At 40.9% G+C, this 72,089-nt stretch overlaps 1 protein-coding gene, 1 long non-coding RNA gene, 1 pseudogene and 4 gene segments (V, D, J or C); 2 read left to right on the top strand and 5 right to left on the bottom strand.

The window, feature by feature from the left end:
• The window catches only part of LOC118239703, a 634-nt gene extending 123 nt beyond the window's left edge, over nt 1–511 (bottom strand). Inside the window, 2 exon segments of the V gene segment in view lie at nt 1–299; nt 460–511. The exon segment at nt 1–299 is cut by the window's left edge and continues 123 nt beyond it. Coding sequence covers nt 1–299; nt 460–511 — 351 coding nt within the window.
• Nucleotides 512–3,621: 3,110 nt separating this feature from the next.
• LOC118239702 lies at nt 3,622–6,551 on the bottom strand. The segment is given in 3 exon segments: nt 3,622–3,657; nt 6,052–6,323; nt 6,500–6,551. Coding segments are annotated over 3 exon segments (360 nt in total).
• A 1,843-nt stretch (nt 6,552–8,394) lies between these two features.
• On the top strand, nt 8,395–14,169 carry LOC118239701 (fatty acid-binding protein 5-like). The gene is made up of 3 exons (XM_035453094.1): nt 8,395–8,410; nt 13,249–13,439; nt 13,912–14,169. The coding sequence occupies exons 1-3, from the start codon at nt 8,395–8,397 to the stop codon at nt 14,167–14,169; spliced, it is 465 nt and encodes a 154-aa protein (XP_035308985.1).
• A 22,028-nt stretch (nt 14,170–36,197) lies between these two features.
• On the top strand, nt 36,198–46,887 carry LOC118239660. Its single transcript, XR_004772395.1, has 4 exons — nt 36,198–36,235; nt 37,681–37,782; nt 45,629–45,686; nt 46,225–46,887. It is a non-coding gene; the product is annotated as an uncharacterized LOC118239660 (long non-coding RNA).
• A 418-nt stretch (nt 46,888–47,305) lies between these two features.
• LOC113832205 lies at nt 47,306–47,884 on the bottom strand (annotated as a pseudogene).
• A 1,008-nt stretch (nt 47,885–48,892) lies between these two features.
• LOC118239700 lies at nt 48,893–49,486 on the bottom strand. The segment is given in 2 exon segments: nt 48,893–49,314; nt 49,435–49,486. Coding segments are annotated over 2 exon segments (474 nt in total).
• Nucleotides 49,487–66,884: 17,398 nt separating this feature from the next.
• On the bottom strand, nt 66,885–67,414 carry LOC118238082. The segment is given in 2 exon segments: nt 66,885–67,186; nt 67,363–67,414. Coding segments are annotated over 2 exon segments (354 nt in total).
• Nucleotides 67,415–72,089: the final 4,675 nt, after the last annotated feature.

Genomic DNA, 72,089 nt, shown 5'->3' with positions numbered 1-72,089 from the left:
GCAGTGTGCACTTGCAGCACAGAAGTACATGGCAGAGTCCCCAGGCTGGGTGTCTGTGATGTGCAGGGAGAAGTGTTTGGCTTTCTTATCCTGTAAAACTATCAGTCTTTGGTCCTGCTTTCTTTCCATGGTTGATCGAATGTCAATAATGAGCTTAGGATGCTCTCCAGGTCCTTGCTTATACCAAAGGAAGTAGGACAAGGTACTGTCTGTGTAAGTGCAGTTGATGATAGCACTGTCTCCCTCCTGGACTCTCAGGTTGGAAGGAAGCTGCTCCACCTGCTCTCCTTGGCTCAGCCCTATGCAGAGAGATGGAAAGAAAGGGAAAGTTCATCAGATCATCACTTTCCAGGATTCTCTTTTTCTAGAGTCACTAGAGAAAACATGAGTCAAATAGAGTTCCTCCTGCATGCCTCAAATGCCCACTGAATATTCTGTGATCCCAAAATCTTAACTCACCATCCAGCTGCAGCCATAGAAACACAAATAAAGTGGGAACATAAGTCTTCATTGTTCTTCCAATTAAGTTAAGATCCAGTGTAGATCTTGATGACCAGCAGGTCTGCTGCAGCTTCCAGGGTGTTGCTCTTTCTCAGTAACAATGGTACCTCTAGAGTCGTCTACTCAGCACTGAGACAAAGGCTGTGTTTCTGCCCTGAGCCTGCACAGTCAGCATACAAGGAAGAGAATTCTTTGCATACTCCCCAGCAGCTGAGGTCTACTGCCACCTTGTGGTTGCATCCTTTACCAGCGAGGTCTCTGCTTAAGTGTTCTCTGACCTGTGAGGGACTCAGACAGGTAAAGCAGTAACATTCATATCCACTGGGTTCTAACACTGAGAGATCAAGCATGATATTTGTACACACTAATGAGGCTGGTCTAGTCTTTAAATCAAAATAGCATGTGTATAATGCCTTATATTTAAACATCTATACCTGGTGTTTTCTTGTGGATATATGTGATGTGTTCATGTGTAAATGTGTGTGTAACATTTCTTTGTGTGTAGAATTGTGTTTGTCAACCCACTCCCATATCAGAGAATGCTAAGGTCATCAAGCAACTCTCCCTGTTCATGGAGACAGATACTTAACTCTATTTGTCCTTGAGAGCTATGGAACCCAGAAAAAGGCTAAAAAAATCTTTCATGACTTTTTTTAGTTGCAAAAGGACAATGTCTTTTTTTTAATTTCTATTTCAGCGAGTTCTTACTGACACTACGGTTCTGATGTTCCTGTGCTTACACGTTACCTTTCAGAAAAGTCTGCCTGGAATCACAAATGCACATAGCTACTTTTAGGAAAGTTCTCAGGCATCATTTGGTAAATAGGATGGCAACATCCATTTGGTTTACTCTAACAGCATTGGTAGGCTGGATTACTTATAGAATAGCAGTGGTGAATTCCCTGGAGAACGTGTGAAATCTTGGAATAAATCCAGTTTTCTTTCTTCCTGTGGATCTTCCCAGACCCCCATCACTCCCCATTACTGGCCATTTCCTTTCCATTTGTCAACTGAGAATACCTATAAAAACTGTCTCTCTGGCAGCCCAGTGTACACACAGGCTTGGGAAGAAGATAGGCCAGATTTACTGTCATTCCTGTCCTCTATTTCAATACCCTGGTACCATCCCTAGTCCTGTGACAGACCACTTACCTGTACTCTCACTCTTTCTACATTCGCTGGGAACTCAGTCAGATATTGCTGCATTTCCTTTCCTCACTCACACACATTGCTTTGTGTCAAAAGCCAATAGAGAGACTGCACATGGGAGCCTGGAGGCTACACCTGCCTGGGAAGCTGGAGTACATCTTCACTTTCCTTGCTGCTTACATGGCAATTTTCCCAGTTTCATTCCAACCATGTAGAAAACCACTTGTAGGGACCTGTTGTTTCTCTCTACTCCCATTCCCTAGGGTCTCCACCAAACCTTGCACAGGACTCAGCTTCCCTTCATCCTATGGACCATCTCAGCATCCTCTCTATTCCATCCCTTTCTTTCATGTCACCCTCCCATACATAAAAACACTTGCTACCCCAGTGACCACCCTGGCAGGGACTCAAGTAGGTTATTCACACTGACCTTCCTGTCCTCCATTACACTCTCTCCATTCTCATGCTCAGCCTGGTAACAGCCTGCTTACAGGTCCCTTCCTCAACTTCTTTCACTGGAAATTGCAACTCTTAGTTCAGACCAAGGGTCCCTAGCCCTTCCATCCCCATCTCTTTACATAATTCATTTCCTTACCCCAACCTATTTCAGGATACTCTCTTCACACCACACCCCCAACTTCTTGTGGATCCCACCTCTAGGTGTGAACAGGATCTCCTTAGCATGTTACTGAAGCCTCTCTCAGCCTTTTCTCCTCACCTACATCAAAGACTTTCTACCACACATTGGCCCAAAGAAGCAGTCCCTATCAGGCAATAACAAGAATACTTCACTAAGATACAGAGAGTTCAACAGAAACCAAGAAAGGAAACACACACTAAACAAAGGCAATACCAGAAATCAAAACATAGATAAACAATCATCCCAATACCTGAAACCTGCACAAAAACACAACCATTAATAGCCAAGACCTTATGTCTCCACAACAACCCAGTAACGCACTACAATTGACCCTGAAACTGCAACAGAGCTGAACTACAAGACAAGGATATCAAAGTAGATGCTATGAGTTTGCCCAAGGACCATAAAGAGGATGTAACTAAATCCCTTGATGAAATTATTGGAAACACAAACAGTAGAATAAAATGAAGAAAACAGTTCAAGACATGCTAGTGGAAATAGAATCACTAAACAAAACACAAAGTGAAGTGAGATAAACCTGGAAATGAAAAATCAAGGAAATAAAACCAAAGGCTCAGAGGTAGGTTTCACCAACAGAGCAGAAGACACAGAAGAGGGAATCTCAGGCTTTGAAGACAAAGTAAAAGAAATGGACACTTCAGTCAAACAAAATCTTAAATTTATAAAAATCCTAGGACAAAATATCCAGGAAACTGGGGACACCATGAAAAGACTGAATCTACAAAGTAGCATAGAGGAAAGAGAAGAAATTGAAGTCAAAGCACAGAAGGTATTCTTATCAAAATCATAGAAGATTTCTCTAACCTAAATAAGAAGGTACCTATCAGGGTACAAGAAGCATACAGAGCACCAAATAGACTGGACCAGAAAAGAAATTCTCTGGTGACTCAAGACAATGAGCCTCAAGGAACAAAGAGAGAATACTAAAAACTGAAGAGGAAAAAGAGTAAGTAGCACATGGAGGCAAACACAATGTATTAATAACTGACACCTCAATGAAGACTATAAAAGGCATAAGAACCTGGACACATGTTAAACAAAATTTGAGAGAAAGATGACAGACCATACTAATAAACTGGGAAACCTATCAATCACAATTAAGGAAGAAACAAAAACATTCCAAATAAAACCAAATTTAAACAGTATCTACTTACCAATCCTGCTTTGTAGAAGACGATAGAAGAAATCTGAAGAGATTAAGTAACGGCACCCAAGAAAAGCACAAAGAATAAATAACCCCAGACCATCAAATCAAAACAGGAAGGAAACTCAGACCATAGCAACAAATAGCAGCAATCAATGAACACTGCTCATTGATCACTCTCAATATTAATGGCTTCAATTCCCTGATAAGAAGAGACTAACAGATTAGATTAAAAACAGGATCCATGCATATCAAAACCAGCAGAAAGTGCACAAATTCATGGAAATGGAACAACTCATTGCTAACCCCAACTCCAAATCATTCTGAAAAACAGAAGCAGAAGACCACTATCTAATTCTTTGTAGGTGAATCTATTTACACTGATATCTAAACCACACAAAGATCCAACAAAGGCAGAACATTACAGACAAATATCTATTATGAACATAGATAAAAACTTCTCAAAAATAGTTGAAAACTGAATGCAAGACACATCAAAAAAGAAAACCAGTTGGAATAAAAAGAGAGAGTTCAAGAATAGGAAAAAGTGTTAGATAAAAAGAAGAAAGTTAATGACCAATTGGCTTTTTGAATAAAGAGGCAGAAAATGGAAACAACACGTTAAGAAAAGAGAATAAACAGCTTTTGGGGACATTATTGATGACCAGAAACAAATAGGTTCACAAAAGGCATCATTATGATCAGGAAGAAAAGACTGTGATAACTGATCACAATTGTCTAAAAAGAACTGTGTAATTTTGCTACCTGGATGAAATTCAGACCTTAACAGAGGCTAATGAGAAAACTGAGTTCAGAAGCAGCAAATGAGCAGAAAATCTGGAAGAGTCAGTACAGGAATTGGAGATGATGAATTAATGTAACCGGATAAAGCAATTGTGCATCAGACAGATACTACTGTGGACCAGACTTAAAAAGAGAATGGGCATTGTCAATTTCAAGTGCAAGAGCTCACAGATCTATGACAGCCTGGGATGAAGAGAATATCTTGTCATGATGACTGTATATGCAAATGTGGAATAATGGAAGGTGCTTTTCTCAAGTGATACAATTCTTTCACGTTTTATATTCTGATTTAACTTAAATTTTTATTGATTTTAAGGATTTACAGCAGAAAATAAAACTTAATTTTTTTAAAAAAGAAGTTTATTGTGTGTTTTTGTCTAGGAAACTTCTAAAACTACTATCTGTAGGCCTCAAGCTCATTTGTTTATTCAACAAGCACTTTCAAGTCAAGATTAAGCAGAAGATGATTAGGAAAAAGATCTATCAAGATCAGTTAGAGAGACTTTTCTGGAGTACCCTCTTTCTGTGTCTAATTACCATATTCCAATCTCACCTAATTCCTCACCACACACTATCAGGAAGCTGGGATTATGATGGTTGCTATTTGTGAACTCTCTGAGATGACTGAAATAGTAATTCTTACTGTAGAAGCTGTCACTGTAGTGTCACAACTTCTAGCAGTGCTCACATGGACCTTATTGACAAATAGGAATGGTTTACTGTCTGGGAATCTCAGATAGTCTGTATTTGAATCAAATGTAGCTGTATTTGGGATGAAGGTGAATGAATCACAAGGGGTCAGTTAATTTGTGAAGTTCTAGAAAGTAAATGTTTTAGCCAATCCAGTTGCTGTTGTAACCACTCAGGGGCTGTTTCAAGATGAAAATAGCAATGGGAAGACAATTCCTGAATAAAGGAGCATGGCTGCTTTCCAGTTCCTTGCAGAGACAAGTAGCTCACCAGAACTTTTCAACTGTGGAATGTAAGCTGCCATCCCTTGGGAATCAGCAGTATTTTGATCAATAGATTATCCCCTACAGTGTGACTTTCAGGAGGTTTCCAGTTTTTCTTTTGAAAGCAATGTTTTAATGAGAATTACTGCATATTTATTACATTGTAGATAAGTATTTTGTAGAACCAATTGCTGCAAGTATTATTGTAATACAAATTACAAATATGTATCTCTTGTTTGTAATGTATCATTTTGGCCTCATAATTTGTTACATAAAATATTTGTTGTGTATTGTATAATTAAATATATTTTTAAAAATATAAAGACACTGTTGAAATCATGTTGTGATTTAAGATTTCTTTGTCTTGCATTTGTACAACTAAGTTTATTAGGTCTTCAAAATTAATTCTTTTATCAAATTCATGCTGATCAGATTAGCTGAAGGTGTTGTCCTGTGTTCTCTAAACACAGTATGGAAACAGTTGCTCTCAGTTTCCAAAATGGGGAAATGCCCAAAATGATTCTAGAGTGTGTAACAAGGTTTATATTTTATGATATTAGCACAAGCATTTGATAAAATAAAGTGTGAATTTTACTCATGTAGGCTGATATTTCTGAGCATTTCTTCTTCTACAAGTCAGTATTACATCAGTTTATGTGTAAACTTGTGTTGTGGTAATTTTCTGTTTCCTCACACCTTCCTTGTATTTGGTGGAGATCTGATAAAGCCATAGCTGTGCAAACACTGCTGCAGAGTCTCCCTGTGGCAGAGCTGTAGCTGCACACCCAGCTGCAGTTTGGGGCCAGGCTGCAGGCTTGCTGGGAGCACTGTGCACTCACTGCACAGAGGTAGGTGCCTGAGTCCTCCAGCTGGGCGTCCCTGATGTGCAGGGTGCTATTGCGATCCTTAGAATTGAATGTTGCAGTTAACCTCCCATTCTCCTTTGTTCCTGGAGCCATGGAAAAAAGATTGATGAGGCTGCCCCTGGGATTCTGTTGGAACCACTGCACATTTGTCATGGTTGTAGAAAACTTGCATGTCAATGTAGAATTGTTTCCCTCGTGGAGACTCAGGGCTGAAGGACTCTGCTCCACCTCAACTCCTCTCACCCCTGTTTGGAAACAGAAAAGCAAATCAGAATCAGTGAGGGGTTTCCACCCACACCTGGCAAATATCCCAGGAGACACCATGAGGATGACTGCACAGGAGCTCTGGGTTAGCATCTTCCTCCTCCAACACTGACGTCTCTGGAGAATCCCTAAAGCAATGTAGGAGAACACAACTCACAGCAAATCTGCACCCACAGAATCCCCAGCACAGCTCCCAGCTTCCTCTGCATGGCCCCTGTTCAGTTGCTGGGATAGCTTCTCTCCAGCTGTGAGGGTGTCAAGTCTTGTGCCCAGACACACTTGTGCTCACACACAACAGCTTCTGTCTGAATCACCCAACTTCCTCATTCATCTGAAGAAGAAACCCCACCCACATCCACCTCAGGACTCTGCATGACAATGGCTCCACAACTGTGGAGGACAATGATGGAGACCCCGGGACACTGTATTTCTAATGTAACACTTCTTAGAAGGGGAGTTTGGAGGAGAATGTCCGAGGAAGGGGACTAATACTGGTGGGAAAATTAATAGCTCCAATGGATTCAGCAGTTCCTGGAAGTAGCCTAGAACAATTTTTTGTACCTTTCTTTTGTCTCAAAATAAAAAAAAAACCTCATACAATACATTGTGAGCATAGCCTCCTCTCCCCAGCATCCTCTCAAATCTTGCCCATCTCCTCACACACACAACTGCATGCCCTATCTTTTCCCCTCTCTTTAGAAAGCAAATAGGCAAACAACAACAATTGCAACAAAAAACAAACAAACCAGAATTGAAAAACAATATTGAAGAATAAACACACAAATAAATCCATAAAAACACAAGACAGGGATCCATAAAATACAGAAAAGACCAAAAGACCAAAAAGAACACCCAGACTATACAATACGATACAAATCATCATTGGGTTCATTCTGTGTTGGCCACCTATGGTTGGCCATGGGGCCCACCTTTAATTGTGGTTAATACACTCAGAATTCTTAAGTTACAAAATGTAAAAAATCTGCATGCAATGCCCTCCACAGAATAAAAAGAGCTTCTTGATGTTAGCAGAGCATTATGTGCATAGAAAATGTTCCCAACGACAGTTTGTTGATTATAAGAAAATGAGGCATGCTCGTGTTTCTGCCCTCATTTATTTTCCATCTCTTGCTTTCTGCCCAGCTCTTGTGCAGCGCTGGGCAGGAAAACACAACTGAGGCCCCATCCTTTCTGTTTTTATACTTATATCTCAGTTTTTCTCAAGCAGTTATTCTTTTACTTTGTAGTTTAGAGTATTCTCTCTCACTCTCTCTGTCTCTCCCTCCCTTCTGCCCCCCCCCGTGTGTTTGTGTGTGTGTGTGTGTGTGTGTGTGTGTGTGTGTGTGTTAAAGGGTATTAAGGGTATTGGAATAATTTCTAGTTTTTTCAACTTGGGAACTTTCCAACAAAAAAATTTAAAAATGAAAGCAGTGTAATTGTTTTCTTTTGAGTGTCCATTTTAATAATGTCCAGTAAGATTCTATTTTGTTCAGAGAATTGTTGTTAAAATAGGTTGATAGGCACATGAGATCCAGGAAACAGGCTCTAGATATCTGTGGTTTTCTACAGAATGATTGAAAACTAAAGACCCAGGTGATCTCCACACCGTCATCCCTACTCCTTGTGAATGGATTGCTTTGTGTCCTAATGTTTCTTCTCAGATCTTCAAACCTCTAGGAACCTTTTTAAAAGTAGTTTCTAGGAATCCTGCAGTGCCCCCTAGTGGACTGACACCACCAATATAAGTGACTTCAGTCCATTTCCAAGTTCTCACTAAACCAGCCATTTTCACTCCATCACTTTCTGGTGAAGGAAATGGAGAAGGTCAGAGGACAAGACTTTCTAGATGGAGTTCTCAAAAGAAGAAATAAAAATAGCTAAAATAAAAATCTCAAAATTGTTCATCATCTTTAGTAATTAGGAAAATGCAAAATGAAACAACTTTGAAATTTCATTTCACCCCACTTAGAGTATCTAAGCTTAGTAAAACAACTGACAACAAAGGTGGTGAAGGTTGTGGGAGAAAGGAACCCGCATTCACTGTTGGGGACAATGAAAATTGATGGAGGTACTTTGGAAATCAGTGTGGAGAATATTCAAAAAAACTAAAGATAAATTGTGAGTATTCTCTACCAGTGACACAGAGGTGTCTTTTGAGTGGAGGCATCTAAATGGCATCTGACAGCCAACTAGGTATTGACCTATAATCAGTTATTCTCATTATGAGATCACTCAAGATGCTCTAGAACTTGTATGCTTTAGAATCAGAATTTCAAGATGTTTTAGACTATGCAACTATGTAACAAAATACAGGAAATTCATGTTGCCAACATTGGAAAATATATTTGTCTCCAGCCATGGTCACAGGTTGGTGTGCATGCAGCAGGTGTCTGGGGAACCGTGTGCACTGGCTGTACATGGCAGAGTCCCCAGGATGGGCAGCTGCCATGTTCAGGGAGAGATGTTTATCCTTATTCAGTAGGACAATGAGTCCTTGTTCTTCTTTTTTATCCACAATTGAAAGAACATTTATAAGCAACTGGGGACCTGCCCCAGGCTCTTTTTTTTGTACCAGTACAAGTAATAATTGGCAGTGTCTGTGTCGGTGCACTTGATAAAGATGCCTCCTCCCTCCTGGATACTCAGGAGAGAAGGCTGCTGCTTCACCTGCTCTCCTCTGCTCACACCTGTGCAAAAGCAGCAGCAGGAAGACCATGAAGTCACCATTCCCCAAACTGGTTTTCTTCCCACAGTGATTTCAGACAATCTGGAGGAACCGGTCTGATCCTCAGACTGATCAATGAACATTGACAAAAATGTCTTGTTTCCAAAAGCTCTCACTCACAGTTCAGCGCAGGAGCCACAAGCACAGGACAAAAGGTCCAGTCAGTGTCCTCATAGCTCTCCCTGGGGACTGTGGCCTTCAGTCAGGCAAGATGCTTCTGTGATCATCTCACCTCCTTTGTCCTCCACAACACTGCAGGTTCTTCAGTTGTCTGCACAGAAGCCTCTGACTGAATCTGCTCCTTCAGGGGTCAAACAAACCATCCCCAAGATTGCAACTGAGATGTTCTGCCACCTGGTGGACAAATTCTCAAATAAAATACTTGGAAACCAACATCAGCATCACATCAAAAAGAAGTCATCCATCATGGAAGACCATAATGGAGAAATCTTAGATAGTTGAAAGGAACTCCTGGGAACTGACAAACACTAGGCCAACAGCTGTGGAGCCTCCATGGGACTGAGCCGGGAACTCTGAATGTGGGCAACAGTTTTGTACTTGGTCTGTCTGGGAGGACCCTGGCAGTGGAATCACCATCTGTCCTTGGTGAATGAGCTGGCTTTTTGGAGCCTATTCCATATGGTGGGATGCCTTGCTCAGCCTTAATTCGTTGGGGAGATTCTTGTTCCTCCCTCAACTTAATGTACCCAGCTTTGTTGACCCCGATGAGAGACCTTACCCTTTCAAAGGGATGGATGGGGGTAGGTTGGGGAGATGAGGGGAGCAAATGACAGGTAGGAGTGGGAACTGGGGTATATAAGATAAGAAAATAAATAATATCTAAGAAACTCATCACCATGTTCAAGTTGTCTTAACCTCAGACCTGTGAGGATAATTCAACATACACAAATGAAAAAATACATTTCAACCCATAAAGTAAATAAATGAAGAAACCACATGACTATCTTATTAGATGAGATAATGGCCTTTGAACAAATCCAACATCCATTTATGATAAATAGCCTTGGAATCTAGGATTATAGAGGATTTATTTCAACATAATAAAGTCACTGTACAACAAACTCACAGCAGCATCATGATAAATAGAGAAAATCTCAAAGCAATTCCACAAAATCAGGACCAAGATAAGGATGTCCAGTATTTCCATAGCTATTTAACATAGCACTTGAACTCTGAACTAGAACACTAGTACAATTGATACAAATGGAAAAGGAAGAAATAAAAATTTTTGTATTACAGATGATATGAGTGTAATCACAAAAACTAAAATTGTAATAAGTTTCTTAATCTGATTTATACCTTAGTAAAAGTAGAAGTTAACACACAAAAGTCAGTCACCTAACTGTATACTGAAAGAGAAATCAGGGGAAATAATTACACTAACCATTGGTTTATAAATACATAACAAAGCATTTTTGTATTGTGATATTTTAAAATCATACTATTAATAAGATCAGCTATGAAGTCCTGAAGAGCAATCTTAAATACATACAAGATCTCTGAAGCTGATGTTCTGAGAGATGTTCAATACTGAAATGAATGGAAGTTTCAGTTATGTGGATAAGTAAGAACTATAAAGGGTCAGTTTTTCGAAACTACTAATACTAGTGCAATGAATGGTGAATTAGAAAACATTAGTACAGTAAAAAAAAACCATTTTGTGGAACTTAATAATCTGACTATATAGTACTATTATGAGCAAATGATAATTTTTAAAGTGGAAAGATGGAGATCCAGAGAAAATTTTCAAAGGGAAAAGCAGAGATCCTTGTGATATTTGGGAGAAACATGTCATGTCAGATACCAAAATTAAAAGTACTTCAATATAGTTATGTAAGCATGTGAGTATGTGTAGTAGGTATTTCAACAGATTTCAGTGTCCAGAACCTCTGTGGTTGGTAATCAAAGAGGCTGCAGGCTGACAGAAGGATGGAACATCATAGCATGTCCTGAGAATATGGCAGGTGTTCTGGATAGCTTTCTATTATTGTGATAAGACTCAAAAGAGCCAGTCTGGGAAAGTGGAGGGTTTGTTCACCTCACAGGTTACATACAGTTCATCATAAAGAGAAGTCAAGACTAGATCCCAAGGAAGGGGCTTGAAACCACTATAAGTGTGTGAGGTTTTATTTGTGGTTTGAGTTTAGTTATGTTTCTTTTATGAATGTGGGTGCCTTTGTATTTGGTGAATAGATGTTCAGAATTGAGACTTCATCTTGATGGACTTTTCCTGTGATGAATATGAAATGACCTCATTCATCTCTTTTGATTGATTTTAGTCTGAAGTCTAATTTGTTATATATTAGTATTGGTTGCTACACCAGCTTGTTTCTTGGGTCCATTTAATTGGAAAATCTTTTCCCAACCCTTTACTCTGAGGTAATGTCTGTCTTTGGCATTGAGATATGTTTATTGTATGCAACAGAAGGATGGATTCTGTCTTCTTATCCATTCTGTTAGTCTGTGTCTTTTTATAGGCAAATTAAGACCATTGACATTGAGGGATATTAATGACCATTATTTGTTAATTTGGTGGTGGTGGTGGTGGTGTGTGGATTTCTCCCCCTTTTTCTTTTGGTTTTTGGTAAAGTGGAATAATCTATTGCCTATGTTTTTGTGAGTGTAGTTATGTTGGTTGGGTTGGAGTTTTCCTTCCCATAGGGCTGGATTTGTGGATATATACTGTTTAAATCTGGTTTTGTTATGGAGTATCTTGTTTTCTCCATCTATAGTGATTGAAACCTTTGCTGGGTATAGTTGTCTGGACTGGCATCCATGTTCCCTTGTTTGTGGAACTTCTATCCAGGACCTTCTGGCTTTCAGAGTTTCCATGGAGAAGTCCAGTATAATTCTGATAGGTTATGTTACTTGACCTTTTTCCTTTGCTGCTCTTAATATTTTTCTTTATTCTGTAGGTTTAGTGTTTTGATTATTATGTGGGGAAGAGACTTCTTTTTTGTGGTCCAGTCTATTTGGTGTTCTGTAAGGTTCTTGTACTTTCATAGGCATATCCTCCTATAGGTTGGGGAAGTTTTCTTCTATGATTTTGTTGAATATGTTTTCTGTACCCTTGAGCTGTGTTGCTTCACCTTCTTCTATACCTATTATTCTTAGGTTTGGCCTTTTCATGGTGTCCCATATTTCCTGGATATTTTGTTAAGGATTTGTTGGACTTGAGATTTTCTATGGTCCATGATTGTATTTCTTCTATTGCATCTTCAACACCTGAGATTCTCTCTTCCATCTCTTGTATTCTACTGGTTATACTTACATCTGTAGTTCCTGATCCTTTGGCCAGCTTTTCTATTTCCAGCATCCCCGCATTCTGTGCTTTATTTATTTTTTCTATTTTAGTTTTCAAGCCTTAAATTGTTTGAATTGTTTCCTTCATTTGTTTGAGTGTTTTTTCTTGGCTTTCTTTGAATTCTTTAAGAGATTTGTTTATTTCTTGAATTTTTGTCTTGTCTTTTCCTCCATTCCGTGTATTTTTTGTTTTTTTCTCCTATTTCTTTAATGGATTTTCTTGTTTCCTCTTTAAGGGTCTTTATTGTCTTCATAAAATAGTTTTTAAGGTCCTTCTCTTTTGCTTCATCTGCATTGGGATTTTCAGGTCTTGCTGGTGTGGCGTCACTAGATTCTGGTGGTGTCATATTGGTCTTTCTGTTGTTTAGTGTGTTCTTACACTGTCATCTTCCTATCCCTTATTCCAGTGGGTGAAGTTGGTGTTTCTTCCTCTCCTCTAGAGTCCTGGTTGTGTAAGTGGTTCAAGTCTTCAGTGTATGCAACTCTGAATGGTCTAAGTCACTCCTGGTGTTCTCCTCACTCAAGCAGAAGGTATGAGGGGCCAAGACTCAAGTAGAAGGTGGAGAGCCTATGGGAGACCAAGACTGAGGTGTGGCCAGACTCTGGGTGGTCCCTCAGGCCAGAGCCGGTCCACTATAGGGGAGTAGACCCAGTGGGCAACTGTGGGAATTTTTAAGTTATACTGTTTCATGTTGTGATACTATTATAAGATCCTAGGAATCAACAAAAAAGTGAGGATTATAGTTTAACAGTAACATTTTCATATGGCAAATTGACAAGTGTTCAGATGTACAATGTATATTTGGCAAATTGTCACAAACTACAGTTATTTTGAAACAAGAAACCTTAACTGACAGCGCCCTCACCACCACGTCTCCTTACTGCTGCTTTCGTGCTTGCCTGCATTAAGGACCTCGAGGGGAAGTGGCGCCTGACCGAGAGCCAAGGCTTTGAGGAGTACATAAAGGAGCTAGGAGTAGGATTGGCTCTTAGGAAAATGGGTGCTATGGCCAAACCAGACTGCATCATTACTTGTGACAGCAACAATATTGTTACGATAAATATTTCTGCCAAATGTTGCCTGAGCCCCACCGCCACGTGCGAGCTTTATGCCAGCTGCCTGCCCGAGTTAGGCCCAAATGAATACACAGAGAGACTTGTATTAGTTACAAAGCTGCTTGGCCAATGACTAGGATTCTCATTTGTTAGCTCAGTCTTGATTACCATATATCTATATATTTTATGGGACTTATCTTATCGGACTCCTTATTGGCGTCCCTCCTTGCCGGTGAATCATATCGTGCGGCTAGAGCAGGAGCCGAGGGGAAAAGAGAGCGACATTTCCTTTTTCCTCTTCTTAAATATGAGTCTCCTTGCTATGTCACTTCCTGTCTGGAACACCACTTCTCTACTACGTTTCCCAGAATTCTCTTTAACTCCTAGTCCAGCCTAACCTCCTGTCCCATTGGCCAAGCAAGTATTTTATTTATAAACATACACAGAAGTATTTCCCCCATCACAATATCACCATTAAAACTGAGAGCTCTTTGAAGACGACGCAGTTTTCTTGTACCCTGGAGGAGAAGTTTGATGAAACTACAGCTGATGGCAGAAAAACTCAGACGGTCTGCACCTTCACTGACGGCGCCCTGGTTCAGCTCCAGAACTGGGATGGGAAGGAAAGCACAATAACAAGAAGAGTCAAGGATGAGAAGCTGGTGGTGGATTGTGTCATGAACAATGTGACCTGTACTCGGGTCTCTGAAAAGGTGGAGTGAGGATTTGTCGAGACCCTGGACAAGAAACTGTGAGAGTGAATCCGCTCAGTTCAATAGCAGGTCATAAATATCCACAGAGCTTCTTTTCTTCAGTTTTATTTTTCATGACTGTTTTTCAGTTATCTTTATTACCAACACTTTACATGAAACCCATGTCAAAGTGTTGATTTACCTATGATTAGTTACTTTGGTTACTAAATAAACGTGTTTGTGCTAATTCAAAAAAAGAAAAAGAAAAGAAACCTTAACTGAGGGATCTCTTCAATCAAAATGGCACGTGGGCATATCTGTGGAGTATTTTCTTGATTAATAATTTATTTGAGCAGCCCCAGTCCACTATAGGTAGTGTCTCCCTTGAACAGGCGGTCCTGGGTTGTATAAGAAGGCAAGCAGAGTGGACCAGTGAATCAAGGCAGTAAGAAGAATGTACCCAGGGTCTCTGCTTCAGTCCCAGGCTCCAGATTCCTGTCATGAATTCCTACCTTGGAATCTGTCAGTATTGGACTATAGGCAAGATCGAATAAATCCGTTCTTCCCTAATTTGGTTTTTCATGTAGTATCTTAACACAGCAACAGGAACAGAAACTAGGGTAAAAATGTTGATATCCATAGACCTTCTGTGATGTCACCCTTGGTCAGAGCAGCTTCTTTTCACAGCTGGCAACAATCAAAGCAGAAATACTTACCTAGTCAAAGAACTGAGAACAAAATCTTAGTTGTTTAACCCTAAATGGTACATCTTTATCAACCCCCTCATGGAGATTATCTAAATTATTCTGTTATCAATAAAACTCATAAGTCAAATATTGGGTTAATAAGCTGATAGATCAAAGAAGGTGGAAGAGCAACAGGCTGTCCTTCTCTCTACTTCCCAGAACCAAGAGAGCAGGCAAATTCCAAGTCCCTTTCTTTACCTTCCAGTCCACGTACCTATCCATCTTCTGGCTTCTCTATGGCTAATTCTGGTCAAATAGTCCCTAACTTTGCCACTGATTCAAAGTTAACTTTATTAACCCTCTTGGAGTGGCACAGTGAAAGACTGGCAGAAGTCAAGGAATGGAGATGAGGTAAATATGAGCAAACATTGTAAGACCCTCGGAAAGCTGAGGCTTCCAGAATCTTAGCCCGGGACCTCGGCCACCCCAATCACAGAATGGAGGTGAAAGCTTGATGCAAATTGCATGAGGCTTTATTGTAGTTTAACAAGCTAACCCCATGTTAGCTCGGGTCTTTGACCCACCCATCATGGCAGATAGCTAGCAAAGACAGTTTGAAGCTGCTGCGCACAGATCTTTATAGGGCAGTGTAAGGGGAGTGTCTAGGGGTATGCACAGGCTCAGGATTGGTGTGCCTCCAGGCTTGGAGGGTTTGCCCTGTGTTGATTCGTCAACTGCTTGTTATGGCCCATAGGCCCTCCCAGGGTGGTTGCTATGCTCTCTTCATCATTGCTGTGCGCTTGTCCGTAAAGCACACCCAGGGTCGTAAAGCATAGCACCACCAGCTAACTTCTGATTGGCTCCTTGTCATGAGACAGGCATCTGACTTTCTAGTGACTAACTTTTGATTGTTTCCTTGTCACGAGGCAGGCATCTGACTTTCTAGTGTCTAGGACAAGGTCATAGAAGCACGTGTTCGGCCATTATGGCTGCCAAAAGGGAAGCTGGTCCCTTCAACATGATATTTTGGATGAAAAATTATACACACATTACACACATTGACTGAAAGTATAAAATGTTTCAGTAATTACTCAATTCTCCTTTGAGAAGTCTACTAAACAGATAATTAAAAAGGAATGCATGCAAGCACATGGGTGTCAGTCTTTAAGACAACAAAGTCAAGTTCCAGTGTGAGATGACAGCAGTCTCTACATAGGAGTACAGGAAACTATGCTGTGGCAGGCACTATGTGGCATTGGACAATGTATTCATTCCTCATACATGCAATTTGCATTCTGTAAATAACTTTGTATACGTTTTAGCACTGACTACTAAACTTTTGCAGACATCATTTCATTTATGCCTCATAATGAACTTTACAGTAGATCCTACAAACAATCCTGTGTAGAAATAAGGAATTCAAGCAAGAAAATTGTGAAGCCATCTGACAAAATACCCTCATCTAATGAATGGTAGGTGCAGAACTTCAATACAAGTTTTAGTCTATTGAATGTTGCTCTGCTGTTCAAGAAGGGAAGATTCAAGAACTTTGACATGTCCAATAAGCACTAAGCAATAAAACACATGGAAATCACAGAGTGCAGTAGCTCTGGTACCTCAGACACTTGGTAGATCTGCTTACTGTGTCCTCCATTAAAGACCAGCAGACACAATTGGAGGTTGCAGTGTCTGCCCACAAGACAAATCCCATGGAGTCTTATGAGGTCTACTTGGCAGTGCATCCTAATGACTGCTATCATGGATTTTCACAGACATCTATGTTGTGTCATATGTCTTCCTGCCAATGGGAAACCATGCATTACATTGATTGAGTGGAGGCAGAGTGGAAGATGACAAGAGGTCATTATGCCATGTTACCTACAGCAGCTTCTTCTCTGTCAGTCACTTGTTTTTACCTCTCAGAATATTTCTGGGTTATAAACAGGAGCAGAATATAGACCCACATTTCACTTATCAAAGAAAAACACCCCACCCTGGGCAACAAGACTAAGCTCTGTTTCTAAAGTTCCTTCTGCTCTCCATCCCAAAGACCCTATATATCAGGAATGAATCTCCATCCCAAAGCTCCACTCCTGTATTAATAAGGATCACATCTGACTGCTGTAGATCAAGATCCACAACTATCTGCATTACTCCTGCCTGGCATGATTATCACAAAGTCTAACTTCAGATCATTAAGATAGTTGCTGATGCAACTAGGCTGTCTCTCAATTAACTCATAGGTACTAGAGGGCAGCCAGGGGCTCAGCTCTAACAGCAAAATACTTCAGTTGGATGTGAGGTAGCAGAGGTACAGACTTCCTTTTGAGTCTGAGAAAGAAAAATATTGCATGTTTTCTCTTGTGTATTGACTCTTGATTTTAATCTTTTCATATATATACATGTGGAGGAATGTCATTGCCATGGGACTAGAATAAGACTGCTTGTGGTCATCTAGGGTTTTGCAAAGTACATTCCCTGTGACAGACAAAGGACTGGGTGTCAGGGAAAGATGGAAGATGAGTCTCAGAGAAAGAGAAAGTAAAGCTTTGTCTCTTAGGGATGGAAGAATTCCTGGGCTGGGAGTTCACTAACCTGATTCTGAATGGAATCTTTTGTAGCCATTGGTGTCCAGGTTTTTCTACTACTGGTTCTGTTTAGATAACCATACCATACTGTTACCTTCCAGCCACATCTCTTCACATGTCTTCTAGGGACTAGATGCTCTCATTTCAAGAGGCTGCTTGTGCTTTCCCATTCACATCTATCTGTTTCTCTAACTCGTTCAATAGTTCATTACTCTGGATACTAAAGTTTAGACCAATAAAGGTATTTAAGATATAAATGAAAAATTTGAAATAACTACTACTCTTTTCGACATTTTGAGTAAGCTACAGTATGATTTTCAAGGAAGGAACTGGAAAGATTTAGACAAATCTTCACAAGCAGTTGCATTTGAGTCAACACTTACAGGAAGTGCAGACTCCACCATGTAGGTATTTTATGGGGCATCACAATGTCAGACAAGTCAAAGGCAAGGGACACAAGTCCTGGTAGGAAAATGTGTCCCTTGCGATCCTGGGATAACTTTCCCTCTGGCTCCTTGTTCTTCACATCACAGGACTGCAGAAGAGTCCTGAGACACTGAGCACTGCTACCAGGTGAGTTAGAGATGTTTCATCTGGTGATTCTTGGGAAATTTGCATTTAGCCTTGGCATCCTTTGCTCAATTCTCTAAGAGACAGGTATATCTAATAATGTCACCATTACTGAGACACCCACCCACCCTGCTTTGGTCCACTGCTCTCACCACAACAAAATCCTACACATTAGGGACCTCTCAGGTGCTCCATTCTGACTGGCAAAAAAACCCTCAGAGATGTTATTCAAAGTCAGAGATGGCTGTATTTCAATCCTGAACACCAAAAGTACGAAAAATAAGATCTGTCTTACAAGGTTGTCATGTCTGAATTATCCATATCTGCAATATGTATTGTAGTCTCTCAAACTTATTAGTGTAACTAAAAATAGATCCACTTTCCTTTTCTCATTAAACCTTTTTTTTCTTCTATGTCCAGGTCTGTGATTCAATTGGTTCAATTTCCCTTTCTCTTCACTTCCTATGTGTTTAATGGGGGAATTCTAGAAAAGGTAAGTATCTGTTCTTTTTCTCTATTTTCTTGTTGTCATTTACTCATGACTACAGTAATATATTCCAGGATGCTAGAAAAACACAGATGACACACAGTCTGAAATTTCCTTCTCCTTTGGAGTAAACACTGTTGGATGTTTTTATATACTCATTGTTGGGTGTGATTTAAACATAGTTAAGCTGTACTATTTGTTTTGATTCTTATCTGACCTTTTTCATAAACTTCTGACATACTCGGTATTTTAATTTGTATCAGACACTTACATTGCAGAGACAGGCACTGTGGTTCTTGCCTGCAAGACTCTTGGATTGGCAATCCTCTGCCTCAGGTCACAGGTCACTCAAAATTGCAGGGAGGTGCCATCGAGTCCATCATGATTAACTTTTAACATAGGCAATTGAAGAAAATATCAAGTTCATAGAATGATAGAGTTATTTATTCATTTTTCTTTCCAGGGTTCTCCGTGGCTTTGGAGCCTACCCTGGCACTCAATCTGGAGACCAGGCTGGCCTGGAACTTACAGAGATCTGCCTGCCTCTATCTCCTGAGTGCTGGGATTAAAGGCGTGCACCACCAACACCCAGCCTTATTCATTCTTCTTAATGCTCTTTAAAAATTTTCTTCTTTACTGATTTCTATCACTTCTAATGAAGTATCAGGCATTTGTTTCTCAGAGTAGAGAATAAGAACTTTACATGTGTTAACAGGATTTCATTGTTTGATTTGGTGTGTTCTCTAAGTGCCTATTGTCTTCCTTTCCTTCCTAAGATTCTCCTGACAAAATAAGATTGGTGGCCTTGAGAACCCCTTAGTTTTGAAGTTACCTTGCTGGTGTTTAGTTTGGAAGGGCTAACTAAAGTCACAGTGAGTCACTGAAGTCTCAGATCATTACTGACTAGGAACCCATGTGTCATTTAGTGTTTGTTTTACTGAACTGGCAACTCCAAAGCTCTGTGTATTCACATGCACGATGCTCACCCTCTGTGGCTGTGTAGTGGCTCTCTTCATCTCTCTGACTAGCTTTCGTCTGACATCTACGTTCTCAGATATGAGGCTTGCTGTGCTATGTTTACAGCTTTCATTTGCTTGGCCTGCTGATCCCCATCCTCTGAATGTCAGTTTTTGATGTTCTTGTTTATGGAAGGTGTTATTTTCTAGACACAGACAGTAGGTAGTGTTTTTTAAAACAGCTAGTTATCTGTCTTTTATCTTTTAGTTGAAGCTATTTACCTTTTTATTGTATGCAATTTGTTTAATATATTGTCATTCAGAGAAAGTGTCTGAACACTATGCAGTTGAACATGCCATCCCTGTGTTCATGTTGCATTAGTGTCGCTCCACAGCTGTGTGTGGTTCTTTGGATTAATGTCAAAGCAGCACTGGTGTCTGCTCTTCTGCACTTTCAGTGGGACAATCCCAGCATGCGTCTACTTCTTGATTCTACCCTCCCCCAACATAAAAAAGACATACCTATAAATTCCTATACACAACCACTCTACAGTATGCTTGTGATTATAGGGTCCATGTGGAGCTTTAATCAGGAAATGTATCTACTTACATTAGCACCTGCTATTGATACAGTTCTCCATCATCAAAGATATAGAGTGGATTAACCAGGTCAATACTTAATTTAGTTGTCAGTAGCCCAGAACAATTCCATTAGAGCATTTCTCAGGGTCCAAACCTGTGGTTCCCTTATCCAAGAGTGCTAGGCTCCAATATATTGCAGATGCTAGCTGATTTGCTGTTGAATGGCTTAGCCTCAGTGGAGAATGTCCCCTTGTTTTGCATCTCTGCAGAACTAAGCATTTGAATAGGCCTGCACCAGGGCAGAGGGCGAGGTCTACATGAGAAGATATGGTTTGGAGGTATCTGCTGAGAAGGCCTAGGGAGAGGTTCTAGAGAACAGTCTCTGCTATCACCGAGAGAATGGTTAGAAAGCAGTTAAGGAAAATGTTGGAATAAAGGGGAGACTCCAGTCTGCAGCATGGGACTGAGAGTTCTCCAAAGATGACAAGATGCCTGTGGCTGGTCCTTATTGCTGTTGGGTTGCTAGGAATTTCCAAGTCCATGCTCCCCGACTCAGGCCAAACCTCGTGACTTCTGTGGTTTGGGACTGAGACAGGCTGAGCCACAACATTTAGTAAGAAAAAATCCATTTACTTTTAACTTGATTATTGATATTGGCTAGCAGTCTGCCACGATTATGTTTTGGTTGTGTGGCTCGTTGTTGTTCTTTCCTTCCTTCTGTGTGCATATTAGGGGGTTGTTGGATGGTTGTGCTGGATATGATGTATTCCTTCCTGGCTCTCCTCCTTTTTTTACTTCCTCTCATTATTTCCACATCCTTATGGATGAGATTACCTTGTTCTTCCATTTATAGTGTTGCTCCAATGATTTCTGCAGTGTTGGCTGGACTGTTACAAATTGTTTTGATTTGTGCTTTTGTTAAAATGGCTTTATTTATCTATTGAATTGAAGAGATCACTTACCAAGTATAGTAATCTTGATAGATGTGATTCATTTTCAGGCCATAAAAAATATCATGGCATGCTTTCTGGCTTTTAGACTGATGTTTCTGTTTTTAATGTGAACTGTGTTTTTCCCTTGTAATTCTTTTGAGGTTTTTGCTTGCTTGTTTTGCCTTTTGAGATAGGGTTTCTCAGTATAGTCCTGGCTCTCAATCTGTAGATCATGCCAGCATCAAACTCAGAGATACACCTGCCTCTGGCTCTTGAATGCTGATATGAAAGGCATGCCTGGCATTCTTTAAACTTCTTAATCATTTCCTTACTTGCCGAAGAGCAGGTCTTCTCTGATCACATCTGTTTAGGATAAATGTTCTTCAGTTTGGATCTCCATTTCTTTCACTCAGTTTGAAGTCTTCTCTGCTATCTTTTGATTGAATGAGCTGTCTGTTTTCAAACATTTCCTCAGCTCCTTCTTCTGCCCCCTTGTCTTTCATCTATGAAACTCATGCTTTTGCTTGTACTTGTCTGATGTTTTCTGTTTCATAGAGTCCTCCTCTTCTAACAATTATGATTGGTTCATTTACAGAGTCCCAATTTTCTTGCCAAAGTTTTCCTCTGTTTCTTAATATTCCTCCAATTTCTGATTACTTGGTTCACTTTGATAACTTTCTTATGAAGTTCCTGATTTGAGTCTCTTAAATTGTTCTTATGCTTACTTGACCCTATAAAGGGTCATTCATGTTCTTTCAAAGGAGAACACAAAGTCTTTATCTTGTATTTTAGCTGTCCCAGTCACTTTGGTGTCTGTGACTGAGGAGTTGTGTGTTTAGGAGGGTGTCATAGTGGATGGTTGTCTCATATATTTTATGTTTATTCATTGTACTTTGTAATCTGATGAATGTGTCTTCTAACTTTGTTCCTCAGTAGATTCAGGCCCAGGCACATAAGATTTCAATGAGGTTCCAGCTCCATTTATCATTAACTCTGTATTCCTCACTTATAGAGATTTTCCTTATCTTGGATCAAGCCTGAGTGTAGCATGCTGGAAAAACCATGGTTTCTTCTGAATTTCCCTCAGCGAGAAAGATTGGGGCAATGGGGAAGGTTTATTATTCTAGATTCCAGTTGCTTAATGAGCCTCACTGTATTTTCAAACATATCAGCACAACTAAGTGCTGTCTTCATGCAACTGTCTTTCCCTATTCTGGTCTAGCTGACCTTCAGTATCTCAAGCTAAACCAGAAGCAAAGGTAACGATTTAAAGGGATTCCCCAGAAACCACCAACAGTTTCATTGGATGAACTCCTCATAATATATCTCTGACTACTTCAACTCATGATGTCTCTGCTTCTCTCAAGTTCATAAGGAAATTATGTTCTTTGCTTTTCCAGATGCCTAGTCTGAGGTATGTGCCCTTACCAACTTAAAGAGAAAACTAATACTTGAAAACATTCTGGTGCAAGATTCCCAGGTATAGAGAATATTACACATGCTCTCTGTGGTCTATTTTTAGTTAAAAACTTTTGAGACAAAGTATTAAAAAGAAAACCACTCACTATGACTGTTTTAAACTGAATAAAATGAGGTTTTACTTAGAAATACACTTCTGATGCAGACCACACATGAAGAAGCCACAGTTGGGACCTTCTTGTCTGGGTGTACAGGTGTGTTTCTCATCTGGCCTCCCTGAGAGAGATTATGGTTAAGGAGCTCCAGTTTTTGTTAAGCATGTGCTATCATTTCAAGCACTGTGAGTCCATTCCAAGAGTGCACAGAAATATGTCCCCGAATCTTCCATCTGTGAGGCTGAAATGACAAGGCCGATAGACTTGGCTGATTTCTGGAAGATGACAGAGTAGCGGCCGCTCTTCTCATTTTGAGGCCAAGAAGAAATCTGGCGAATAAGAAAAATCATCTCCCCACTAAGAAGCTGCTTGTACCATAAAAGGTGATATAATTTCTGGCTTGTCTCATATGAACAGTCCAGGCTGACTTCTTCCCCCTCTCGTGTGCTTGTGGTTGATTGGACCTGAGTCACTTTCTGGCCTAAAATGGATCCTGTAGGACAATCAAAAGAAAGAAAAAAATCTTATTCTGTGATAGTGTGAACAAAACACTTTTGGAATTCGGGAAGGTGAAGCCCAAGACAAATGTAACTGAAGATATATTCCACTTGCTTCTCTCCAATCCCTGTTCCCTCTCACATCCATGTGAGCTTCTATGTGCCTGGGGCAATGTTTCCTGCTTAGTTTCATTGGCTAATGTGACACATCCTTACCAGAGAAGGTCAAGGCCACCAGCATACACAGCAGGCTGCAGGGAGGCATGTTGTCATGTTCCTCTCTATGAGTGTTGTCTCCCCGGGGTTAGATCAGTGTGATATCTCAGTGCCTGTGTACTGGCTGTGTTTCCTATATTGCCTCAAGCAGGAAATGAGGTTTTATATGATCATAGACCACAAGTTCCTTGTGCAGAGACAAAAAGTGGGGGTCAACACAAGCTTTAACTTGCTTCTGGTCTTTCTTGGTAGTTAAAACGTGCAGCACCTGAAAGGGAGAATGGGAAAACATTTCCCTGTTGAGAACTTACTTGCTTTGCACACATGGGTGTTATTCAATGGGATAATGTACAGGACTGGAAGTCAGATTCATTAGGAACCATGTGCTCACTTTAATGCACCTACAGACACACCATTGTCATGTGTTTACTTCTCCATATCCATTATCTAATAAAGCTTTAATGTGAGAAATTACCAATATGGAGCCAGGTAGAAATAAAAGGGATTTTAATAAGGAAAAAGCCTTACTTACAGAGCGACCTAGCCATCATGGCAGGAGTCTGTACAGCAAGCTGAAAGTGAAACCAAAAACGAAACCAGCCACCTGAACGCCCCTCACACTACATCACCCTGACCATGCCCTCGCAGGCTGGTTAGATACGCCTGTATCCAGCCACTAAGCAGGAGTGGCTACAGCATCCCCTACAATTCCCATTTTAGTCTAAAAGAGGATTAAACTTAACAGTGTAAAGTATCCAAAATTAACAATCATAAAAATGAAATATAAGAAGACACAACAATCTGCTTATGACACATCCTAACTATCTATTTTAACTAAACCATAAAGTCATCTGAAAGAGATATCCAAGACTGAATACCTCCTTCCAATCTCAACCATAAACAATAGGAAGCTATCCCTAACTAGGTATATACACTATCCTAAATGACAGCAATTGGGGAAGGGGTCGTAGCATCCTCCAAGTTACTTCCTGCAAAAATGGGATGTCGATAGCCTTGTGGGGTCCTGTAGGAAGAAAATGTTAGTATAGTGAAAGTCTTGAATGGATTGTATCCAGTCCATGTTAGATGGGATACACTTGATTGAAGATCTCGCTTGAAATCCTCAACTTGATTGAAGTCAGTACCTGAAGCTCTGGCGGTAGTATCAGTTGAAATGGAGCAAGTTGGATCCAGTGCAGTCGAGGAGGTGTGGCCCATTTTCTTTCCAGGGTGTCCAGGGATTGCTGTCAGGCAGGTCTTCATTGGCTGTGTGGGACACAAACACAGTTAACAGAGAAATGTTTGCTTGTGTATGCATGAGAAAGGCAACCATGGGAAAATAAAGATTATGAGAGGGTGTACACCTTGAAAGAAAAAGTCAAGAAAAGACAAAGACAGTCCCCAAATTCTTCTCTTATTCTGTATTACATCAATTGGCTTCTTCATACAATACAGAAACTCTAAAGTTTAAACAACGTGCTTGGATTTTAGAGGAGGAAAGCCAAATCCACCTCTAAATCCAGCATTGGTTTAATTGAATAGGGACTAGGAAATAAAGAGAAATAGAGTTCTCTGAGAGACAGCTGTAAAGTTTACCATATGGCACATTCCTTTTGTTTGATGGTTAAAGCTACCTTCTCTTCTTAAGTATCTACCCATGCAGTGTCCTTTGCCTTCTGGAGATGAGTTTTCCTGTGATGATAAAAGCAAAACACTTCCCTTTCCTTTGGGAGGTTTCTATTTAGTTTATAAGATATACCTTATTAGAATACCTGTAATTTGTCCTCATCCAGAGGTTTTTCCTTTTCCACTCAAATCTTGATCAACTTTGATGGTATCCAAAGTTTTTCTTCTCCTGTGAAAACCAATGCAAAACGCCTACCCTATCGTAACACATGTCCTGGTTTCCATACAGAGATGAGTACATCTTTGAAGTACACCGGCTTATTGAGTTCAGCAGTTTTTTCCATAGTCCAGTGACTTTCTGCAGCTGTTTGTCCTTTCTCATTGGCATTAAGAAAGTTTAGTGTTAATAAAGCATATGCAACCTATGTTTGGAGGGTTTTGTCTTCCAAGCTTGTTTGAGGAGCATCTCCTTAAGTGTTCTATTAGATCTCTCAACCACTGCTTGTCCCGTAGGATTGTGTGGTACACCAGTGACATGCTTTATGTTATAATATTTGAAAAACTGTTCTAATTTTGTGGAGACATATGCTGGAGCATTGTCAGTTTTTATTTGTGCAGGTATACCCATAATTGTCATCACCTCTAGCAGGTGTGTAATAACAGAATCAGCTTTTTCGGAGTTAAGAGCAGTAGCCCATTGGAACCCTGAGAATGTGTCTATAGTATGATGTACATATTTCAAATTTCCAAATGCTGCAAAGTGTAAGACATCCATCTGCCAAACCTCATTTCTCCAAATGCCCTTAGGATTACAACCTACTGGCAATGGAGTTTGATTATAAAAGGAACAAGCAGTAAAGTTTCTCACTATCTCCTTGGCTTGTTGCCAAGTGATGGACAAGTCCTTTTTCAAACCTTTGCTATTTACATGATGTTTCTTATGAAATTCTGAGGCTTCTAGCACACTTCCAATTAACAAATGATCAATCTCATCATTGCCTTGTGCTAGCGGGCCTGGCAGACCCATATGGGATCTGATATGTGTAATGTGCATAGGATTACTTCTGTTTCTGATTGTTTCCTGTAATTGTAAAAACAGAGAAGTTAATTCTTTATTATCAGGAACAAATTCTACAGTCTCAATGTGCAAGATGACTCTCTCTCTGCATATTGGAAATCTGTAACTATATTAAGAGGTTCTGTAAAATCCATAAGCACCATGAGAATTGCATACATTTCTGCCTTCTGTACAGATGTATATGGACTTTGAACTACTTTATTTACCTCATCTGCTTTATAACCTGCCTTACCTGATTTGTTGGCATCAGTGTAGAAGGTAAGATCTCCAGAAATGGGAGTTTGTCTTACAATAGGTGGAAGAGTCCAGACTGTCTCTTTTATTAATTTAATTCTGTCAGTTTTGGGATAATTGTTGCTAATCGTTCCCAAAAAGTCAGTAAGAGCTATTTGCCAATATTCATTATCCTTCCATAAGGAGGAAATTTCTTCATTAGTTAAAAGTACTATAATTTCTGCTGGATCTTTTCCAGTCAGTTGATGAATTCTCAATTTGCCCTTTAAAATCAAATCAGAAATCTTTTCTATATATGTCTTTAACTTTTTATTCTGTTTATGTGGCAGAAATATCCACTCCAATATGGTGTCTTCCCTCTGCATCAGAATCCCAGAAGGGTATTCTCTGGATGGCAAGATAATCAGAATACAATCTAAATCAAGGTTTATCCGATCTACATGTGCATCCAATATTCTGTTTTCTACCCATTGTAACTCTTTTTCTGCCTCAGCAGATAATATTCTCAGACTGTTTAGGTCCTTATTGCTTTAAGGGTCATTTTTAAATGCTTTAAGTCATGTCCTTCTACACCAATAATCATCTGTAATTGAGAAATTTCCACTAATAATTTCTGAAGAGAATTAAGAGTTTGATAACGATCCCTTCTAATTTGTACCTTTTGAGGTCTGATTCTTTTTAATTCTATCTTGTAACCTAGATAGTTAATAGAATATCCTCTTTGTATCTTTTCTGGGGCAATCTGTAACCCCCATCTAGGCAAAACTTCCTTCACCATTTCAAACATATGTTCCAAAGTTTCCTTATTAGAATCTGATAAAAGAATATCATCCATGTAATGATAAACAAGAGGTTGTGAAAATTTCTTACGAATTACTTCCAAAGTTTGCTGTACAAAGTGCTGACACAAAGTAGGACTATTTAGTGTTCCTTTTGGCAGAACCCTCCACTGATATCTCCTAACTGGCTGTGAATTATTAAGAGTTGGTACAGTAAATGCAAATTTTTCTCTATCATTTTCCTGTAACGGTATTGTGAAAAAACAGTCTTTCAGATCAATGACTATGATCGCCATCCTTTAGGCATTAAGGAAGGCAGTCGCATTCCAGGTTTCAGAGAGCCCATTGGTTGAATTACCTTATTTATGGCTCTCAAGTCTGTCGGCATTCTCCACTTACCTGACTACTTTTTGATAACAAATACAGGAGAATTCCAAGAGCTAGTAGATTCCTCTATGTGTCCAGCCTCTAGCTGTTACTGTACTAACTTTTTAAAAGCCTCTAGCTTCTCAGAGGTCATAGGCCATTGTCCTACCCAAACAGGTTCATCTGTAAGCCACTTCAATGGCAGGGCCTTTGGCTCCTCTGAAGGTCCATCATTTGTACCTAGTTTCTGTACAGCCTGGATGGTTGGTAACCGTTTTCTATAGTGTCATACCAGATCTTTTCTACTGTCTAAAGATTGTACATAATTTGTATCTGACACTGGAGGAATATTAATCTGAGTGTTCCATTGCTGTAAGAGATCATGACCCCAGAGATTTATAGCTATATCTGCCACATATGGATTCAGTCTCCCTTTCTGTCCTTCTGGTCCAATGCAGACCACTGTTGAACTCTAGATAGAGTTCCAATTCCTAAAAATTGTACATTCACCTCTCTAAGAGGCCATTTCTGAGGCCAAGACTTTTGGGTAATAACAGTCACATCCGGCCCAGTGTGTACTAAGCCAGAAATAGTTTTATTATTAATTTTCACTTTCAACTGAGGGCTTCTATCATTAATAGAAGTTTGCCAAAATATGCTTTTCTCATTTTGTCCATTCACATTTAATTCTTCATCACTATTCAAACTACCATCTAGAGCAGTATCATTTTTCACAATAGGCAAAGAACTATCTATTCATCCTGTGAGAGAGTGTCTTCCACTGCTACTGGGAATGACTGGACCTTTCTTGATGTGGGGGTCATCTTGAGTCCCCTCTCGGGGTTTCCCAGCCTTAATTGGTTTCCTTGCATATCCCTGGACGATCTACATTCATTGGTCAAGTGCCTGCCTTTACCACATTCTACACAATCCAGAAGGAAGTGGCCTTTCCGTATGAGGCTTTGTTAGATTTCCTTTGTCTACAATTTCTCTTAGTATGTCCCATTCTACCACAGCTGAAACATCTTGGTTCCTGGCGCCTTCGTGGTCTCCTGGGGAAGGCTCTTCCTACCCAAAGTTCTGGTTCATAGTAGTAGTAACCTCTAGCCTCTTGGTACCTATGTTGACCTCTGTAAGGTGCTTCTCCTTCCCAAACCATTGCGTCCTCACCTCTAGAACTTTAATCTCCTGTTGCCTTTTTAAACATTTCGAGATGGGTTCTCCTACCCAAGCTCCGGTATCTTGCACATTATAATCAATGTTGGCTGCATGCAAAACCCATTCTTCTAGTGGAGCTGATCTGATCTTTAAAGGCAAAAGTATTCTTTTGCATATTGGGTTTGCATTTTCATTAGCTATTGTATATATAATTGATTGTCTTGTTTCTGGATCTGTTACCTGTAATTCTACTGCCCTAGTTAACCTTTGTAAGAAGTCCTGAAACTGTTCTGTAGGCCCCTGTTCTATTCTGGTATAATAGAACCAGGCATTCTCCTGGCTCAGAACCTTATCCCAGGCATTTAATGCTGCTTTCCTGCATAGGGACAATATATGGTCGGCATATTCAGCCTGAGCCCGTGGGTTAGCATAAATACCCTCACCAAGAATCTTATCTATAGGGGCTTCAAAACCTTCCTTTATGCCTTGACACTCAAGGAGTTTCACTTCCTCCCTGAACAATGCCTTCCACTGGATTTGGCATGATTTCTCAAGTATAGCTGCTCCAAATCATTCCCAACCTCTGGATGTCACCCTGTTAAAGGTTGCCCATGAATGTAATAGCTGTTTTATGTATGGGCTATGGAGACCATATGAGACAACTGATTCTTTAATATTCTTAAGATCCTTCAGCTGTGTAGGTTGCCTTACATAAGCCAGCTTCTAAGGGTGTTTCTTAGAAGCTGGCTTTTCTACCATGGTAGCTGGGTAGACTAATGGCATACAAGTAACAACCTTAGAAGAGTAATCATGATACCTGGGTGGAGTAAGTGCCTCTGATTGGAGTGATTCTGCCTCTGAGGAATCCCAATGCTCTTTAAGCCTAGTAATGATATCCTCATGAAAAGTTTCAATCTCCCTAATCATAAAAGATTCCAAGCATGTTAATGAATCGGTAAATTGCTCTAACTGCTCCTCTACACGTTTTTCTAGGTCTTTAATAGGTCGTCCTTAGACAGCATCTGGATAGTATGGAAACTGCCTTCTAGGTATTGGAGTCTAGATTCGAGGTCATGATTTGCTGATTTTGAGTCCTCAGCAATAGACCGAATGGACCTATCTAATCTGTCAGCCCTGTACTGTAAATTATATTCCAAAATTTCGAACCTAGACTCAAATTTGTGATCTTCTACCTTAGATGCTTCAATAATTGATTGAATGGCATTGTACAATTCCTCAACCCTATCCTGGGTATTTTGCACCTTTGCATCTAGTTTCTGGGTAATAGCACCTATCTGAGTTTCTAGCTGGCTACAGATATTCTTTAGTTCATCATGGTCTTCTGACAGCCTAGCCTCTAAGGCCTCAGACATGGAGGGTCTCTCTGTGTTTATCTTATCATAAATATGCTGCATCTCATCTTGGGTAACAGATAGCTCTGTCTTTAGTGTATTGGACACAGAGCCAAGCTTATCACCCAATTTCTGTTCCACTTGCTGCACAATTGTGGTCTGACCTAATCTGTTCTCCAAAACCTCATTGTGTAAAGCTGTTATTTCCTGTAAGTAGGTGGTGAGGTTATCCTTGTCCCTGAGACCTCTGGCTAGTAATATTATTTGTAGTAGCAAGCTAACTGCCATTACTGCATATAGGCCGGTAATTGGCAGATTAGCATCCTCCTCAAACATTGAATTCAGGTATTTAATTCAAGCAAAAATATTACCAATTTTAGCAAATAATAAATATTCCGCCATAATTTTACCTCATTTCTACTAAAGATGCAGTAACTATCTTTGACCAGCAGGTGGCACAGGTGTTCAGCTACTCAGCACGGCATTTGGCAGCAGTTGGTCAGGCAAGATGGTGGCAGTGGTGGAGAGAGGTCACAAAAGCAGCTGCACTTATCTTAGAGAGTATACGGCCTTGTGGTCACAATCACTGAAAAAGATTCCGCTCTATGGCCATGGTGGCTAGGGGAAGCCGCAGGACCTGCTGAAAGCTGAGGCCTTCTCGGCTGTCAAGTCCAGGCTGGTAAAACCATGGGAGGTCTGTAGAACTCTCCCAGCTGGGCAGACTGTTCTGAGCAGCTCAGTGGCAACTGGAATGTGCTTGTGTGGCGCAGTGGGTTGGCTGCGAGCCAGGAGCCCTGTGGAGAGAGGGCACTTTCCCGCCTAGGCCGCCATCCTGGTGGGACACACAGGCTGTCCCAAATGGGGACTAGGTTTCCAAAATCCCACTCCTAACAACCAGATAATGTGGGAAAATTACCAATAAGGAGCCAGGTAGAAACACAAGGGATTTTAATAGGGAAAAAGCCTTACTTACAGAGCAACCTAGCCAGTCCCTACAGCAAGCCAAAAGTGAAACTGAAAATGAAACCAGCCACCTGAATGCTCCTCACTCTACTTCACCCTGACCATGCCCTCTGAGGCATGGTCAGGCATGCCTGTAGCCAGCCCCTAAGCAGGCATGGCTACAGTATTCCCTACAAAGCTTAATTTTAAAAAGTCATCACATTTCCGTGAATTTCACTGTGAAACACTGGGACCTGATGAAAGACCCCCAGAGGCTCAGGTCTCCAGGATCTCGGTCCAGGACCTTGACAACCCCAATCACAGGGCAGACTCGAAAGCTTGATGCAAACAGCATGAGGCTTTATTACAGGTTTTTAACAAGCTAACCCCATGTTATCTCAGGCCTTTCATCCATCCACCATGGTGGATGGCTAGGAAAGACAATGAGAAGCCACTGCACAGAGAGCTTATAGGGCAGCTAAGGGGAGTGTCTAGGGATACGCACAGGCTCAGGATTGGTGTGCCTCCAGGCTTGCCCTGTGTTGATTGGTCAACTGGTTGTTATGGCCCTTAGGCCCTCCCAGGGAGATTGCTGTGCTCTGTGAGTCATTGCTGTGCACTTGTCCGACTTTAACAAACTCTGACTAGCTTGTAAAAGTCTAATATCAGGTTTTATTCAGAAGATTTCCTATTCTTGACATACTAAGAACTCTATTTATACATTTCATAGAAAAATCTATACCATTGCCCTGAAGCATTCAGTCTCACTTGTTAAATTCTGTGCATTTTTAATGTACAAGGCGATATCATGATTAGCTTGCTAGTTCTCTCTGTGACTCCAACCTGTTACATTTACATGATACATATAACCTGCAGGCACTTAGGGGCATGCTATCCTCACATGAATTGGTGGTTGAATGTTTGGATACTACTGTATCATCTTTTAGACGGTAGCTGTTATACTTTTAGTTGTTCTCATTGTCCCAGTGGATGAAATGAACCAAAAGGCATTATAAGGAAAAGTACAAACAAGGACTCTGAAAAAGCTCCATGTTTTGCTAATGAGTTTTAATAACAAGTCAACATGTATATCCAGGATGAGTTTCTGGGATCTGAGGTACACTCCTTTGCCAGTCACACTGCTGAGTGCTAACAGGCAGCACATGCCCTGGACTACACAGTCTCTGTGGTTGAGCAGGAGACCATAGAGCCACAGCAGCCTGGGGAGCTCATGATGGCAGGGCTGTGACCCCGTTTCAGTTCTCCACAGAGCAGGTGGACGCTCTCCATGCTGCACAGACACAGCCTCTGAGATGGGGCTTTGAGCACATTGGGTTTGAATGCTGGGCTGGACAGTTGGTCCCATTCTAAATGTTGCTTTGTAAATGGATGGAACTAGAAGAAACCATCCTGAGTGAGGTAACCCAGTCACAAAAAGACAACCATGGTATGTACTCACTAATATATGGAATTTAGATATAGAGCAAAGAATTACAAGCCTACAATTCACACCACCAGAGAAACTAGGAAACAAGGAGGACTCTAAGAGAGCTATACGTGGTCCCCCAGAGGAGGGGAAATGAACAAGATCTCCTGAGCAAAATGGGAGCATGGGGGGAGGGGAGAGGGAGTTAGGAGAAAGAGAAAGTGAGAAGAGGAGGGGAGAGGAAGACATGAGGGAGCAGGAAGGTTGAGTCAGGAGAAAAGTAGAGGAGAACAAGAAAAGAGATATCAGAGAGGGAGCTATTATATATTTAAAGAGAAATCTGGCACTAAGGAAATGTCCAGAGATTCATAAGGATGACCCCAACTAACAATCTAAACAACAGTTGAGAGGCTACCTTAAATGCCCTCCCCTGATAATGAGATTGATGACTGACTTATATGCCATCCTAGAGCTTTCATCCAGCAGATGATGGAAGTAGAAGCAGACACCCACAGCTAAATACTGAACTGAACTGGAATCCAGTTGCAGAGTGATGAGCAAATGGGTCAAGACCAGGCTGGTGAAACCCACAGAGAAAAACTGACCTGACCAACGGGGAGCTCATGATTCCCCAGACTGATAGCTAGGAAACCATCATGGGACTGCTCCAGACTCCATGAACATGGGTGTCAGTGAGGAGTCCTCAGAAATCTATGGGGCCCCTGGTAGTAGATCAGTACTCATCCCTAGCATAGGAATGGACTTTGGGAGTCCATTCCACATAGAAGGATACTCTTTCAGCCTAGAAACACAGGGGAGGGCCTAGGCCCTGCTCTAAATGATGTGACAGACTCTCAAGATCCCCCATGGAAGGCCTCACCCTCCCTGGAGAGCAGAAAGGGGATGGGATAGGTAGGGTGTTAATGGGAGGCAGGGGAGGAGGGGAGGGAGAAGGAACAGGGATTGAAATGTAAAAACAATCTTGTTTCTAATTTAAATAAAAAATGGGAAAAATGCTGCCTTGTCTTTCCTTGAGATGTAAATTGACAAACAGTTCTTTCTAGTGAAGATATAGGTTAATGTTGGTAAACAGTGGCTCAACAGTGAAAGACACTTACTGTTAATCATAAAGATGGAAGTTCAGGCCCCATTTAATACACTGTGTGCCCTGTAAAACCTGCAACTCCAGCTTTGAGTGATTGGACACCATCTTCTGCCTTCACATGAACACAGGTGTATGTAGCCATGTATACACACGTTTGTGTATACTCACATGGGCTTGCACATACACAAAGGTGAATAAATGTGAAATCTTTTTTAAAAGCTTAATATTTAAGGAATCACACAAAAGAATTCTGTCATTCAAGAAAACAGGGATTAGGGATATTGAGGGGGTATATCTTGTCACTGTTCTATTGCTGTGAAGATATACCACAGCATAGCAAACTCTTATAAACAAAAGCATTTAATTTGGGACTTGAGTACAGTTTAAGAGGTTGGTCCATTATTGTTGAAAGACAGTGAAAATAATATACATGGTGAACAATAGAAACCATGAGAGAGTCTCCCAGGAAAAAAATGCAAAGGGCTTTTTAACTGAAGTACATTTTGTTCCCTGGATTGTTCTTGGATGTGTTTCATGCCTCCTGTGTTAAACATACACATTTAATTTACAATACATGATTACACTTGTAGCATTAAGTGTATAAACCTTGCAATTGTTTGGTCATAAGTGGTCCTATTTCTATTCTGTGTACTGCAGCTGCTTCTATGAAATAAAAAATACAGTCAAAATTATATTTTTCATCTCCTAAATACACTTGTGAAATCATCTCTGAAATACAAGTGTGACATTATTTCCTTAGTGAAAGTTATGACTTTCCACTATATAAGTAAAATGAATTCTTCTTTCCCCCCTGAAGTCTTATGCATATTGTAAACACATTTCCATCCTTGTGAGTGCCTCCTGGTTTACATACATGAATTCTTGAATGTAGATGGGGACTTACGTGGCAAAACCAGAGGAAGTAGAAGAGATTGGTGGTCATGTAAATCACCACTTTTCTGGTCATCAGAGGATATTAAGATAAAACTCAAGTCTGTGTGATTTCTATCACAGAAGCCAAAGTCAAAGTGACTGACACATTGGGCTGTAATAACAACACATTAACAACATTGTTGCCAAGAGTGTAGGGGGATGGGGGCCTTATATAATTTACAGTTGGTACAAACCGACAACACAGAGAACTATTTATACACTGCTCAGTAAACGATTCAACTAAACTAGTTAAGGAAATAGATGTAAAACTCCAGCAGTGCCTGAGGAGCCAAGGGAGACTGGGGAAAAGCAGGTAGTGATTTCACCTTGGTCTGTCTGTGGCTGAATGAGTCTAATCCTTACATCACTGTGTCACCAGTCACCTGCTCCTGCAAATGAAAGCTGTCAGAGATTGGGGACTTTGTCTCACTTGCTGCTGGTCACATCTCTTCTTCTGCTGGCCACTCACCCCTGTGTAGAGAAATAACAAATGTCACTAGCTTCCCAGGTCTGTACATTCTCTTCATGGTTTCAGCATTCATGATTTTGTCTGGTGCCCCAGTTCCCCATGCCTCCACATTAAACCCCGTCCTGGGGTTTCTCCTCCATGACTCATAGGCTGGGTGAAGGGCTAGGACTACAAATGATGCTTTCAGGATCTTGTCCATTCCTCCTAGACTGAAGCTTGAGGAGAACGCAGGTGGCCTTTTCTCTCCCTCACAACACAGACTCCAACTTCACAGTTCTTTCAACAGGCTCCTCCCCTCACAAATACTTTGTCTAAAGCTATTTCTGACATAGGAAGCACTTCCTCATTCTGTTCAAATTTAGTATCACTGAAAATGCAGTCACGGAGAATCAGAAATCCACTCAATGCAATTTTACTATTATACATTTTTGGTAGAAATGTGTGTTGATATAGCCACCAAGAATAGCAGTGTGGATTTTCTGAAATATACAGAGAAGCGGGGAGAAAGAAGAGAAGAGAAGAGAAGAGAAGAGAAGAGAAGAGAAGAGAAGAGAAGAGAAGAGAAGAGAAGAGAAGGAAAGGAAAGAAAAGAAAAGGGAAGGGAAGGAAAGGAAAGAAAAGGAAAAGAAAAGAAAAGAAAAGAAAAGACCAATGATCCAGCTAATACCAGGTATAGGTTTTTATCCAGGGGAATTGAGGTCATCGTATAAGAGAGACACCTGCATATGGGTGTTTATGACAGCACCATTCACTATTGCCAAGATGCAGACCAAGCCTGGGTAGCACCTGTCAACTGATGAATGAAGAAAATATCATACCTGAAACAACAGAGTAATAATCAGCCGCAAGGAAAAGTGAACTGGCACCATCTGTAGGAAAACAGGCAGTATTGAAGGACATGTTGTTAAGCAAAGTAAAGCAAACACATAGAGACACACAACAAGTATGTGTTTGAATATGTGAAAACTAACAAAGAAAAGAAAGAAAAAAGAAAGTTAAGATCTGATATTAGAAGTTATGCAAATGAGTAAGGGGAGGGGAAAGGGTGATAGGATTCAGGGATCTGTACTGGCCTGTCCTTGGGCTTCTGAGAGGATACACCCTCAGCTGCAGCCACTAAGAGCACCATTTGTGCATATTCACTATGTTCCCTTTGAAAATGGCCCTGCTCCCCTCAAATCCCTCTCTCTGTCTCTTTCCCCCTGCTTGTTTTCATTTAAATGGGGTTGGTTATAAATGGTAATGAAAACCCTTCATTTTATTTAGACAAAAATGAGGAGATGATCCTTCTGTATATATGTTTGTCTTATTGATTGATAAATAAAGTACTGTTGGCCAATAGGAAAGCAAGATATGTTGGACTAGGAGACAAGGAGGATTCTGGGAAATGTAGTAGAGATCCAGGCAGGAAGTGACATAGCAGGCAGACTCAGATTATAAGCAGGAAATCGTGCTCTTGCTCTTCCTCTTCCTCCTGCTCTCTTCTCTATGGAGCTGCCATGTGATCCTGGGAAGAGGATGCCAGCAGAAGGCATCCTCAGTAAGATAAGTCTTATAATATATATATATATATATATATATATATATATATATATATATCATAATTAAGACTGAGCTAGCATATAAGAAATCCTAGTCAATTGTTCAGCAGCATTGTAAACTAATATAAGACTCTGTATGTCATTCTGGGTGTCCACATGGTGGCGGAGCTGGGGCAGATGGAGGAAAGACTTACTGTTACACCCCCTCTCTGTTCCCACTCTCTCTTGTTTCTCTCCCCCACTTTCCTTTCTCCTGCTGTTCCCATCTCCAGAGGCTGGTCTCCCCCCTCCCTTTCCCTTTTTTATGATCCCTTTCCCTATTAAAAATCTCTGCTTGGACCCTGTCTCATGGCGTCTTTCTCTCATGCGCTGCTTTTCTTAAATTACAACAGAGGGGACAGGGGAAGGGATAGGACAACAGAGGGGGGAGGCAAGATGAATATTGGGAAATCACTTCAGGTTCATATACTAAAATAGCACAACCAGCCCACTACTTTGTACAATTATTGTGTGCTGATGATTATGGCAATTATGTGATTAAAGAAATAATTGTCCGGGCATAGATGGTGCACACCTTTAATCCCAGCACTCAGGAGGCAGAGGCAGGCAGATCTCTGTGAGTTCGAGGCCAGCCTGGTCTCCAGAGCAAGTGCCAGGATAGGCTCCAAAGCTATACATAGAAAACCCTGTCTCAAAAAAAAAGTGAAAGAAATAATTGATTTAAGTTTTTTTCATTGTAGAAGCTTATACACACACATGCATAAAAAGACTTAAAATGTAGTTACCCTGGGATAAGGATACATGTGCTGGACAACACAGTCTAACAAATAAAAATGCCCATACCATGAATGGGTTACTGCTTCTGGTGTTTTTGTTAGTTTGATTTCTAATGCTAAGATAAATAAATATATTGACCAGAAGCAACTGGGGGAGGAAATTATTTATTTATTTGATTTACATTTCTGATCATGGGCTGTCACTGAAGCAAGCCAAGTCAGGAAATCAAGCTGGAATAGTGGCAGGAAACATATATAAAAGCTGCTCACTGGCTTGCTTCCCCTGGCTTGCTAATCTTGTTGTTGTGTGCTTATTTGTTTGTTTTCTCTTTTTTCTTTTAACTTTTTTATTTATTTTAAACATTATCCATAGTTTTCCCTCTATTTTTTCCTCCAGTTCCCTCCCCCACATCCTTTCTACCCCAACACCCATCCACTCCTCAGAAAGGGTAAGTCCTCCCATGGGGAGTAAGCAAAGTCTGGCATGTCAAGTAGAGGCAGAACCAAGCTCCTCCCCCATCCATCAATGTTGAGCAAGGTATCCCACAATAGGGATTTGGTTCCAAAAAAGCATTGAATCTCTCTGGTGCCAATATTTTTGATATGTAAAGTGTTTCTGTCTTTGTTGAGGTCAGCTATAGCACATTTTTCTCTCTTCCCCCTTCCAGTCTTTTCTCCACACATCCTCATGATTCCCTATCTTTCTATTGTGCCTAAAACTACTGCATTCTGGAGAATGAGAGAAGCCAGTCACAAGACAAAAGGAGATGGTAAGGCTTGTTATTTACAATAAAACAGGCAATTGTTTAGATTTCATATGAGTCATATTTTATTAATTCCTGATACAGACTGTAAACATGGTGATTAATTAGTCATAAACATTATTTTTCTTCCACTCACTATTATGTATATGGTTCCAGTTGGAACCTTGGAATATCCCATGGTGGGTAAGGGACAGAAACTTGCAGACATAACTTATGTGGAAAGATTTGGGGAAAGGAAATGGAGTAAGGGAAGGGAAGAGAGAGTAGGGAGAGACAAGGGGGAGACAGATAGAGACAGAAGAAGACAACAGAGACAGAAAGCTGCCTCCTCAGGGAAAGGGCAGAACAAGAGAGAGAAAGTAGGAGGCGCTTACCTCTTAAAGGGACCTCCACACCTGCGAATAGAGCCAGGGTACTGCCTGCCATCCTCAGAGGGTGACACACTGTGCCAGGTACCCAAGAGGTGGGCCCAGTTTACATGGATTACAGCATTACTTTTGTCATTTCTTTTATTTTTTGAGATTATAGTATAATCATACCAATCCCTCCCTCTATTATTTCCTATATTCTCCTCCTTGCTCTCATTCAACTTCATGGCCTCTTCTCTCATTAATTGTTACATACGCAGGTATAAACATATTTGTTCCTAAATATGTAAATATAATGTGCTTATCTGTACAATGTTGTTTGCATGTATGATTTCAAGGCTCACCAGTCTGTATTGGGTAACTAACTGGCATGCTCTTCTCTGGGAAAAAAAAATGTGTCTCACACTAACAAAATTCCTTAGTGGCACATTGGCCAGGGTCAAGGCCTTGTGCACTTTTTCACATAAACCGTAATAAGTCTATTGTTGTCCTTGTTCAGCTCATGTTCAGCCAGCCATGTTGGTGAGTCTCCTTGAGTGTAGCTTCTGACATTCTTAGGAGACACAATTTCACAACAAACTCCCTGACCCTCTAGCTATTGCTGTCTTTCCTTCCAACTTCTTCAGTGTCTCCTGAGTCTTAGGTACAGGAGTTTTATTGAAGACATATCCATAGGGATGAGACTCCACCACTCTGCATCTTGACTGGTTGTGTTTTCTGCAACGGCCTCCATCTGCTACTAAAGTCATGGATCTTGGGGGAGAACCTACAACCACAACCTTACGAAACCAGCACAATCCCCAGCTACATTCTAATTATTCTCCTTATCACATACACATTCCTTTGCACATTTTAGGATGTGCAATTCTCTTGTATTGAGTTGTGAGAATTTTAGACATTTTCTTTAAATGTAGTTGAACAAGATATGTGTTTGAGCACTTTCTCATAGTCAATCTTCTCTTTATTTCCTTAAGGACATTCAGATCTCTGTCTAGAAAACTTCAAAGCAATGAAGAGTAAAATTAAATATATTAAAAAGGTAACTCAGAATGATGAATTAGAAGATTCAATAACTTTAGTACCACCCAGTGTCATCTATGCATTCAATAAAATAGCACTGAAATTCTACACACTGTATTTTACATTTTGAATGGAGACCAGCTCACTGTGGATGGCACCATTCTGTGAGAAAGTGTCCTGGGTCATATAAGCTTCTTAGGTATGAGTCTCTGAGTAACCTAACTACAGAGTTCCTCCATGTTTTCTGTTGTAATCTCCTCTCTGAGTACCCGCCTTGATTACCAATGATGGACTATAACCAGGAAGGAAAGCTAAATGAATACTTGCACCTTCTATGTAGCTTTTTTTCTCAGAGAGATTTATCACAGCAACTGAAATGAAACCAGGAAATCCAGCTATCTGTACATTCTGTGTCTTCCATGACTTGATGTTCTTGCTGTTGCTGCAGTTTGTTTTCTCCTCACTAACCCTGATCAGGTCCACAGCAGAGAGACCTGGGAGCCTGCCTTTGCTTTTCATTCCCCTTTCTCTTTATCCTTTGTGAGATCTGCACACTGCAGCTCAAATGATCTCAGTGGTTCTGTCTTCATTCCTCTATTCCGTTAGTTCTAAGATGGACATTGATACTTCAGGACAGAGTATATATTGAGAAATGAAGATAAAACCAAAGTCCTGAACCTTTGAGGCCAAAAGCCTGACTGAGGTTAAAACTCTACCAATACAGGAAAGTGATACTAAACCAAGCAGATGTCCTGTTTTACCTTCATGATGCCTTGTGACTGGTTGGGCCACATCCACCCAGCTGAAGGTTTGTGTACTGGCTGCAGGTGTGTGGGGAGCACTGTGCATCTATAGCACAGAAATAAGTGCCTGAGTCTGTTGTCTGAGAGGAGGAAATGAACAAAGAGCTGCGACGTTCCTGAGTGACTGTGGTGGATGTCAGTCTTCCCCTCTGCTTTGTTCCAGAAGGATTGTAAAACAGGCTGATGAGGTGTCCCCTGGGATTTTGGTGAAACCACTGCACTTGTTTTGTAGTGGTGGAAAAGTTGCACTGCAGCTCTGCCCTCTCTCCCTCCTGCAGAACCAAGGACACAGGACTCTGCTTCACTTGTTGCCCTTTCACCCCTGATCAGAAACAGAGAAGAGACACAGATGGAGGTCACTGAGCATCCTCAGAACCCTGACCACACCCATGTCCTCTGAGAAGGAGGGAGCTCTGCAGGACTCCTGAGCTGCTTCCCACCCTCCATGCCCTGAGCACAATCCTCTCTGTCCCTGAGTGTGGACAGCCAGACTCACAGCAAACCTGGGAGCACAGCAGCCCCAGCAGAGAGCACAGCAGCCTCTTCATGGTGCTTGTCTAGATGCTGGAGACAGAAGCAAGTAACCAAGCCCTGGGCTGTGGTGTCAGGATGGCTGTTGAATGTCCCTCCTCCTGCACCAGGCAGCTCCACCCAGAAACCTTGTCAGACACTGCAGAATTCCCTCCCAGACTTCTGAGCCTGAAGCTCCTCCCAACCAGATGTGGCTGGGAGTCTGGGTACATCACAGTCCGGGGTAGAGGGTGCATTTTGAGATGAACCTGAGTTTGTATGCAGTTAAGGATCCTGGAAGCGGGAGAGCACCAGCCCCCTCCCAAATAGAAAAAGCCTCAGTCCCTTTGGAGCCTGGCTCACTCAGAGAAGCAACAGCTAAAGATTTAACCCAGGATGCAGGAGCTTGTTCTGACTCAAGACCCTTTTACTGGGGCCTGAATGTGGTCAGCAGATACAGAGAGAGAATGTGGAAGAGACATTGTCCATTCCTTGTGGGCATCTGTCATCTGCATAAAGTATGTTCTGTCAGAACACCTACTGCAGCAGTGGAGGAGGTTTACAAAAAATAGCTATTTACTAATTTCATATATGAATATTATGTATTCAGATCATATCCAGCACCAACACATTGTTCCCCTTACAACTCCTCCTAGAAGCCACTATTTCCCACTACTCTCTGCAGGAGAAATTGGAAGGGGGCATTGGGGCAAGAAGAAAGGGCTGAGGAGAAAGAGGTAGAATAGTGGAACACAGGTAGTGAAATGTCAAAGGGACATGAGGAGCTCTAAGTGGAGAATTCGTGGCAGGGTAGGGGGAGAAGGAAGGTTTCTGTGAGTTTGTCATAATCTATGGAAACACCATTTACCTTTTAGAAAGGAGTGTCCTCTAGAGGCCTGAGTGAGAAATAACAAGTTGATAGCTGCAGTGGCCTCCCCCTGTCTTTGCTGACTTCTGAGTGTGAATTCCAAGAATTTCTGATCATGTGCAGAGGAAGCTTAAGGCTTTCTAAGTAGAGATTTGTGAGTTTTTAGAAAAGGAGGAAATGAAGTTATGAACTGAAGTGGGATAGATTTTACATTAAAAAAATTACAGCATCTTTACGCGTTTCAAAACAATATTAGGAGCATAGTAATCAGAACACTGCATAGTCACCAGAGTTCTACACAGCACCATCAAAATGCCTGAGAAAAAGAAACAATTGATGTTGCTAGGAACGCTGCAGCTGTGTTAGCTCATGGAAAGTAAATTAGAGAGTATAAACTCAAATAAACATTGTAAAGATACATTTTTAAAAAACCAGCAAGCCTGCTATAGACAATCTTCACTTTGATGAATGCAGGCAGAGTAAAATTCAACAAATATCAAACTGATGAGAGACAGGTTACCTGTGAAGTTGCATTACCTTTCTTATAAAATACAACACGATTCAGAAATCACAGACCATATTCTAGGTTCTGCCCTCAGGAGAAGGCTATGTCATGCATGAATATCAGAGGACAGAGCATTGTATTCCAAGTCCACTACCACAATTCTCTCTCTAGCAAGGTATTTTGAGTGTTAACCTTGTACAAATAAGGTGCACTCTATCTCTCTTTCTCTCTCTCCCCTATGTATATGTATGTGTATGTGACTCTGTGTGTGTTGTATCAATAAAAGCAAAGTCACTGAGAACCTTAATACACAGAATTCAGTGAGACAATTTTGTGTCAAAGGAAGAACACAGAGGACAGAATCCTCTTTAGACAGATCAGAGGGCACAGTGTGGAAGAAGTGAACAGTGAGAGCAGGAAAGAACACTGGAAGCAGTCAGGGAGGGAGATACAGATAGATTACAACACTGGAAAATGCCTTCGTTACTTGAGCTAAGTAACCAAGAGGCAAATAGTCATGATGTAAAACACCATTAGCTAAAGATTGTGAAATCTTGATGACTACATCTATGTGTACAATGGGAGGCAGTGTCTCACATGAGTATGTCCAACTCAACATACATTCGCTCTAATCAGATCCAAAATGTGTTTATAGTCTCTTTATCATCAACTGGCAAATGAAAATTATACTTGAGGGGAATATGAGGAAGAACTGTCTTTAAAATGTTTTATTACTTGAATACAATTTAAACTAAAGACCATGCAATCACAGCACTGTGCTCTCCTTAGACTCCGAGTCTGTTTGGGTAAAGGACTCCGGAGCATGTGCTCCATTAATCCACATTAAATATTCTTCCAACCTGGATAATTTATCACCTACATGTTCTAAAAAGAATGCCTTAATATAATAATTTATCATTAATATTCACATTATAATTTTAACATGCATAAATCTAGCTTTGGAGAAATTGAATGAATTTATTCAAAATCTTAGTATCAGGCATGGGAGTTATTGTTCAGGGAGGCCCCAGAGGTATACAAAGCAACACAGGCCATTGTCATGGTTCTTGGTGCCCACTTTAACTAAATAGTGAGATCCTATGTCTAAAACCACCACTTTCTACTGTTGAATGACATAGAGAAATCAACCTGGAGCTGAGTGGAGAAAGGTCCTCCCTGCTGGTTACCATTTATAGCACTGGAAGGTCCTGTGCAGGCTGCCAGGAAAGGATAGAAATAATATTAACCAGAGCTGGACCATGTATGCTACAGTTCTGAACTTCTAGGTAATACGTGCTCAGTGGTGCAAAAGTGTCCTGACTGCTACATAATAATAATGCTGATTGTATTTGAATCCTACTACGTGGGAAGGAATTCACACCTAGTGCTGGAACATGGCCAAGAATCCCATGGTTCAGGAGGTCATAGGACTTACAGGGAAAACGACTATAAGGTTATTTTTCTAAATTGCCATGTAAAACTGCCTTATAATTGTGTGTTTATGATTACAGATAATTGCTAGACCCAACTGTGGTTGGACTGTGTGTTTCAGGAATTTTCTATAACTGGTTTCTATACCGTTTTGTTCAAAATGTCTTTAGTGTTAGTTATCCCTCCCTAGCATCCCCCCCTCTATTCTGCCATCTTATTACCACCCCTTTAATCCTTCCTGCTCCATTTCCCCGTTTATGGAAGTTTGATTTTCTTTTTTCCCTTCCTTTGAAGATCACCTCCTCCCTCACAGTCTCTTATGGATATCTATGTTAGAAGTTCTATGGATATTTCAAATGAAACATATTAAAAAGCACAGCCACATACTTGAGAAAGCATTGTTGGTTCTTCTTGGTCTAAGTTACCTTGCTCAGGATGACTGTTTCCAGTTCCACCCATTTCCCTAAAATTTTCATAATTTCATTACTTATCAGCTGAATAATACCCCACTGTGTAAATGTACATCTAGATTGTTTCAATACCTAGTGATAATGAACAGAGCACTGATGAACCTGGAAGAGCTAATATCCCTATGGAAATATGGAGAATCTTATGGTTAAATCTTCAAGGCTGGTATAGCTAGATCTTATGGTAGATCTATGTTCAGCATTTGGAGGAACCTTCATACTGATTTCCATATTGCTGGTGCCCCTTTGCATTACATCAGCAAAGAATAAGTTTTCTTCCTCATGTCATCCTCTCAGCTGGTGTCCTGGTCCTCCGTTCTTACAATCCCTCCTGCTCCTGTTCTGTGGTGTGCCCTGAGCCTTAGGTTTGGGAATTGAATGGTAGATGTGTTAACTGAGACTAGAGACCTCAGCAATATTCATCCTCTGCTTTTTGAGCAGTTGTCTATGACTGTAGTAACCACTCTCTGCTTCAAAATGAAGGTTCTTTCATGAGGGGTTTGAACTACACTTATCTGTGTGTGTTGGTGGTGTCCGTGAGCAGCTCCATTTGGCAATGAAGTCTATGGAGTATGGCTCACCAGTGAGTACAGGTAGGATTAGTGTTCTCAGGATAGGGCCAGGTAGGGGGAGTGTCTCCATAATACCCCTTACTTCTAATGGACCTTCTCCTACTTGCTGCTATCATGTTCTTAGGGGTTTGGCATGGTATGATTATTGAGTGAGAGATTCCCACTATATCTAGTAGAATGTGATTGTTTTATGGGAAAATCCCACTTTTTACTGCACACTTTATTTGCATACCATAATAAACATAATTTGTATAAGGTAAGGAAGCATAGAGATGTGAGATTGGCTGATGAAAACAAACAAGTTTCATGCATTATAGACACATGCATTCCGCCTGTGAAAAACAGTCTGATGATTAAAGAAGTAATTATGTCCCTACATCCAAGGTTGTGTCTAAACTCCCTGGTCATGTAGCTTACAGAAATGATCTCAGGTTTCAGTGTGCACTTTGAGAAAACAATGGTGTGAAAGGAAATTAAATGACTCTTTTGTGTGTTAAGAAAAATAGATGGTTAGCTAGACCACTTGCTTAAGGTTCTGTAGACTAAAATAAGCATAAAAATCTGCTGCACTATAACCACAAACAGCTGCCTGTCACATAAAGGAACCTGCTGAAATATACTGGGCTTGCTTAACATTTAGTTGATAAATAAGAAAAGAATCATTGCCTTGGGGTGAAGATGTTTTTGTTGGAAAAATAATACAATGGAAAATGTTTAATTACATGTGGGCTTCTAATAAAGCATGTAACTTGTAATCATAATGTGATTTCTTACTGTGTAAGGATGTGAGTTTGTTTTTGGAAAATAACGAACTTGCTTATGTGAGGTGGTTCCCTTCTTGCATAGAGCCTTTTGTCTTAGGTGGTATAAAATAGTTAAGAGAAAATTAATGACAGGAAAGTTAAGTTTTGCCCCCTCTAAGATTTCTGTGTGTGTTTAGCCCCTGATTCTATGCCTCCTGTCCAGTTTCTCTGACCTGCTGTAGCTGGACTCCAGCAGTGTATAATTATAATTATTTAGAATATAGTTAGAAGCTACGCTGATTTAAGAAAGTGGATGAAGTATGTTCTCCTCTAGGGTCTATGACCTCTCCAGCAATTGGTATTTAACTAGGTTTACAGTACAGTACAGTACAGTACAGTCTGAACAGTACAGTCTGAACCCATTGCTATTGAGCAAGCCTCAAATTCAATAAGGTTTATGTTAGTTTGCCCAAAGATAAAAGTGCTGCTATTGCACCCTGTGAAAACCTTGCTGTGGTGGTCTTTATACAACTTCATAGAATTATTTATTGCTTTTCTTCCTTAGAATCTTACATGGAACCTTCATATACTATGAGAACTCGTCTTCAAGGAAGAGTCTTCAGGTCAGTTCTAGCTAAATTTCCCCAATTCCTCTGTCTGAAGTATGTGGTGTGCTTAGGAAAATGGTTTCACCTTCAAATTCTATGAGGACAATCTATGGCAATGGCAATGCTGTATTTTATTTGGAGGAGACTCTGGAAGCCCCTAACTAACAACTTGCAGGGAGTTTTTCCATATTTGGCATTCATTCTAGGTTTGACAAGCACTCTTATGTAAGAGTCTATTTTTTTAAGATTTTATTTATTTATTATGTATACATCATTCCATGTTTATCTGCAAACCAGAAGAGGGCACCAGATCTCATAATGGATGGTTGTGAGCCACCATTATGGTTGTTGGGAATTGAATCAGGACCTCTGGAAGAGCAGTCAGTACTCTTACCCTCTGAGCCATCTCTCCAGCCCAGTGAGATTCTATTCTATGCTTGGCCATTCAAGTTGTTTTTTGAGTTTGACAATGCTGTTTGGCATTCTGTTTTGCTCCCTAACCAGTATGATAGCATATACTGGTCCTTGATTTCATTTCTTTCTTCCTTTACAGAGTGATAAATATGAGTACCAAAGGATTTCATTTTAAACCAGTATTGTGTTTCCCAAATTGAGATGGATCAAAACCTTGGCCTTGTTCCCCACATTGCAGAAGAATTATCAGAGAATCTAAGTCTAATCCCAGGGGAGTAATGACACCATGTCTTCAGGATTTAAGCAAGTGCAATAGAGGACTCTATGAGAGTGGACAATATGAGGGAGGCCTTTCTGGTCAGAGTCGTTCATGACCAGGCTGACTCCTGCATTGTGAGTAGAAAAGGGGAGGGCTGCCTCTGAGGCTCCTCTGGAATCTTGAGAATTCCAACAACTGTGTTTCCTGAGTAAATGGTGTTAGTGAGTGTGAAGATTTCAATGAGAATGGCCCCATAGGCTCATATGTCTGAATGTTTGGTTATAAGCTGGTGGGCTGTTTAGGAAGGATCAGGAGGTGTGGCCTTGTCAAAACAGGTGTGTCATGGCTTTTGAAATTTCAAAGTCAAAGCCAGGCCCTGTCTCTCCCTCTCTCAGTCTCTTGTTGGTGATCATACACTGGCTCTTAGCTTCTGTTCCACGGACATGGATGACTGTCTGCTACTATATTCTCTACAATGATCATCATGGCTAACCCTTTGAAATTGTAATCAAGCTCCCAATTAAAGGCTTTGTTCTTTAGGTTGTCTTAGTCATGGATTCTCTTTACAGCAATAGAAGAGTAACTGAAATCAGAAGTTAGGCTCTCTGTAACATGGACCAAAGAGAGGAAGAATAAATAACTTGTGAAATGAGACTGAAGTAGACTTAAAAGTCTACAGAATATATGTTCTTCATTTGGATATAAATTTGTGGGGTAAAAGCAGAAGATTGCTGGAGAATTTAAACTATGGAGAATTCACTAAACTATGTAAGATATATCAGTAGTATTGAATCCCATGTCTGGGTTTTCCTGGATATGTTTTCTGTCAGAGGTCCTTCACTTAGGGAGAGAAGAGTGTTTTGGGGATTAAATCTTGGATTGTCTTTAGAATCCCATCTTGACAGAATATATGCAAATTCCTAGAAACCTAGGAATTTGACCTCAGATTTGGTGCTGTTTTTCAGAATGCTAGGTAAACCCCACTGAGAGAAGGACCATAGGCCTCCCTCACAGGGCCACTCTCCTCAGCCCTCCTGCACCTTAGTTTGTGTGCAGCTTCCCCTGCATCTCCCTCACTGTGTCACTCAGAGCACAGTAGTACAGGGCAGAGTCTGACAGCTGCATTGAGGATTTCTCCAGGTGGAATGAGCTGTTTCTCTTATGAAGAGTGGCATGGAACCCTTGCTGCTCTGTCCTCTTGTTCTCTGTGGCGCTCCTCAGGAGTAGCTGAGGGGCTTTGTTGAGATATTGCACATACCAGAAAACCACAGGACCTGAATAAATAGTCTGATAAGTGCAGTTCAGCATCACAGGCGACCCCTCTGTGACAGTAACCAGGCCTTCTGTCTGGGCCACTGAGTCTCCATTGCTCTTCCCTTAAAAAATGAAAAACAAATAAATAAGGAGAAGTTACACTGCTGTGTGAGGAAATGGTAAAGACTCACACAGCTGTGAGAAGATGATGTCATCAACACTTAGGTAAATGTAACTCACCAAGCATCAAGAGGAGCAGCAGAACTGGGCAGGTGTCAGGAAGCATGTTCACAGAAGACAATGACACTTGGTTCTGGAGTTCACCAAACTCACAGGACAAGTCTCCTCAGGACCTTATTGAAACTCCTGACTCATGAACAAGGACCTCCTTCTGCACAGTAACAATCTGTCATGTGAGGCATTAAGCACATCTGAAGAGGCAGCGCCCTCTTCTGGTTTCCCTTCGAACTGCACCATATAAGTCTGCACAACACAGTGAATAAACTTGAAACCTAACAAAAGGAGGCTAGTCTCAAGTACACAGAGGATGTTTGTCATCACCAGTGTATCCTGTGGTATTTAGTGTGATTTAGTGTGATAAATATACATAAAATTAGATGTATATTAACATACCTCATACAATTTTTATACTTTTTCTCATTTTATTAGTCCTTAGGGATCGTTATGCAATGAATTTTGATTATATTCTCTTCCCCCTCCACTCCTGCCTCATTCATCCACTCTTTCCTACCAACCCAGTTCCCTGCCCCTCTCTAATAGAAACACTTCAAGGTTTGCACAGCCCATAGACTCTCGCATGTGTGATCTTCAGTGGAGAGTATTCTATGTACCAAAGCTGCACCAGTAAGGAAACCTGAATCCTCTTCCCAGTAGCTACCGATAGCCCACAGCTCCTTAGCTAAGGGTGGAATGCCCATCTTCTCTCTGCCTGCTGGAATTATGTTTGGCCTGATCCTTTGCTAGTCGTATGTGTGCTGTCAACCTCTATGAGTTCATGTGTGCAGCTTCCCTGTTGTGTCCAGAAAACACCGTTTTCTCCAGTGTTTCTCTGACCTTGGGAGGAGGGTGTGTGATGGAGATGTCTCACCTGGGGCTGAGTGTGCTACAGCCTCTTCCTCTCTGAAAGCACAGCGCCGCACCATGTACAGGAAATGACAAAAGTGTTTTTCAAGTTCTAGAATAATTTTTAAAAGCAAAAGAAGGACAAAACCCTCCTAAATTATTTTGAGTGACTTAAAGCTAACTTCCTTATTTTGTGTTTTTAATGTTTATGCTAGAGGTGGCCTTTGAAAACTAACAACTGACAAAGGCTGCACTGGGAGGCCTGTGACACAGGGTGTGGATGGGGCTCCAGGCCCTGTGGCAGGTTTGAGGACAGGCTGCAGGTGCCAGGGGAGCAGTGTGTATCTGTGGCACAGAAGTACATGGCAGAGTCTCCAGGCTGGGTGTCTGTGATGTGCAGGGAGAAATGTTTGGCTTTTTTAAACTGTAAAACTATCAGTCTTTTGTCCTGCTTTCTTTCCATAGTTGATCGAATATCAATAATGAGCTTTGGATGCTCTCCAGGTCCTTGCTTGTACCAAGGAAAGTAGGATGAGCCACTGTCTGTGTAAGTGCAGTTGATGACAGCGCTGTCTCCGTCTTGGACACTCAGAATGGAAGGAAGCTGCTCCACCTGCTCTCCTTGGCTCAGCCCTATGCAAAGAGATGGAGAGAAAGGAGAAAGGTTTTCAGGTCATCACTGACCAGGATTCTCTTTTTCTAAAGTCCTAGATGAAAGCTGAATAAAATAGAATTCCTAAAATCTTAACTCACCATCCATCTGCAGCCACAGGAACAAGAATAAAGTAAGGACATATGTCTTCATTGTTCTTCCCAATTAAATTAAGATCCAGTGTAGATAGTCATGACTAGCAGGTCAGCTACAGCTACCAGGGTGTTGTTATTTCTCAGTAACATTTATACCTCTTGAGTCATCCACTCAGCACTGAGACAAAGGCTGTGTTTCTGCCCTGAGCCTGCAAAAGGAAGAAACAGGAAGAGAATCCTCTGCACACTCCCCAGCAGCTGAGGTCTACTGCCACCTTGTGGTTGCATCCTTAACCAGTGAGGCCTCTGCTTAAGTGTTCTCTGACCTGTGAGGGACTCAGACACATTAATCAGCATTGTTTCCTATCAACTGGGTCCTAGTGCTGAGAGATCAAGAATGGTATTAACACTCACAAGTGAGTCTGTTTCCTATCTTTAAATCTACCATAGATTATGTAGAATTCTTCATATGTAAACATATATATGTATATATATATGATTTTTCATATATAAATGAATATGTGACATATTTTTGTATATATAAAAGAGAAAGAGAGATTCCTTATGTCTAAAACTGCATTTACTGATGCACTCCCTTATCACAGAATACTCATATCATTCATCAAGCAACTCCTCCTTTTTTTGGAGACAGATATTTAGGTCAGTGTTTGTCCTTGAGAGCTATGTCACCCAAGTAAAGGCTTTTTTCTGTCTCTTGTGGGCTTTCAGTTGCAAAACGACAATGTTCTTTCCATTGCAGTGAGATCTGGTTGACAATACAGGTATGATGTTTATATGCATGCATCTTACTTTCCAGAGAATATGACCTGGAATCACAAGTACACATCGGAACTACTCTTAGGAAAGCTCTCATAAGTCATTTGATCCTATTTGTTATTCTTTTGCTTAAATCAGAAATAATGAAGAGGCACAGAATGAGAATGAGACTATTAGACATATTAACCAGTTTATTATAGGCCCAGCAGAGTAGAGAGACTAAGGGAGAAGAGGTACAGGGTTAATGGCTGACCATCATGGCCGGTCACCCTAGAGAGACAAAGAGAAAAGAAGCAGAAGCAGAGAGAGAGGTACAGAAAAGAGTAAGAGAAGTAAGAGAAGAGGAAAAGAAGAGAGACATAAGTGGAGACATAAGTGGACAGGATTCTGTCTTTTAAAGGGGTCCTTTGCACCTGTGTGAAGACTTAGTTCCCATGGAACCCTGGGCTGACCAGGGTACTGCCTGAGTGGATTCTGCCAGGTAACAGAGGCAGACCAGCATAATGCCTGAACCTTTCATTATTGGCACCATTAATTTCACTCACTCCCACCGAATCTGTACTGAATTACTGATAGAAGAGCAGTGGTGGATTCCTGGAGAATCTACCAAACCTTGCAACTAACTCTACTTTCCTCCTTCCTGTGGACCCTCCCAGCAACACACCACCCCATTTCTAGCCCATTTCCTTTCTTTTGTCTCAACGGTGAAAAGCTACAAACACTGTCTAATTGGTTACTCAGAGTATATATAGACTTGGAAAGTAGGTAGGTCATCTTCACTGTCCTTCTTGTCCTCCATTACAGTCCCCCTGGTACCATCTCCTGTAACAGAAACTTGCAGAGGCCTGTCCTTTCCCTCCTCCTCCGGTCACTTAGGATTCATCAGAACATCCAGTCCTAAAAGGAATGTCCCCATCAAACTTCTCCCCTCAGGGTTTAGAGAATTGTGCAGAAGAGGAAGCAGAAAGATTATACAAGCCAGTGGGGATGGATGCCCTAAGGAAACAATGCCCTCCAGACACAGTAAGACTGGCTCACATATGAACTCATAGAGACGGTGACAGCAAGCACATGGCCTGTACAGATCCTATACCGTGGTGAGAGGTGAAGTGAACATTGTCGTGACCCGGCATGTCTCAGCTTTAACCCACAACAGCCATGAGGTTCTACTTGAGTGGGGGTGTGTGGACCTGGAAGCTCCCAGCAACCCAGCGATGATAAGGACCAAACATAGGCATCTTGTCATCTTCAGAGAGCTCTCAGTTCCATGTTGTAGAACTAGAGTGATTTCTTTATTAGCCATCTTTTCTGGTGTTTCTTAACCGTCCTGCCATGACCATGAGGGAATCATCCCTCTTTGTTCTCCTCTCTCCTCTAGTCACTCGCCCCTCATTCTTAAACTTCTGTCCTCACATGTTACTCACACACCTCTCCCTCTGCCCAGGTGAGGGCCTATTTAGATGCTTAGGTGCATAGAGATGCAAATTAGGAGGCATATTAGCCTGAGGCCATGGTAAACAATAGTAGCCTTATAGGCATTAACAATACAATGATGGACCAGAGCTTTCCAGTGCCTCTGTTTACAGGAGCTAGAGACTGGGCCCCAAAATATTCCATAACAGAAATATTTGGTCCCCCCACAGAACAAGATCTTTCATCCCTAACCTAGATCCTATCTCCAACTGACAACCTCTCATGAAGGAAAACTTACTTTTTGCCAACAGCATTTCACTGGTATACAAACCACACTTAGGGGCAAGTCTCATGTCCAGCAGTTGATGTCTGATTCAAATGAACCCAATTTTATTTTTAGAGGGTTTTTATCTTATAATTATTTATCTGGGCATTATTTAACATATTGGTTGCTTGTTTTTGTATTATAGTTTCCAATATTGTGGTTTTATCATTTTTTTTGTGTGTAAGCATGTGAGTTTGCATGTATGTATATGTGCTTCTCATTTTTTTTTAACTTTTTTTTTGTTTCTTATTTCTATTCTGGTTTGTTTGTTTACTCACTTGTTTGTTTTCTTTTCGGGATCGAGGAAAATTCCACTACAAAATTTCCAGAGCTCCAGTCTGCATTGAATAGTGGATGCTAACTGATTTGCTATTGAATGACATGGCCTCAGTAGAGAATGTCCCCTAGTTTGCATCTCTACAGAACTAAGCATTTGAATAGGCCTGCACATGGGCAGAGGCTAAATGTGTAAGTAACAAGTGAGGACAGGGATAGAATGAGGGCTATCTAGCAGGGAGAGAGGCTACCGGAGCAGAGAGAAATGGCCTCCTCACGGCCAGGGAAGCATGGTTAGGAGACAGCCAGGAAGATGCCGAATAAACAAGAGACTCCAGTTTTGCAGCATGGAACTGAGAACTCTCTAAGAATGACAAGTCCACGCTCCCCCCCTCAGGCAGAACCTCATGGCTGCCATGGCTTGGGGGTGAGACATGCTGATCCATGACAAAATGGTGCCTGAACAGGGACCTGAGAACGTGGGAAGAGGCCATGGACACCACGAAGAAATGGACACCAAAGAAGCAATGGACAAGGCAGAGGCATGGACACTTCCAAGAGATAGTTGTCTCCGTTGAACCCGTCGGAGAAGAAGCATGCGCAGGAAAAAAAAGAAAGAGTGGCCTAGTGTGGTGAGTGAACAGCATTAAGTCAGGAGTAAAACTGTATGTAATTGTAGAAATAGGAAACAGATATTTGTAATATAAAATAGGAAGACGTCAGCCAGCAGCTGACGATAAAAAAGGTAAATCGGGTTATTTAACCTTTAAAGCAGAAATGTACACAAAAGTATATGTGAGACGAAAATGTCAGCCAGCTGCTGACAAAAAAGGTAAAGCGGGTTATTTAACCCTTAAAGTAATAGAAGGTACACAATGTAGATATGAGACTGAAATGTCAGTCAGATGATAAAATAATACAATATAGTGAGTTAAACTCCAGAGAAAAAATGCAGGTAATTGTAAATATGAAACAGGAATATTAGCCAGATGGTAAAGAGAAGTAAGTTAGCCTTGAAAGTAACAATGTATGTAGTTAGAGAAATCAGGCAGAGTTATTCAGATGATTGTATATTTATTTACTTGGGTATAGTTTAATAGCTAGGAGAGCTGAAACAAAGCAAAAGCAAGTACAGGAGATTTTAGAGTTTAAGAGCTTTAAAAGGATCCTTCCTGCTCATAAAAGCCACTGCAGTGACTCTTGTCAGCGTTTCAAGTTATACAGGGGCTTCGGAAGACATAGGCGTGGCCTTGCATACACGCAAGACCATGGGAGATATCTAGGAATGTACTGGAGAACAGAAAACTCTGAGCCTACATAGGGGCGGCTGGATGGTAAAGAATATACAGGACAAATGATTGGGATGAGCAGGAAGAGAGAGTTTATAAGTACCAAGATGAGGAGTCTTCACCTCCTTCATTTTAGACTGGTAATACAGAAAGACAAATACTCAATGGTAAAATTCAGCAGGAGCTAAGAGACTTGAAAGTTTTAGTGAAATTGCTTACAGGAGATAAGAAATTTATAGATTTCCTCGGATCAGAGAGAGAAGCTCAGGGGAACATAAACAGGGTGCATGTGCCAAGACCATTCAAACAGCTCAAGGAACTAAAGATGGCTTATGTCCAGTATGAACCAACAGAGGCTGATAGGGAATATTCCTGTAGAAGCCTCATCCCCAGAAAATTGAAAGTGGGTAGCCAAGGCCTGCATATCAGGAGGAGAGTATTTGTTATAGAGGACAGGCAGGGACCTAAGAAATTAGTTCAGAATTTGTCTCTAGGCCTGTGTTGACATTATCAAAAAAAAAAAAAAAAAAAAATCAGAGACACAGATGTTGGAGCTTTGATTGTGAAACAGCTAGCTTTTAAGAAGGCTGGTACTGCATGCCAGGCCACGCTAAGGCCTCACAGTAAGAGAACTGACATAGGCAAGTTCATTAAGATTTTTTCAGATAATGGAACTAGCTTACACTCAGGGATTATCAATGGTGGCTGCCTTACAGGAACTTCAATTAAAAATATGTTACTCCTACAGAGAAAGCAAGACATAGGGAGGAAGAAATGCACAGAGCCCTCTAGAGGTTACTTTGGATGTGTTCAGGAAGGGCACTGGGTCAGACAGAGTCCCAACAAAAGAGGAAATGGGGATCAGGCTTGTGCCTGAGATACAGCCACAGATTTTTCAGTGGTTTGGGGGGCAAAAGTTGAGCTAAGACCAAGGTCAGTCCTGGCCAGCAGCTTCGTGCCACCTTGTGCTGGGGTCCGAGGTGGGCTCAAAAAAAAAATGGCTGATGGCACAGCAGACATCCTGAAGCTCCTCAGGGTAACTTACAGCCTTGGGAGATGCCACTGAAGGAACCGGCTTCCCTTTTGGCAGCCATAACAGCCGAACATGTGCTTGCCATATACCTGCCTTGGTCACTTAGAGGTCAGATGCCTGTCTTGTGACAAGGAACCAATCAGAAGTTAGCTGGTGGCGCTATGCTTTACGACCCTGGGTGTGCTTTACGGACAAGCGCACAGCAATGACGTAGAGAGCATAGCAACCACCCTGGGAGGGCCTATGAGCCATAACAACCAGTTGACCAATCAACACAGGGCAAGCCCTCCAAGCCTGGAGGCACACCAATCATGAGCCTGTGCGTACCCCTAGACACTCCCCTTACGCTGCCCTATAAGATCTTTGGGGAGACCTTAGGAGCCGTCTTTTTCTAGCTGTCCGCCATGGCGGGTGGGTGAAAGACCCGAGCTAACATGGGGTTAGCTCGTTAAATTACAATAAAGCCTCGTGCAGTTTGCAGCAAGCTCTCGAATCCGCCTGGTGATTGGGGTGACCGCGAACCTGGCCTGAGACCCCGGATACTTGAGTTTTCGGGGGTCTAACATTTTGGGGGCTCGTCCGCGATTTGCGACCACCCTTCACCTGAGTGGATTCGATCTTGGAGGTAAGATGATTCGAGCTCGCAATTTATATATGTTCAGTGTTCTATGTTTCTTGTTTTGTCTCTTGCTGTTTTGTTTGGTGCCATGATTTGTATTTGATCTGGGCAGAATTTGTATTTGTAATTCGGACTTCTGGGGAAGACCCTGAAGTCCTGCCCTGGATGAAAGTCCGAGGGTTGCTTGATTTGATCTGCGCAGAATTTGTAATTTGTATTTGATCTGCGCAGAATTTGTAATTGAACCATAGGGTAAGCAGACTTGCGAGAACCTTGGTTCCACCCTGGATGAAAGTCCAAGGTTTGGTTGTAATTTTGGTTTGGGGCACCATTTCCTTGCCGCGGTTTGTCCTGTCTAATGTTTGTGCTGTCTAATGTGCTGTCATTTGTGTTATGTGTTTCTTAAGCATCTCTTTCTGTCCCTGCTCACCCTATGCATGTGGCATGCATGGGTCAGGGGGTCAGGGGTCTTTTCTTGATTCTCTGAGCACATGGCGCCACCTCAACTGTGATCGGCAGATGCGCCCTGTGGACAGACTGCCACTCTGAGGACACCCAGGACCCAGGAGGTATGGACTCGGGCCAAGGACACTTGGACCCGCCTCAGTTAGCCGCCGAGTTCTGCCGCCGTCTTCCCGGCGCCATTGCCTTATGAGCAGCGTGGGCGGATTGGGTTGGCGTCTGTTCTTTCCTGTCTATTCTGTGTTATCATCATTGGTTTTCAATTCAGGATCCACCACGCCACCCCCTTTCTATCCCCACCTGCGGGTCTGAGGCATGCCCAGTAGGACTGTTTCTGCCCCAGCTGCCGTTATGGCTGTTTCCCTGCTCTGGGGGAACATGGCTACAAGGCTGAGATCTGCTACCCGTCTTTCTGTGCTCCACACACATGGTATGCAGGGGGGCCGCAGGAGTCTTTTTCCCACCCCTGGATTGGCCAAGGGTCTGGGGTTACCAGCAGCACCCCCACCCCAGGTCTCTCTGCCTTGAGCACATGGAGCTAGCTCAGGCAGATGAACCATCTGTCCTGATCCGGATATTCAAAAAAAAAAAAAAAGGGGGGGCCTTAAAGTTATTAAGAATTGTAAAAGGGACTTTGACAAAATTTTTATGTTGACTGAGAAATAAAAAAAAATGTAAAAGACTTAAGTAATAAAGAAAAAAAATTGTCTAAAAATGTCTAAGAAAGTCAGAGAAATAAAATAAAAGGTCAAAAAAAAGTTAGAGGTCAGAGAAAAAGATTGTTACAAAAAGTTATAGAGGGTTAAAGTTGTAAAAGGTCAGAGGAAAGTTGTCAAAGGTCAGGGAAAAGGTTGTTACAAGTGAAAAAAAAAATGTAAACTGTGCTATGGTTTCTCATGTCTACAAACAGTAATTTTTAAAAATGGTAATATAAGTTAAAATTTTAACCATATTAAGCTAATTCTGTTTTTAAAAAGTCCTGTTTATTTCTCAAGTAAATTATGTATACTTGTTTTAAAAATGTTCTATATCCTGGTATAAACTTAAGCATGTTAAGCAAAGCAAGTTACGGCCATTTTGTAACTGGTCACATGACTTGACTGGTCGCCATCTTGACTAAAGATGACCGCATGGAAATTAGAGGTACCATCTTAGAAACAAGTTTTACAATTAAGATTTAAAATGTTAATGCTTTTATATATTACAGAAAGACCTTAAGGGAATTTAAATTTCTTTTTAAAACCAGTTTTCAAATGTTTGTTTTTATTAATGTTTGTACTTAAAGAGCTTCAATTTAGAATTATTTTTAAGCAAAGCCTGACAGTGTAAAGTTCTTGTTTTATAAAAGATGCTGATCTATATAAGACGGTACAGTTTGTGTTTTCAGAAGTTAAGTTTAGAATGTTGGTGACACACACCTTTAAGCTCAGGATGTTGATGGCACACGCCTTTAAGTTTAGGGCGTTGGTGGCATACGCCTTTAATCCCAGCATTCGGGAATAAGAGTTAGATGGATCTTTATAAGTTCAAGGCCTGCCTGGTCTGGCAGATCGAATTCCAGAACAGGCTCCAAAGTCACAGAAAAACCCTGTCTCAGAAAGAAGTTAAGCTACTGTTTAAGGAATATAAGGTAGCTCTATGCAGTTTTAAGTTCAGCTGTATTACAGAAATAAGACTTTACCTAGCCACCTATGTGCTTAATGTGTGCTTAAGGCAAGTAACTAAAACAGACAAACAGACCTCTAATGCTTCAGAGATCTTCAGAATATGGCATTTAAATTGTTATCTTTAAAGTTTATAATGTCAGACAGACTGCCAGATCCGGACAGTGACCCAAAGTCTCCAAAGATTATGAGGCAACCCAGTTCCTGCACCTGGACCAGTGAGCGAGATGCTCAGATGTGATACCTGCCGCCTGCCAGAACCTAGCCGAGACTGTGGACAAAGCTGCTGGACACTGGAAAATTGATTGCACCCCTTTGCCTAGACAAAACAAGGTCAGTCTTTTCCATGTCCCTCTTCCACAGAGAGGAAAAAAACTCTCACAGTATAGGCCTGGCGAAGATTGCTGTTCTTTGAGACAGCTGCCTCCAACAGTAATGGAGAAACTTGGGTTTGGCTAACTGTATATAGACTGGCTTCTAACTGGCTTCTGTCACTTTTTAGTAGATTCGGACAAAATATACCCTTCTCAGATCTCTGAAATATTACTGGTTGTCAGCTTGACAGCATCAGTCAGTCAGATCCACTATAGACTAGTCAGTATGTTAGCTGATAAAATAGTAACTATCTACTGTTCAGGCACGAGCTCAAAGTTTTTAAGTTTATTTTGGTTGTCATCTAAGTACAAACTTAAAGGGCTTTTCATCAGGCCAAAGGCACCTCTGTCCAATCCATACCTGGCTCTCTGGACAGAAGAAAAATGTACATGCTTATAGCCCAAATCTGCAGTTTTTGCTAGGACTCAAAGTTATAAATATGTTCCTGCTGTTTAAACAGATATCTGCTTTTTCTGCACTGCGGGCTTCAGTAAATAAGTTTTAACCTCTGTTCCTAGTTTAAACATGTCTTAAACAGGTTTCTGCTTCTGGCAGACATCTGAGTATCAGTACTCACTACAGGCTGTTCTAAGTAGATTGCGAGCCCTGGACTTGCTGTGGATGTGAACCAGTTCAGCTGATATGGACACCCCCTGTCTCTGCAACAGTGTCTGCTAACCAGAAGCCCCTAATAAATTCCCCATTGCCTAAATTCCTTTTTGCTTTTGACTAGCATTTCAACCTTCTGGGGTCCCTAACTTCGTCCCAAAGTCAGCAGGAAGCAGTTTGGAAAAGAATTTCGCCGTCCATTTTCCCTGGTTAAAATGCTAAGTCAAAAGGAACTCCCTTGCATGGGGATGACAGTATCTATCACTCCCTGATGGGGATGCTAGAGAGACAGCAATTCCATGATTGGAATTTACAAAAAAGAAAATGGGGGAATGAAGGAACCGGCTTCCCTTTTGGCAGCCATAACAGCCGAACATGTGCTTGCCATATACCTGCCTTGGTCACTTAGAGGTCAGATGCCTGTCTTGTGACAAGGAACCAATCAGAAGTTAGCTGGTGGCGCTATGCTTTACGACCCTGGGTGTGCTTTACGGACAAGCGCACAGCAATGACGTAGAGAGCATAGCAACCACCCTGGGAGGGCCTATGAGCCATAACAACCAGTTGACCAATCAACACAGGGCAAGCCCTCCAAGCCTGGAGGCACACCAATCATGAGCCTGTGCGTACCCCTAGACACTCCCCTTACGCTGCCCTATAAGATCTTTGGGGAGACCTTAGGAGCCGTCTTTTTCTAGCTGTCCGCCATGGCGGGTGGGTGAAAGACCCGAGCTAACATGGGGTTAGCTTGTTAAATTACAATAAAGCCTCGTGCAGTTTGCAGCAAGCTCTCGAATCCGCCTGGTGATTGGGGTGACCGCGAACCTGGCCTGAGACCCCGGATACTTGAGTTTTTGGGGGTCTAACACCACTATGGATGATGCTAGTCAATGTATATAAATGCTATTGATACAGCCAGTCAGAAACTGTTTTAACACCTTATGGAGAAAAAAAAGCAATATATTTAAGCTTAGATCTGTTCAAATTTTGGATGCTCATATTTCAAGGATTGACTATAGCTACTGTGTTAGGAGAAATTTCAATTAGGGATTTTTCTTTTCAACAAACTGATCATAACCTAGGCAAAAGGAGAAATGTGAGATGTATGCAAGTTATGAATGAATGGTGTGGCCACACCTGGATGCATGATGTGAATATGAATTTATGAATGTGAACGAATGGAAATGCCTAAATTGTCTTGGATATGATTAGAGAGATACTTACGTTGCCTCGGATATTGTTTAAAAAACCACCAAAATAGCTTTAAATATAGTCAAAAAGGGCATCCGGTGGGTCAGTCAGTCAGTCAGTCAGTCAGTCAATGTCTTAACGGGAAAAATTAATGACTTAAGTCTTAGGGGATAGTCAACAAAAAAGATAGCAGAAGCCTATAGTATTAGCTTAGGGGCATGAGGAATCTGCAGATGATTCTATAAAATTTGGCATAGGACAGGATACAGATCATCTTAAATTTGTCTGATTAAAGAAGGAAAATTCAGAAAATAAAAGTTGATATGTGATTTTAAAAAGGGTTTATGAGGAGAAGCCTCAGGACACAGACACCCTGTTAGATTCACAGCTTGAATGTGTCTTTGTAAATGCAATTAGGCCAGGTCTTATCATCTTGTCAGCTTCAAAGGTTAGATTAGAAAAGGTTACTCAGAAACTTTAAGTAAATCTCAAAAATTACTTGGGTTATATGTTGTATTCTAAAAAAAAAAAACTAAGGCTTAATAGATAACAATAAGGATAGTTTACAATTTTTTGTTAGAAGTTGTTAAAAAATATTCAATGGTTGAGTCCCTTTTGGGAGGCATCTAATGATGATTTAAATCCTTTAAATAAGATTCTATAAGGAAGTAATGATCCCAATTTATCCAGCAGGTAACTAAGAAGGTAGACAACTCTTTCTATAATTGGAGGAGGCAATTCAGCATCAACAGATATATTATATTAACTATACAAAACAATTGGAAGCTTATGTGCTCCCCACAAAGCATAGTCCAACTTCTGTTCTAAGGCAGGAGGAACCATTATGGTGGTTACACCTAACTGTCTTGCCAGACAAAGTATTTAAACCCTTATTTTAAAGCAGTAGCCTGCATGATGCAGAAATGCCATGTAGATTCTAGGAGGTATTTTAAGAGAGAACCAAGTTTGATACATGTTCCTTATTCCAAGCAACAGGTTAACTCTTTCAGAACAGTGATTTGTGGGCAACTTCCTATGCTCAGTTTTCAGGGAGAATTGATAATCAGTTTGCAGCTTATAGGCTGTTACAATTTACTCTGATACATCCTTATATTTCCCTAAATTGTAAAAAACAGTACTATAAAAATATGCTATGTTCACTATTTGTAATAGCCAGAAACTGGAAGCAGCCTAGATGCCCCTCAACTGAAGAATGGATAGAGAAAATGTGGTACATTTACACAATGGTGGATCTCTGAGTGTGAGTCCAGCCTGATCTACAGAGCTAGTTCCAGGACAGCCAGGGCTACACAGAGAAACCCTGTCTTGAATAGCCAAAATAAATAAATAAACAAACAAATAAAATAAGCAAAAAATATGCTATGTTAGTTTTTACTGATGGTTCTAGTGAGAGAATCACTTGCATATGTTATTGACAGAAAGGAATAGACGGAGCAGACAGCTTAGGCTTCAGCTCAAATAGTGGAATTGGGAGCTGTTGCAATGGTCTTTCAGATCCTAGTAAATAATTCATTTAATTTGTACACTGACAGTCACTATGTCTTTAAGGCTCTTCAGGTAATAGAGACATTTCCATGCATAGGATCCAATAATAGTCGGGTTAGAATATTATTTGAGCAAATTAAAAATGCAGTTCACCTAAGAGAATTGCCATGGTTTATGGGTCACACTGGGAACCTATTAAATAAGGCCTTTCCATGGTTACTAGCCAAATGAAATGAGTTAACTGATCAATTAACAAAATTGGTTGATTTGCCTTAAATAGAGAAAGCTCTACAGTCTTGTAACTTCCATCATCAAAATAACAAAAGTCTAAGAAAACAATTTGGCTTAACCAGAGAGACTGCTGGTCAAATCATCAAACAATGTGGAATATGTCCACAATATCTACCTATGGCTAATTTAAGGGTAAATCCTCGATGTCTACTCCCTAACCGTCTATGACAAATGGATGTTACTCATTGTAGAGTTTTGGCAAGTTAAAAATGTACACGTGGCAATCGACACATCCATACCAGAGGCAATGAGGGCATTCCCATGCAGATTTTAAAAGGCCATTTTAACCTTTATAAATCTCCATCCCACAGGAGAATTGTTGCAGCCCTGAGAACTCAAGTGCTACCTCCTGGTGGATTTTTTCTGATTCAGGAACTCTTGGAGCTAGACCATGGCCCATCCCCTATTAACCTTATTTGTTTTACAGAGACTGGTTCCAGCCAGAGATGGGTATGGTTTTCCTTGCCTTCAGGGAATCCTAAGACAGAACACCGATGTTGGAATGTGTGGTTCCATGACAGGCCCCGCCTGGTAGGTTGAAGGAAGCCATGCAAGCCAGGCGAGGTCATCTGTCCTATTGCAGAAGCACAGGTTTCTTTTTATTAATTTAAGAGAGGGGAACTGTTGGGAGCAAGGAAAATTCCATTATGAAATCCAGCGGTTCCAGTAACCAGGAGCTCTGGTCTGCATTGAATAGTGGATGCTAACTGATTTGCTATTGAATGACATGGCCTCAGTAGAGAATGTCCCCTAGTTTGCATCTCTACAGAACTAAGCATTTGAATAGACCTGTACCTGGGAGGAGGCTAGGTATGTAAGTAACAAGTGAGGACAGGGATAGAGTGAGGACTATCTAGCAGGGAGAGAGGCTACTGGAGCAGAGAGAAATGGCCTCCTCACGGCCAGGGAAGCATGGTTAGGAGACAGCCAGGAAGATGTCAAATAAATAAGAGACTCCAGTTTTGCAGCATGGAACTGAGAGCTCTCTAAAGGTGACAAGATGCCTGTATTTGGTCTTTATCACCATTGGGTTGCTAGGAGTTTCCAAGTCCACGCTCCCCCCCTCAGGCAGAACCTCATGGCTTCTGTGGCTTGGGGCTGAGACATGCTAGGCCACTACATTTTCTAAAAAGAGGGAGGTGTGTTAAGTTAGATAGGTGAGGGTGATCTGGAAGGAGATGTGGAAAGGGAAGCAGTGATCAAAATGTATTACATGAGAAAAAATCGATTGTCTTTATTATGTACTTATTTACTATGTAGATGAGGTTCTGCCTGCATTCATACCTGCAGGCCAAAGGAGGCACCAGATCTCATTATATATGGTTGTGAGCCCCCCATTGTTTGCTGAGAATTGAACTCAAGACCTCTGGAAGAGCAACCACTGCTCTTAACCTCTGAACCATCTCTCCAGCCCCAAACTCTATTTTCAATTAGAACAAAAGAGAATAGTGATGGTTAAGCCTGAGTCTTTCTTTCTCAGTGTGGTCCAAGTTTGGAGCTTTTGTTTCTTATTGTAGAGAGAGTGGACCAGTCCTTTCCAGATCCAACATACAGAGCTGAAAATGGTTGATTTTTCCATGCAGTGACTGCTCCTACAGGAATAAGTTGGAGACACAATGCTAGGAGGAAATGTGGAAGCAAGGTTGCTTTCTATTCATGTTCATTTATCATCTATTTGTTTTTTTAGATTATTTTTATTTCATGTTGTATGAGGGTGTTGAATCCCCTGGAACTGGAGTTACAGATGGTTGTGAGCTGTCATGTGGGTTCTTGGAATTGGACCTCTGCCCTCTTGAAGAGCAGCCAGTGCTCTTAATCACTGAGCTGCCTCCTCAGCCCCTCATCTAATTATTTTCTAATGACATTTTGCCCATAGTTTCTGCCTTGTAGTGGAATTGGATGAGGGGCTTTTATGAATTTTTCTACCTTGAAATTCTTTTATGCTATTGAACACAGAAAATACATATGGAGAGCAGTGTCAGACATAGAGTAATAAGGGACTGGGGAGAAACTGTCTCACAGAATGGAAACCTCAGACCATGCACATTCTCAGGCATCTAACATGCCTGCCATTCTCTGACAGGTGCCTGAAAAAATAGATATGATCCTATCTGCTTTACATACCTCAATTACATAAATGAATTAATAGTAGAACATGGGGAAATTTAATTTATAGTCAAATGAAATAAAATAAAATGAGCTTTTCTAAATATAGTGACCATGTATGGAGTGGTACAGTGGTGGACTCGATAGTTGAAGCAGAGATACATAGGATGCTCCTTTGTGATGTGCTGTTTTTATCATTATATCTAACACACCTTTCTTGTAAGAAACTTCCTCCTGGCAACTTGGAGAATCTGAGAATGGCAGAGAGTTTACTAATATATGAAGTAAAAGTCACATTAACAGTGTCATCTTGATGGCTTCCTGGAGTAAGTTTGCTTTTTCCAGAGGTGCCTGGAAGGATCAAATTCGCAACAGATAAAGTGATATGGGAGGTCCTGAATGCTGCAAATATGTGTTGTTTTTATTGGTTGATGAATAAAGCTGTTTTGGCCTATGGCCAAGAAGAATAGAGCCATGTGGGCTATCCAAAGGAAGATATGAGAGACAGAAGGTAGAGTCAAGGTGACACCATGTAGCCACGGGAAACAAGGTGTGAGGTAACAAGCCGGTGATTTGTGATAGAATATGGAATAATAGAAATGGGTTAATTTAATTGTGAGAGCTAGCCAGTAATACACCTGAGCCATTGACCAAACAAGCATAATTAAGCCTCAAAATGATTATTTCATAAGCAGCTGCAGGAATCAGTGGGTGGGAGAGAAACTGGTCCAATGGGACTGGGCAAGACAGAGTAAAACTTTCAACTGCAGTGAAGTTTGTGAGACTTGAAGTAAAATAGAAAACTGTTTTCTCTCTCCAGATGCAGAAATGGTGGCTTAGTTTATTAGAAAAAACAACATAATTAATAGTGAGGTAAAATTAGGTTACAAATCAAAAAGTCATTATTGTGATATTATCATCACTGAGCCTGAGTGTGTAATAATGGCTTTAGGAAGAGGTTGGCCATGGCAGAACCAGGAGTGGGGGCTTCTGTAGGGGATGGACTATAACTGGTTACAAGGCATGGTTTAGGAGAGAAAGACAGTGAAAGAATTGAAGAGTTCACCTAATATAAACTAGAAAGAATTAGTCGAAGTTGATCCAGATGACTGGTCACTGCAAGAAGAGTTATGGGGTAATTCATTGATCACCTCAGTGAAGACGGAAGTATAGGAACTAAAAAGATGAAAATGAACAAAACATGACACATCTATTCAGAATTATTCAGTCATTGATGGAGATGGCAGCTCAAGAAGCAGAGCTGGCTTTGGAGAAGTTGAACAGCCTGGAGAAGGACGAGCAAATTTTGAAAATCAACTAAAGATAAAAGAATTAAGACTGAAAAATGAACTGGAGATGGCTCCACAGTTGGCAAGTGGATTCAATACTCAGTTTTTATGTGATAAAGTTCACCAACTTGAAAAAAAGACAGTTAAAGAATGTGGGAAAAGGTTTGGATAAAGAAGAAATGTAAAGAACAATTGGCTCTTTGAAATAAAGAGACTAAAAATGGAAACAACAAATTAAGAAGAGAGAATGAACAGTTTTGTCAGGGCATTACTGACAATCAAACAAATGGATTCACAGAAAGAATCATGTTGATCAGGGAGAGGAGAAGACAGTGACAACCCTATTACAGTTGCCTATTAACAAGTAAACAAATAAATAAATACTGTGAACTTGGTCAATCTATGGATTAAATTCAGGCCTTGATGGAAGCTGATGAGAAAATTGGAGGTCAGAACAAAGAAATGTGAAAAAAAAATCTAGAATAGTCAGTACAGGATATGGAGATGATGAATGACTATAACAGAATAAAGCCATTGTGTGTAAGACGGATATTACTGTGGACCAGATTTTAAAAGAGAATGGGCATTGGAGATTCCAGTGTGAGAGCTCACAGACCTTCTAAAAGCCTGGGATGAAGAAGATGACCCAGTCATGATGGCTGTCCACGCAAAGGTAGAGGAATAGAAGGTACATTTCTCAATTGAGAAAATCTTTCATGTTTTATATTTTGATTTATGCTAAATTTTTATTTTGATTTTATGAATTTATAGCAGAAAATAACATTTATATTGTGTTTTTTTAAGTTTACTGTATGTCTTGTCTAGGAAACTTCTAAAATTGCTATCTGTAGGCCTCAAGCACATTCATTTATTAAACAAGCACTTCCAAGTCCAGATTAATCAGGAGGTGATTAGGAAAAAGATCTATCAAGATCAGTTAGAAAGACTTTTCTGAGTACCCTCTTTCTGTGCCTAATTACCATATTCCAATCTCACCTAAAACCTCATCACACACTGTCAAGAAGCTGGGATTATGATGGTTGCTATTTGTGAACCCTCTGAGATGACTGAAATAATAATTCTTACTGTAGAAGCTGTCACTGAAATCTCACCACTTCTAGCCATGCTCACATGGACCTTATTGACAATTTGGAATTGTTTATTGTCTGGGAATCTCAGATAATCTATATTTGAAACAAATGTAGCTGTATTGGGGATGAAGGTGAATGAATCAAAAGGAGTCAGTTAATTTGTGAAGCTCTAGAAAGTAAATGTTTTAGCCAATCCAGTTGCTGTTGTAATCACGCTGATGCATTTCAAAGTGAAAATGCAATAGACAGACAATTCATGAATGAATGAGCATGACAGCTTTTGAATTCCTTACACAGATAAGTGGCATGCCAATGTTTTTCAACTGTGGAAAATAATCTGGGAACCATTGATAAACAGCAGTTGTTTGGATCATAGTTAATTATTTTATATTGGATTATCCCATATTGGGTGACATTTAGGAGGTTTCCAGTATCTTTGGAAACAGTGTTTTAATCATAATTTTTGCATGTATATTACTTTGCAGATATGTAACTATTTTGATAGAATCAATTTCAAGTTTTATTTTAATATAAGTTGCAAATATATCTCTCTAATTTGTCATTTGTCTTTTAGTTCTCATTTTTTGATGTGAAATACTTGTTTTATATTATGTAATTTAATGTATTCTATTTTTAAAATATCAAGACTTTTTTGAAAACATACTCTGATTTAATATTTCTTTGTCTTGCATTTGTACAACTTAATTTATTGTATCCCCCAAATTAATTCCTTTATCAAATTCATATTGAGCAGATTAGTTGGAAGTGTTGCCCTGTGTTCTCTAAACCCTGGATGGAAACAGTTGCTCTCAGTTTCCAATTTAGAGGAAAGACCTACGTAATTATGGAATGTGTAACAGGGGTTTATATTCTATGACATTAGCACAAGCATTTGATAAAATAAAGTGTAGATTTTACTCATGTGGGCTGATGTTTCTGAGCTTTTATCTTTCTTCAAGTCAGCATCACATCCTCCAAATTTAAGAATGAACTACTGCAGTAGTATTTTTTCTTTTTCTTCACACCTTTCCTCACAATTGGTGGAGATCTGATAAAGCCACAGCTGTGCAAAAGCCTCCTGAAGAGTCTCCCTGTGGCAGAGCTGTAGCTGCACACCCAGCTGCAGTTTAGGTCCAGGCTTCAGGCTTGCTGGGAGCACTGTGCCCTCACTGCACAGAGGTAGGTGCCTGAGTCCTCCAGCTGGGCGTCCCTGATGTGCAGGGTGCTGTAAAGCTCTTTAGAATCGAATGTTGCAGTTAACCTCCCATTCTCCTTTGTTCCTAGAACCATGTAAAAAAGATTGATGAGGCTGCCCCTGGGATTCTGCTGGAACCACTGCACAGCATTCACGGCTGTAGAAAACTTGCATGTCAATGTAGAATTGGTTCCTTCATGGAGACTCAGGGCTGAAGGATTCTGCTCCACCTCAACTCCTCTCACCCCTGCTTGGAAACAGAAAAGCAAATCAGAATCAGTGAAGGGTTTCCACCCACACCTGTCAAATATCCCAGAAGACACCATGAGGATGACTGCATAGGAGCTCTGGGTTGGCTCCTTCTTCCTCCACCACTGACATCTCTGGAGAATCCCTAAAGCAATGTAGGAGAGCACAACTCACAGCAAATCTGCACCCACAGAATCCCCAGCACAGCTCTCAGCTTCCTCTGCATGGCCCCTGTTCAGGTGCTGGGATAGCTTCTCTCCAGCTGTGAGGGTGTCAAGTCTTGTGCCCAGACACACTTGTGCTCACACACAACAGCTTCTCTCTGAATCACCCAGCTTCCTCATTCATTTGAAAAAGAAGCCACGCCCACCTTCACCTCCTGACTCTGCATGGCAATTGCTCCATTGGACCCTATATTTCTAATGTAACACTTCTTATAAGGGGAATTTGGGGAAAATGTCTGAGGAAGAGGAATACATAAACGCAAAGGACTGGTGGGAAAATTAATAGCTCCAGTGTGTTAAGAATGCTTGGAAGGATCCTAGTATGATATTTTTTTTTCCTTTTTTCATCTTGAAAAAGAATTTCATACACTACATTATGGTCATAGTCCACTCTCTCCCAACTCCTCTCAGATCTTCTCCACATTCTCACCCACCCAATGGCATGTCCTTTCTTTCTCCCTCTCTACAGAAAGCAAGCAGGCAACAACAACAATAAAATCCCCCAAATTTAAAAACAGTATCAAAGAAGAAATACACAAACAAACCCATAAAAGCACAAGACAGGAAACCATAAAATACAGATGAATGCCCATTAAGATTAAAAGAACACCCAGACTAAGTAATATGATACAAAATACCTTTGGGTTCATTCTGCGCTGGCCACCTACAGCTGGACATGGGTCCCCACCCTTGTGTATGGTTAATAGACCCAGTGAAGAATTTCTGGATAAGTTATTCTTTTACTTCCTAGGTTAGGGTGTACTTTCTCTCTCTCCCTCTCTGTCACTCCCTCCACCCCTTCTCTGTGATATAGGGCATTGAAATAATTTCCAGTTCTTTGAATTTGGGATTTTTCAACAAAAAGATTTAAAAATGAAAGCAGTGTAGATGTTTCCCCTTGAGTGTCCATTCTAATAATATCCAGTGAGATTCTATTTTGTTCAGAGAATTGTTATTAAAATAGGTTGATAGACACATGGGATCCAGCTAACAGGATATAGGCCTCTGTGGTTTTCAGCAGAATGATTGAGAGCTAAAGATCCGGATGATCTCAACACCATCATCCCTACTCCTTGCTTTCTGAGTGGATTGCCTTGTGTCCTTATGTCTCTTCTCAGATCTTCAAACCCCTAGGAACCTTAAGTAATTTCTAGGAATCCTGCAGTGCCCCCTAGTGGATGGCCACCACAAGTAAATGTGACTTCAGGCCATCTCCACAGGCTCACTAAACCAGCCCTTTTCACTCCATCATTTTCTGGTTGAAAAAAAAAAAAAAAGGAGATGATCAGAAGACAAGACTGTCTAGATGGAGTTCACAAAAGAAGAGATAAAAATGGCTAAAAGATAAATCTCAAAATTGTTCATCATCTTTAGTAATTAGGAAAATGCAAATTAAAACAACTTTGAGATTCCATCTCACCCAAATTAAAGTAACTAAATTATTAAAACAACTGACAACAAAGGTGGGGTAGGTTGTGTGTGTGGGGGGGAAGAACCCACCCTTAACTGTTGTGGGCAATGAAAATTGATGGAGGTACTCTGGAAATCAGTGTGAGAATCTACAAAGAACTAAACATAAAATCTACCATAGAACCCAGCTATGCCACTTCTTGGTCTATGTCCATAAAACTCCACATCCTACTCCACAGATACTGGTTTATTTCATTGATGCTCTATTCACAGTCACTAAGAAATAGAATTTCCTTATATCCCACATGAGATTTCTCTTACTCTAGAGAAACTTAAATGACATCAAGAACCAGTTTATCTGTGCAAAAGGCACCATCACACTTCAATTCCTGTCTTGTATCTCAAAGAAAGGTGATGACTGCCACATAAATAAGGGAGTGCTGTGTAAAAGAGGCCATAAAATTGACAAAAATGTCTTTATTGGAAAATATGAAATGGAAGTCAAAACTGATCTGTATGTTGCTGATTTTAGTTAACACTGTTCCCCCAACATAATATTTCTACTGATTATTTCAGAATTTCACATGATGCTCCCCAATCCCACTTAGGTCCATGTGATTTCACTCACTTCCAGGACCATTCCCCCATCCATGTGACCTACCCCTCAAAAGAAGAAGAAAAACAGGAGAAACAAGTATTGTTTATATGCTCACTGGAGCAAGGTCAAATTCCTAGTGGGGTGACCCCTTCCCCCCCAAAAAAATTGAGTCCTTCCATACCCCCATCTCCACAAGCCCAGCAGATGCCATAACTGTGAAGAGCTACACTTTAACATCCCGAGTTTACTTCAATGGCTGCCTGACTAGACTGTTTCTTTTGGGAGTGGACTGTAGGAAGTGGGGAGTGACACAGAAGCCTTTTATTTTCCTCATTCACAACTGTGAGGCTATAGACATCATTACTACTGCAAAAGAAGCATCCTTGTTATTTATAGTCAGCAACAATACTGACCATAGCCATCTACATGGCCTCTGATGGGAGTTCAGACTATAGACATCAACACAGGCCTCAGCTGTAGAATGGTCAGTGGACACCCTCATGACCCTTAGTGGCAATACAGGCCATGGACATCCACATGGCCTCCTGCAGCAGCATGGACCATAGACATCAACATGGCCTCAGGTGTCATCCCACGGTACAGACATCCATTTGTCTGTGGTGAAACATCAAACTTGTCTCAGGTGGCAGCACACACCACAAACACCATGTGGCCTCCAGTGGTGGCATGGACCACAGGTATCGCCAAGGACACAGGACTATAGGAATCAACATGGCCTCCAGCAGCACCATGTGTCAAAGATGCCAACAAGGCCCCTAGCAGTAATACAGACCTCAGACATTCACATGGACCATGGGCATCAACATGGAATGGGGCACTAGCATGGATCATGGACACTGATGTGGCCTCTGGGGGCAGAACAGACCATAGGAGTCTTTCAAAGTTGCCCAATACAAAAAATGAACTGACCTCCATCTCATTGCTCTGTCATTCTGTCATTGCTCACACCAAGAGTGATGGTCCACTTGGGCATGGCTCTCCAGGGACGAAGTCTACTAAAGTGTCATGTCTCTGCACAACTCCCTGATAGCCCTACTCAGGAAGGACATGCATCCTTCTCCAACACCTTTATCCTCGACAAATCTCTAGTATCATCTCTTTCCACCACACACTTGTTCCTCCATCCTTTCCATCTCTTCATCACATATTTGTGTGGTGATATTTTCTTTATGATCCAACAAATAAATCTTGCTTGATGATGAGAATGCAAAGCTAGCTGCATTAGTTAGCCACACATGCAAGGAAGTGGTGACACACACCTTTAATCCTGGCAACCACATTAGTGAGCAACAGCAGCCAGGCAGTGGTGGTAAAACTGCTTTACATGCACATACTCATAGCAACAAGACACTGTCTGGCTCAATGTTTCTAATTTCTAAATCACCACAAATACTGGACCATAGCCAAGTTTCATATCCTGATGTTGTCCAGAGTTATCATGGTGCTCTTTTAGCTAGGCAGGACATTCTGGGACAGAAGTTTTGGGACCTCCAGGATGCTACATACCTCCTTGTCTTCAAAGACAGACACCTCAATGTAGGGGAAGCTGTAGCCATGCCTACTTAAATAGAAACCTCCCAAAGGAAAGGGAAGTGTTTTGCTTTTATCTTCACAGGAAAACTCATCTCCAGAAGGCAAAGGACACTGCATGGGTAGACACTTAAGAAGAAAAGGTAGCTATAACCATCAAACAAAAGGAACGTGCCATATGGTAAACTTTACAACTGTCTCTCAGAGAACTCTGTTTCTCTTCATTTCCTAGTCCCTATTCAATTAAACCAATGTTGGATTTAGAGGTGGATTTGGCTTTCCTCCTCTAAAATCCAAGCACATTGTTTAACTAAACTTTAGTGTTTCTGTATTGTATCAAGAAGCCAATTGATGTAATACAGAATAAAAAGAATTTGGGGACTGTTTTTGTCTTTTCTTGGATCTTTCTCACAAGGTGTACACCCTCTCATAATTGTTATTCTCCCATGGTTGCCTTTCGCAGTATGTGTACATACACAAGCAAACATTTCTCTGCTAACTGTTTATGTTTGAGTCCCACGAAGCCAATGAAGACCTGCCTGACAGCAATCCCTTGACACCCTGGAAAGAAAATGGGCCACACCTCCTCGACTACACTGGATCCAACTTGCTCCATTTCAACTGACACTCCCGCCAGAGGTTCGGGTACTGACTTCAATCAAGTTGAGGATTTCAAGCGAGATCTTCAATCAAGCAAATCTCATTTAACATGGACTGGATACAATCCATTCAAGACTTTCACTATACTAACATTTTCTTCCTACAGGACCCCACAATGATGTCATCATCCCATTTCAGCAGGAAGTAACTTGGAGAATGCTACATCCCCTTTCCCCATTGTTGTCACTTAGGATAGTGTATATACCTAGTTAGGGATAGCTTCCTAATAATTATGGTTGGGATTGGAAGGAGGTGTTCTGGCTTGGACACCTCTTTCAGATGACTTTAGGGTTTAGTTAAAATAGATAGTTCGGATGTGACATAAGCAGATTATTGTATATTTATATATTTTACTTTTATGATTGTTAATTTTGGATACTTTACACTGTTAAGTTTTAATCCTCTTTTAGACTAAAAGGGGAATTGTAGGGGAAGCTGTAGCCACGCCTACTTAGGGG

This window comes from Cricetulus griseus (genome assembly GCF_003668045.3).
Source record: "Cricetulus griseus strain 17A/GY chromosome 1 unlocalized genomic scaffold, alternate assembly CriGri-PICRH-1.0 chr1_1, whole genome shotgun sequence".
In the NCBI taxonomy this organism is placed as follows: domain Eukaryota; kingdom Metazoa; phylum Chordata; class Mammalia; order Rodentia; family Cricetidae; genus Cricetulus; species Cricetulus griseus.
The sequence above is the reverse complement of the archived record's forward strand: the minus strand, read 5'-3'. Positions and strand labels throughout refer to the sequence as shown.

What these genes read in the sequence shown, in the direction of transcription:
- LOC118239701 (XM_035453094.1), top strand. An exon ending in TTACTTGTGACAGCAACAAT is followed by an intron (nt 13,440 to 13,911) that starts ATTGTTACGATA and finishes TTCCCCCATCAC; the next exon opens with AATATCACCATTAAAACTGA.